The 68,424-nt window shown below is 49.4% G+C and overlaps 3 protein-coding genes across 34 annotated transcripts; all 3 read left to right on the forward strand.

Annotated features, from left to right (window-relative positions):
• The first annotated feature begins 4,199 nt into the window (after positions 1–4,199).
• On the forward strand, positions 4,200–15,654 carry ZNF19 (zinc finger protein 19). 8 transcript variants are annotated; one of them, XM_089320446.1, is made up of 5 exons: positions 4,200–4,330; positions 6,225–6,356; positions 10,873–10,999; positions 11,479–11,592; positions 14,170–15,654. In XM_089320446.1, the coding sequence occupies exons 2-5, from the start codon at positions 6,348–6,350 to the stop codon at positions 15,264–15,266; spliced, it is 1,347 nt and encodes a 448-aa protein (XP_089176572.1). In that variant the 5' UTR covers positions 4,200–4,330; positions 6,225–6,347; the 3' UTR covers positions 15,267–15,654. The 8 variants fall into 8 exon arrangements, with proteins under 8 accessions (XP_089176572.1, XP_089176570.1, XP_069918812.1 ...); XM_089320444.1 differs by having other exon boundaries at positions 6,225–6,289; positions 10,774–10,999; XM_070062711.2 differs by having other exon boundaries at positions 6,225–6,289; positions 10,790–10,999.
• Positions 15,655–23,388: 7,734 nt separating this feature from the next.
• On the forward strand, positions 23,389–45,169 carry ZNF23 (zinc finger protein 23). Of its 20 annotated transcripts, XM_089320442.1 has the most exons (6): positions 23,389–23,779; positions 28,282–28,346; positions 30,816–30,942; positions 31,464–31,577; positions 44,814–44,909; positions 45,022–45,169. In XM_089320442.1, exons 1-5 carry the CDS (start codon positions 23,620–23,622, stop codon positions 44,825–44,827), a joined length of 480 nt encoding a protein of 159 aa, XP_089176568.1. In that variant the 5' UTR covers positions 23,389–23,619; the 3' UTR covers positions 44,828–44,909; positions 45,022–45,169. The 20 variants fall into 20 exon arrangements, with proteins under 20 accessions (XP_089176568.1, XP_069918805.2, XP_089176552.1 ...); XM_070062704.2 differs by lacking the exons at positions 44,814–44,909; positions 45,022–45,169 and adding an exon at positions 37,008–39,286 and having other exon boundaries at positions 23,395–23,779; XM_089320426.1 differs by lacking the exons at positions 44,814–44,909; positions 45,022–45,169 and adding an exon at positions 37,004–39,286 and having other exon boundaries at positions 23,395–23,779; positions 31,464–31,576.
• A 2,783-nt stretch (positions 45,170–47,952) lies between these two features.
• On the forward strand, positions 47,953–58,236 carry TLE7 (TLE family member 7). Of its 6 annotated transcripts, none has more exons than XM_089320450.1 (11): positions 48,019–48,105; positions 51,402–51,568; positions 54,992–55,369; positions 55,494–55,516; positions 55,653–55,708; positions 56,034–56,246; positions 56,346–56,587; positions 56,772–56,913; positions 57,016–57,172; positions 57,534–57,607; positions 57,898–58,236. In XM_089320450.1, the coding sequence occupies exons 2-11, from the start codon at positions 51,516–51,518 to the stop codon at positions 58,000–58,002; spliced, it is 1,443 nt and encodes a 480-aa protein (XP_089176576.1). In that variant the 5' UTR covers positions 48,019–48,105; positions 51,402–51,515; the 3' UTR covers positions 58,003–58,236. The 6 variants fall into 6 exon arrangements, with proteins under 6 accessions (XP_089176578.1, XP_089176580.1, XP_089176576.1 ...); XM_089320451.1 differs by having other exon boundaries at positions 48,022–48,105; positions 57,019–57,172; XM_089320452.1 differs by lacking the exon at positions 51,402–51,568 and having other exon boundaries at positions 47,953–48,105.
• The last annotated feature ends 10,188 nt before the right edge of the window (positions 58,237–68,424 follow it).

A 68,424-nucleotide genomic window follows, 5' to 3' on the forward strand; every position in this document is an offset into this window, starting at 1 on the left:
CAGGGCCTTAACCTGCTGCACCACAGCGCTGGCCCCAGTTTATGTGTGTGTGTGTGTGTGTGTGTGTGTGTGTGTGTATTTCACAGCCAAGGCAAAAATGATTTTTTTTTTCATGAAACTGATGTTTCATGAAACTCATGTTTTCCTCATCAATTTCCTGTCAGTAATAACAGTAAAGACGCTGTGAACATCTGGGTCCGTGACTTTACATTATTCTTTATCTAACTAAAGATAGTGGAGGAGTTAGATGCTACATTTGATCTTGACCAGAAGCTGAGAAGCGATTAGTGGAGGAGTTGGAGGGAGAATTGGGTATTTAGGCCATGAAGTGACCAGAAGGAGAGGTGGTTCCAGAAGGAGTGGCCAAAGCTTTAAAATTACATTTGTGGCAGGTGTTTGGCCTGGTGGTTAGGATGCTGTGTGGGACGCTGGTATCCCATGTCAGAGTGCCTGAGTTTTAGTCCCAACTCTGCTCATGATTCCAGCTTCCTGCTAACATACATGCTGGTGGAGGGACTGCAGATGGTGTCCCAAGTACTTCTGTCCCTGCCCCTCACCTGCGAGGCTGAGTTCCTGGCTCCTGGCTTTGGCATGGGCCAGTCTGGCTGTTGCAGGCATTTGGAGGGGGTAGGGGGTGTTGGTGGACTAATGGGTAGGAGCTCTCTGTCTCAGAATTTGTCTCTGCCTCTCAAATAAAAAACATTTAATAATTATGTTTTTGGTAGAGATTATGACAGACATGAGTGTGAATATAGATTTCTTTATAGCTAAGGAAACAGGTCAACACTAATTAGCTATTAATGCACTTGAAAACTCACTGAAGAAATTTTTGACAACTGGAATGGAAATTATCTCATTGTTTAAGCAAAAGGAAGATTTCAGGATGCCCGTGTTTCTCCACGTTCAGCATTTAATGAGGATAGTGGGTTAGAGTCCAGGGGAAATTAAGATTACAAAATCCTATAAGGAATTTGTTTCTAAATACCAAGCAATCAGAGCAATATGAATTCTGATTCATAAAAATGTAACCATGCAGGGAATAAGTTTGGTTTAACTTCTAATGGTCTCCATGGTACACTTGCCACAATAGCTGTTCGCTTGGCATTCACCTGCTATTTTAATATAGGAATAATTACTAAGTTGTTTGAGGAAGTGGACTTGTATAGCATCAGTAAAATATGGAAGAACAGGGCACCTATGTAGAAGCATTACTGGGAAAAACTAATGCTTGTGATGGCCAGGGTTGAGGGCCAGTGCAGTGTGTAGTGTGTCTGAAGTTCCTAAAAGACTGCTCAAATCATGCTGCTTCTCTGTTAGGAGAGTGCATTCCATAGGAATAATTGCAACATTTCTCTTCATGGAGTGTCTTTTGTTGACTAAAAATACAATATCCTCCTTCCTCTCCATCCCCCTTCCCTCATCAAATCAAGCTATATGCAACTCTTTTTTTTTTTAAGTAAACTGTTTATTTATTTATTTGGAATTCAGAGTTATACAGAGAGAGAAGGAGAGGCAGAGAGAGAGGTTTTCCATCTGCTGGTTCATTCCCCAGATGGCTGCAACGCCCCAGGAGCCAGGAGCTTCCTCTGAGTCTCCCACATGGGTGCAGGAGCAGCTGGGATTTGAACCGGTGCCTATATGGGATGCTAGCACTACAGGCGGCGGCTTTATCCACTATGCCACAGTGCCAGCCCCTATATGCAACTCTTGACACTGAATAAGCACATTAGTACTCATGGATCTAAAGAATGTAATAAAGTTACCAACAATAAAACCTTTTTGTTTTGTACCCAGACTTAAAGAACATTTACATGATGTAAATGTTCAGAATAGTCAAATTTACAAAGTTAGAAATTATATCAGGCTTGTCTGGGATTGGAGGAGGAAGGGTAGTGATTGTGTGTGTGTGTGTGTGTGTGTGTGTTAATGACAAATTTCCATGAGCAGTGGCTTAAAACAGTATAGATTTATTTTATTTATAGTTCTGGAGGCTGGAAGTCCACAACAGGTCTCACTGGGTTGAGTTCAAGGTTTCAGCGAGGGAGAGAATCTGGTTCCTCCCTCTTTCCAGTTTCTGGAGGCCACTCACTTTCTTTGGCTCGTGATCCCTTTCTTCCGGCTTCAAAGCCAGCAGTGTTGGGCCAAGACCTCATGTTTTTTGTGGTTCTTTCTTCCTGTTCCTTCTTTCACTCATGACTATACTGGGCCCACCTGCATAATCCAAGATAATCTTCAAGTAAACTGATAAGCAACCTTGATTCCACCTTCGCTTTTTCTTGGTTGCATAAGCTAACACAGTGACAGGTTCCAGAGATCAGGACACATGTCTTTGAGGGAAACACTGTTCTACCTACTGCAGGCAAAATGGGGCGGTGACTGCTGATTTGTTACGAGATCGCTTTTGGGAATGATGAAAATGTCCTGAAGTTTATTGTGGTGATGCTTTCACAAGTCTGTGATTGAAAAAAACTTGGGAGCTTAAACCCGAGTTGTATGATATGTGAATTAAGTTTTTTAAAAAGATTTATTTGTGTGAAAGTCAGAGTTACAGAGAAGGAAAGGCAGAGAGAAAGAGAGAGGTCTTCCATGCACTGGTTCACTCCCCAATTGGCCGCAACAGCCAGAGCTGTGCCGATCTGAAGCCAGGAGCCAGGAGCTTCTTTGGGTCTCTCACATGGGTGCAGGGGCTCAGGCACTAGAACCATATTCTACTGCTTTCCTAGGCCACAGCAGAGAGCTGGATCAGAAGTGGAGCAGCTAGGACTCGAACCGGTGCCCATATGGGATGCTGGCCCTGCAGGCGGTGGCTTTACCTGCTATGCCACAGTGCCAGCCCCGTTAATTAAGTTATAATGAAGTGGGATATATGTGTACTCAGTATTTGCAAGACTAAATTTTATAACTGTCCTGGCTGAAGCCAACTCCTCTTCTGAATTCCTGGTGTCAGCGAATGGCACTTTCATCTGTCAAGCTATGGAAACTTCATGGCTGTCAAAGATTTCTTGAGCTCCCTCATATTAAGTCATTTCTCTATATCTGTTGTTTTCACTTCCAAATAGTTTCTTTTAATGCCTTTCTTTAGTCCTGCTGTTTCTTAATGTGGTTGGATCTTTATGGAGTGTTTTTTTTTTTTTTTTTTTTAAGATTTGTTTATTTGTTTGAAAGGCAGAGTTACAGAGAGGCGGGCGGGGGGGGGGGGGTCTTTCATCCACTGGTTCACTCCCCAAATGGCTGCAAAGGCCAGAGGTGGACAGATCTGAAGCCGGGAGCTTCATCCGGGTCTCCCACGTGGGTGCAGAGAGCTGGATCCGAAGAGAAGCAGCCGGGTCTCGAACTGGCATCCATATGGGATGCTGGCACTGCAGGCAGCGGCTTTACCCACTCTGCCACAGCCCTCTCCACCCCGCAACGACCTTTTTGGCAGTCTGGTAACACCTGTGAACTTTTCCAATTAACATTGGGTAGAATATTTAAAAAAAAAAAAAAATGTGGGGCTGTTCTCTATGGCATAGTAGGTTAAGCCTCCGCCTGGTAGCTTTGGGACCTGCAAGGAGGGAAGGCCTATACTTCTGGGAATGGAGAGGCCTACTTCCGGGGAAGAAAGTCCTTGTCAAGGTCCCTGCGGGGTGCCTAAAGGTCAACCAATGAGGATCAGACCCGCCTCTACCTTTAACCCCCATGCCCTGAATCTATAAAAGGAGCACTCCCAATCTCTGAAGCACAGCGCCACCGGCCCCTGCACTGTTGCTCTGTTGGGACCAGGGAACCTCGTCCGGGAGTGGAATCCTAATAAAAGCCTGTGAATTAATTGATTCGTCTGCCTGGGAAGATCTGTTACATGCTGGACACCTTACACGGCCTACTGTGCCGGAATTCCATAGGGGAACCAGTTCGAGTCCAGGCTCCTCCACTTACAGTCTAGCATATTAAAAAAAAAAAAAAACTCAACATTGAGTTCAAATAATTTCATAATATAAAAAGTGTGACACAAATATAAGTGCATCCTCACTAATGTATGAAACAAAATGTATGAAACGAAAGCTGTACAGATAAGGCCAACAACGGTGATAATTTCAAATTAGTGATGGGAATAACCCATAAAATATCTCGCTTTCACAGCTGATACTACCATGGCCTGTGGTCAACACACAGTCAAAGGAAATGATAAGTCTAACAGCGATACACTTCCCTTCTCCCAGGTTAACCCGCAGCTCCGCGAGCAGAGCCGCACAACCTCCGAGGGGCGCGAGGCGGCGGCCTCCAGAAATGACGCAGTCGCTGCCGCGCAGTGACGCACTTCCGGTCGCGCCTCGCTTCCCGCGCTGCTGAGGTAAGTGCCGGGCTTTCCCCGCTCGGAAGCAGTTGCAGTTCTTGCTCCTTTCATCCCTGAGAAGGCTGTGGCCTTCGGGCCTCACGCCGCGGTGGAAGGGGTCGGCTCGCGCTCCCTCGGTGCCTACGCGCGCGTCCCCGGCCGCCTTGGGAAATGGAGGCGGTGGACGTGGTCCGCCGACGGAGAGGAGACGCCCCGCGGCCCCCACGCGGCCGCCAAGCCCCTCGCTGCCCCATTGAGCCGGCGATTCGTTCCGGAACCGCCAAATGCCGGTCGCTCTTGCAGGCTCCCGGGCTGCAGCTGAGTGAGAGGGAGCTGGGCGCCGCCCCCGGGGAGCTGCCCGAGGAATGGGAAAGTCACTTATTAGATCTGATCATTTCACTCCACCTGCTCGCAGCCCTGTCTCCGCCACCTGGTGCTGGCAGGCTGAAGACCGAATTCTTGACGTGCGCAAGACCCTGCGTGGCTTGGCCTTGGCTTGTAGCGCGTGGCTGTGCTGCTGCAGCGTCGGTGACCCTCCGCTTCCGGAACGTGCTTTCGCGCGTGATACTCCCTTTGCAAAGATCTTCCCTTAAGCAGCCTTCCTGTCTCGGATAGTGTCCGCCTGGCACCGATGACACTGGTCATCTTAGCCTGAGCTCCGTGCGGGAAGGCAGCGCGTCCTTCCCCTCCCCCCACCCCACCCCCACGAAGTCTCCTGTGGCTCACACTTACCCCGGCATGAAATACGTATGCGATTAATGTTGAATGAGGAAAGTACAAGTCACTATGTGATCTCAGACTGGGAGACGCCGTGTGCGGGGTGTGTAACGGGGCCCGGACGCGGTCCGCAGAGACAGGGCGTGATGGGCTGACAGCAGGCTGCCATCACCTAGCCGAAGAGCGGTCCGTGACGGAAGATACCGGGCAGAGGGTGCCAGTTCCAAGGTTCTGAGGCTGGGGGCGACTGGCTCCTTCGGAGGAGGCAGCAGGTCTGAAGGTCCTGAGTGAGCTCAGAGGAGGAAGCTGAGGACTGGGGTGGCCAAACCAAGAAAGGAGGTGGGTGGCGCGGGTGCGCAGGGGGGTTGGCAGGGGACTGCCGCCTGCGCTGTCTCTCCAGGGAGGACGCGGCCTTCGGGTAGAACATGAGTATGGACTGGTCTAATCCAGACACGCTGACATGTTGAGGCAGCCTTTCAGCACCCTGTGCTAAGTCAGTTTCTGGTTATCGCTGGACCCTGGAATGGAGTGATGAAAAACGCATCTGCCCAAGGAAAGGCAGGCTTTCTGAGATGTTTTTCTGAAATTCCTTAGATAATTTGTCGTTCTGCTTTAACTTTGGAATCACTTGGTCATGTTCTAAAAGAAGTCTGTTGGGATTATGCGAGAAGCAATTTAATGCAGTTACTAAAGGTGTAGCCTTTGGCGAATCTGTGATCCAAGTTTACCTCCACCTGCCGAGTGATCCTGCTGGAGAACTTGTTGCTGAGTTTTGTCCTTACATACGGAAACAAGAAAAGGGTCAGGTGATTATTGTTAGTATTGAATGGAGATACATAATTTTTATCCAAAAACCGGTACTACTTTTTTTTTTTAAAGTCTTAGGTTTGTCAGAAAATTGTGTTGTTAAACTAAGGCCTGGGATTGCTTTTGTTAGGATTTTCTTTGGTTTTTCTCTGGTGTTGCTTGATATTGGTGAACATAGGTGCTAGTGACCTGGAGGAAGTTACTTTTTTCATTTCAGAATTACAAGGCTCATGGTATATTGTGGATTAAAGATGAAATATTTAGACGACACTTAACCTGTGGGCACATGGCAAATGATTACTGCTACTGTTATTGGCAGGTTTGTTGGTTCATGGGAGCACCTTTTACTGTGGGGCTCACTCTTGGTTCTCTTCATTTGTTCCCTCAGCCCCTGCCCTTCCCTGAGAGGGAGCCCAGGTGATGGCAACCATGTCCTTGAAAGTCCCATACCAGGTGAGCTGTGGATCCCTCAGGTCAGCCTTAGAAGGATCTGATTTAAAGAAAATGGTGGATGACAGAGGTAATTCTGGCAAGTCTGAGAACCAGAGGAGGGAAAAAAAAGACTTTGTTGGTTACCTCCATTAGGACTGGGTACTTGGAAAGAGCTGATGGTGAGGGGCTGGCCAGTCTGGCTGCAGGGCCAGTGAAGATGGAGACGGGAGGGGCCAGTGTTGTGGTACAGTAGGTTAAGTCGCTAATTGCAGTGCCGGCTGGCATCCTATATCAGTGTGCCAGTTGGGGTTCCAACTTCTCTGCTTTTGATCCTACCGCCTGCTAATGTGCCTGGGAAAGCAGCAGAAGATGGCCCAGGTGCTTGGGTCTCTGCAACCATGTGGGAAACCAGGATGGGGTCACTGACTCCTGGCTTCAGCCTGGCCCAGCTGTGGCTGTTGCAGTTGCTTGGGAGTGAACCAGTGGATGGAAGATCTGTCTCTCCCTGTCTCTGTCACTCTGCCTTTCTAATAAACTTATTTGTTTATTTAGTTATTTTTAAAAGATGCAGACAGGGGGCCCGGCGCCATGGCTCACTTGGCTAATCCTCTGCCTGTGGCGCCAGCATCCCATATGGGCACCGGGTTCTAGTCCTAGTTGCTCCTCTTCCAGTCCAGCTCTCTGCTGTGGCCCAGGAAGGCAGTGGAGGATGGCCCAAGTGCTTGGGCCCTGCACCCGCATGGGAGACCAGGAGGAAGCACCTGGCTCCTGGCTTCGGATCGGCGCAGCACGCCAGCTGTAGCGGCCATTTGGGGGGTGAACCAACGGAAAAGGAAGACCCTTCTCTCTGTCTAACTCTGCCTGTCAAAAAAAAAAAAAAAAAAAAAAAAAAAGATGCAGACAGGAGAAGGTGTCCTGGGAATCAGAAGTACAGTCTCCTATGTGCTGAATATCTTGGCTGGGCTCGAGGGTTCCCAGGTTCAGTTCCCTCCAGCCCTGCCAGGAGTCTGTGAGAATAAAGGACCCAGGCTCATGATATGGGGATCTGGTATAGGGTGGGAATGACTCAACTAACAAGGTTCTCGGAGGTGGCTGCAGAGGGATGGCAGGAAGAAGACAAGGTAAAGAGGGCCAGTAAGTTGGGCTTAGAATCAGGGAGATACATCCTAGAGGCACTGCTGCATAAGTGAGGTAGCGGGCCGTGCCAGGAAAATCCACACGTGGACACGACACCTGAAGTTAGGGATTCCCATCAAGCCTCAGTGCATAGTTACCTTGAGCCAGACATATAACCTCTTTCTATCTCCACTAGCTTTGTTATTTATTTGTTTACTTTAAGATTTATTTATGGGGCCGGCGTTGTGGCGCAGCAGGTTAACACTCTGGCCTGAAATGCCGGCATCCCATATGGGCGCCAGTTCTAGTCCCGGCTGCTCCTCTTCTGATCCAGCTCTCTGCTATGGCCTGGGAAAGCAGTAGAAGATGGCCCAAGTCCTTGGGCCCCTGCACCCACGTGGGAGACCCAGAAGAAGCTCCTGGCTCCTGGCTTCGGATTGGCACAGCTCCAGCCATTGCAGCCACCTGGGGAGTGAACCATCGGATGGAACATTTCTCTCTCTCTGCCTCTCCTTTCTCTGTATAACTCTGACTTTCAAATAAATAAAAATAAATCTTAAAAAAATTAATTTATTTGTTTTGAAAGTGAGAGAGAAAGAGAGAGAGAGAAAGAAACAGAGAGAGGGAAATCTTCCATCTGCTGGTTCACTCCCCAGATGGCTGCAGCAGCCAGCACTGGGCCAGGCTAAAGTCAGGAACTTCATCTAGGTCTCCCATGTGTGTGGCAGAGGCTCAAACACTTGGGCTATTGTCTGCTACTTTTCTGAGGCCATTAGCTGGATTGGAAATGGAACAGCTGGGACTTGAACCTATGCCCATATGGGATACTGGCATTGCAAATGGCAGCTTTACCTGCTACACCACAATGCCAGCCCTGTTTATTATTAAAGGTTTATTTGTTTATTTGAAAGGCACAGTTACAAAGATAAAGGGAGAGACAGAGACATTCTCCAGTTCACTCCCCAGCGCTGGGCCAGGCCAAAGCCAGGAGCCTGAAACTCCATGTGGGTCTCTCATGTGTATGACAGGGACCAAGTACATGGGTCATCCTCCACTGCTTTCCTAGTTGCATTAGCAGAGAGCTGGATCAGAAATGGAGCAGCCAGAACTTGAACCTGTGCTCATATGAGATGCTGGAGTTGTGGTGGTGACTTAACCCTGCTGTACCACAATGCCTGCCCTGGCTTTACTTGTAATAATGATTTTAAAATTTATTTTCATTTTATTTGAAAGGCAGAGAGACAGATCTTCTGTCCTCTGGTTCACTCCCTTATTACCTGCAACACCCAGGGCTGGGCTAGACCAATCTAGGTCTCCTATATGCGTGGCAGGGATGCAAGTACTTGGGCTGTCACCAGCTGCCTTCCAGAGTATACATTAGCAGGAAGTAGGATTGGAAGCAGAGGAACTGGGACTCTAACCAGGCAGTCTGATACAGAACATAGGCATCCCAGGTGGTGACTTAAACACTGTACCAAGGGCCTGCCCTAGGGGGCTTCATTTTTAGAGTGATTAAATACCTTATATGTGGGGACAGGAAGTTGATTTCTTGAATTATATATCACTTTTTGAGACTAATTGTTGGCTGTTGCTTTATCATTTCTTTGAGACTTGTTTAATCTTGAAACTTAGTATCCATTGAAGCATATCTCAAGTCCAAATCCAGATTTCTCATTTCTGTTGGGTCCCTGTACCTGACTGTCTCACTGATGTATTTGTCTTTGTAGCTCCTACCTTTTTATTTTCTAAAAAATCACTGATATCACAATGCAGTCCTGATCACCCAGTCTCTAGATTACCTGATTGTTGACTCTGTTCTCCCCAGTACCATTCCTGAGAGCTGCGAGTTCTGTTGTTTCTGCCTAGTATCTCATCTACTTGTCACATCTTGTATATCACCCACATGTAGGGTTTGTCATCCCTTCCCTGAGATTTTATATGCACAGCTTCCCAGATAGTTTCTCTGCTTATAGTCTTGTGCCTTCTCTTCCCTTTTCCTAGTCTCCTAATACATCCCAGCCTGAGCTTTGGCTTGTATCTTCTAATCCAGGGTTCTCAAACTTCAGCGGGCTCTTCAAGGCACAGATTGGCCTCAGAATGGAGCCCGAGAATTTGGCATAAAGCAGCTTTTCTGGGTGATGCCACTGTTTCTGGTGGTTACCTCGAACCGCACTTTGAGAGCCACAGCTCTGGTTAGTGGAGATTCATTCAGGAGATGACGGGTTCAGATGTTCAGCCAGACAGTGGGTGGATTCAGCGCAGGGTAGGCCTGGAGTGTGGAGCTGTGGAGTAGAATACCAGGGGAGTCACAGTTGCCCTGACTAGCCTGTCTCATGTAACACCCCCACCCTGCCATCTGATACTTGAGTGAGAAGAGGCTGTGGTGCTCAACGATGTCCAGCAGAGGGCGAATACCCTTCACTCCATTGTGAAGAGGAGTCAGGTTCCAGGAATATTTAGGCATTAACTGATAGGATTTGATTACTGATGGTTTGTCAGGAAAGAGCAGTGATTGAGGTGAAATTGGTGCCATCAACTGAGAGCAAAACATATCACTGTGTCAGCTGATTTTTATGAGTTATAAAGGGAGCCAGTTGAGAGGCAAGATGAGTTTGGTGTAGGTTGGTGGGTCCCATGTGCTGGGTCATCCAGAGTCTGAGGCAGAGTGGGATGACAGGCAAGTGAGGATGTGCAGTTATTTGAGGTGCTGGAGGGTGGGAGGATGTTAACTGCGCGTTTAGGTAGTTAAGGTTGATGCCAGAGTCTGAACATTAACTAAAGACTTTAAGCCAGATGCTGGAATTCTCTGGGAATGTAGAGTTGGGCTGTCAAGGAGGGGAAAAGGATGACTATTGAAAAAGCATGAGGCTTGATTGGCAGAAGCTATTCTATATGATCTTGAAGGTATAAAGTCAAGTAGCTGAAAGAGCTACCAGTTCTATTGCAGAAACTTCTCCCAGGAAGATCCGAAGAATGCACTGCCCCAGGCAACTCTGAGCGCCCTCTGCTGGGCACTCTTCGGCAGCACAGCCTCTTACTCAAGTCTCAGAGGTGAGGATGGGGAGTCATGCGGGAAGGCTTGTCAAGGCAAACTGACTCCCCTGGTCCACGTTCTATGGGAGTGAGCACTTGTAGGGAACACTTGGCTGGGCCCTTGGAGCAGAAAAGTGGGAACAGTTGAGTTCTGAGATGCCACATGTGAGTGAACATCTGGGCAGATTGAGACTAATTGTCCACTTTTAGGTGCAACAAACAAAAAAAGAGATTTTGCTCTAAGAAAGTTCCCACAGAACTTTTGAAACGTAAAATTATACTTTATGACTAAGTTGTACCCTAATGGACATTTCCAGTTTTTGGTTGCATTATTTATTTAGTGGTCTGGTATCCAGTTCTTTTCTCTTATAGAGCCCTTCTTCAGACCCTCATTACCATCCCACCTGCCCTGAGCCAGAGGAATGGCTCTGGGGCAGCAGAGTCTGTTGTTTCAGGAGCTGGTGACTTTTAAGGATGTGGCTGTGTGCTTCACCCAGGCGGAATGGGCTGAGCTTTCTCCTGCACAGAGGGCCCTGTACAGAAGTGTGATGCTGGAGAATTATGGGACCTTAACTATGCTGGGTAAGACTCTTTTCCTCTTGGGACTCAGGTCTACTTTTCTGTTCCCTTTTTTTCTTCTTACAGACTAGGGGTAGAGTGTGGGGAATAGGGATTGTCCCTGGTATCTTCCATTACGTGCCTCTAGAGCTGACGCTAATTGACCAAGTTCAGAGATTGCTGGGTCTTGGGTCTTGAGTTTGCTGTCCACTGGGGAGAGAGTGCCCCATTCTCCAAAAGGCTGTGCACAGGAAGGAGTACGCCTTTCTGGTGTCTTTGTCTGCACGGGCCTTCAGGGTCTCACTAACTCACCTGCCCTGAAGTTTTTTTTTTTAGGAAGAGGTCAGAGATGCTCCGTTTCCTCTTGATCAGAATCTCTGTCCTGATCTGTCCTTGCTCAGTCCTGAACCCTCTTCTATAGTCGACTCTGACTCCTGGGATTCTCTTTCTTTTTACACCACAGATGTAGGACTGAAAGGTGCCATTATATTCCCCTTTTTCAGGATACCCAGTTCCCAAACCTGCCCTGATCTCACTTCTGGAGAGAGGGGATTTACCTTGGAACCTCGAGGTACAGGAGGAGCCCCCTGCAGAGAGGACTAGAGAGCTCTGTGAAGGTAAGTGAGGCAGGTTTAGAACAGTAGTTATAGGGTTTCATGGAGCTGTGCATTTTAAAGTGAGCTATGGTGGCCAGAATTGAAATAAAATGATTGATTTTCCCTAAATATGAAAACTTTCCCGCCAGTCTTAACTCACATTCAGATGTTAGCATTCAACACATCTGATTACAGTTCTTGAATCCATTGCTCCTTTCTGAGTTTCAACATTGTCTACCTCAGTGGTTCTCCTTTGCATGGGGTAGATTTATTTAAGTGTACTTGTTGAGCACTTGCTGTGTGCCAAGCTTTGTTTAAGAAGCTTGGGAGGATACAAGATGGGAAGCAGATGCAGACGGTGCGGTTGTGGGTGTATCAGCAGTGGGCTGTGAGAGTATGGCAGGAGGAGGAGTTGGAATCATTCCACTTTAGAAGATCAGTGCCAGGGCCATGAGTTGAAACTCAGCAAATTACAGTGGAAACACTGGCTTGAGGAAGGGAGTAGAGCATTAATCACTGTAAAGAGCTCTGCAGTTTAGCGTGCAGGATACTCACCTGTGAGGCTGTTTAGACGTGGAGCCCGCCCGCAAGCACTGCTTGGTCTTTTCTAGTAAGCAGTGCAAGAGCATGAAGCGTGCGACTAAACACGCAGTGAGCGTTTGTTCTCTTGACTTTGTAGAAGAGGGCTGACAGAGTCTGCATCATACCCTGAGCCGCCTCAGTTACCAACGGTGTTGGTGAATTTGGTTGCTGCCTAATACTTAGGCTTGTATGGGAAGTCCAGATGCAGCGTTTGTAGTGGACTTGTGTAGGGAAGGTTGCTTGGAAGAACAGCTGTTGGAGTCCTCACAAGTATGAATGGCAGGGTACGGGGCAGCAGGGAAATAGATTTTTGATTGCTCACTCCTGATTTTGTGACATTGAACACCCTTAGTAGGCAAGACAGAGGAGGGATGTGAGAACAGACTTCCAGGTTGTCTTGATCACTCTCACTTGGACTGTTGGTTACCACGTCTACTTCAGTCACAGATCTCACCTCCCAACACTCTCAAGGTTTCTTATTTGTTTAATTCACATTCACAGGAAGAACTTGATTAATCAGCAGACAAATCCCAGATGATGTTAAAGTTCGATTGACTTTTAGTTAAAACATCATCCCATCTTTAAGAGCACAAAAGCCATGTTATGGGCTGTTATTTGTCTCCTTTTTGATAATATGAGAAAGAATATTTGGTTGTCTTCATGTATCTAAGTAAACTGTGTTCTCCCCTTTGCACATAGGCATAGAATCTAGAACAGTAGTTTCTCTGCATGTTTGAGTTTCAAATTTTGAGAGTTTTAGGACAGGTCATAGCAGTTGCCAACAGTTTTAAGGTGCTCACTTGTTCCCTCCCCATCTGCAGACCTGTGGTTGTGAACCTGTGGACTAGGTGACCAGGTAGCTTACTGAGGGCAAGGTCTTCAAAGCAGTTGTGTGGTTTTCTCTCTGTCTTTTCACATTCTGTGATTGGGAATAGATTGTAGGATAGGAATTTTTTAATTTTTTATTTGACAGATTGAGTTAGACAGTGAGAGAGAGAGAGAAAGGTCTTCCTTCTGTCGGTTCACCCCTCAAATGGCTGCTATGGCTGCAGCTACACCCATCAGAAGCTAGGAGCCAGGTGCTTCTTCCTGGTCTCCTACGCGGGTGCAGGCGCCCAAGCACCTGGGCCATTCTCCACTGCCCTCCTGGGCCACAGCAGAGAGCTGGACCAGAAAAGGAGCCACCAGGACTAGAACCCCAGGCTCACATGGGATGCCGGTGTTGCAGGCGGAGGATTAACCAAGTGAGCCACAGCGCCAGCCCGTGGGATAGGAATTTTTAAAAAGAACAGTCCATCCATTGCTTTTGTTTTCTGACTCTGAGTCTTGCCAGCCCCAGCATCACTTCTTGCTCTTAGAGCTTGTGCTTTCTTTGGCATTTTTTATATATGCATACATATATATATATACACATATATATTTAAGATTTATGTATTTATTTGAAAGTCAGAGTTACACACAGAGAGAAGGAGAGGCAGAGAGAGAGAGGTCTTCCATCCGCTGGTTCACTCCCCAGTTAGCTGCAACTGCTGGAGCTGCACTGATCCGAAGCCAGGAGCCAGGAGCTTCTTCCATGTATCCCACGCTGGTGCAGGGGCCCAAGGACCTAGGCCATCTTCTATTGCTTTCCCAGGCCACAGCAGAGAGCTGGATCGGAAGTGGAGCAGCCAGGACTTGAACCAGTGCCCATATGGGATGCCGGCACTACAGTCAGTGGCTTTACCTGCTATGTCACAGCGCCAGTCCCTCTTTGGCATTCTGTCAGTCTATAAATAGCAGAAATCCAAAAGATACTAGAATGCACCAGGAGGCGTCATTCAACTGTGGAGCTGGAGAAGCGTGGGAAGCAGCCCAGCGTGGGCACCAGCACTGTCTGTACCCTGACTGTTTTCTGCCTGTGAGATATTTGGCACTTTGATTTTGGCAGCTGTGTCCTAGCAGGCTGACGAGGAGGTTGAAATGCTATCTTTCAAAGCCCTGTAAGTTTTAATTTTAATTTCCATGTCTTAATGTCAGATGCTGAGACCTACATTGACGGCATGTCCACAGCAACACAGGGAATGTCTGAAGAAAGAGGCATGGTGTCCTGTGAGCTGATGAAGAGTGTCCCTCAGAGAACTGACTTCCCAGATACTTGTCTGGAGAAGCACCAAGAAATCCCTAGAGTGAGAAGTATTCAAGGAAAGGTTCCAAGAATCCACTCTGTGAGGAAACCCTTCAGATGTGAAGAGTGTGGGAAATCCTTCAGCTATTTTTCTTACTATGTTAGACACCAGAGAATTCACACTGGAGAGAAACCGTTTGAGTGTAAAGAGTGTGGAAAAGCCTTCACTGGTAATTCCTCACTGATTCGGCACCAGAGGACCCACACTGGAGAGAAACCGTACCAGTGTGCAGCCTGTGGGAGAGCCTTTAATGATAACGCAAATCTGATCAGGCATCAGAGGATCCACAGTGGGGACAGGCCCTATCACTGTACAGAGTGTGGACATAACTTTACTAGCAGTTCTGAGTTTGTTATACATCAGAGAATCCACACTGGGGAGAAACCCTATGAGTGTACTGAATGTGGAAAAGCTTTTGTTGGTAATTCACCACTAATGCGGCATCAAAAAATCCATACTGGAGAGAAACCCTATGAGTGTAACAAGTGTGGCAAAAGCTTTGGAAGGACTTCCCATCTTAGTCAACATCAGCGTATTCACACAGGGGAAAAGCCCTATTCTTGTAAAGTGTGTGGACAAGCCTTCAATTTTCCTACAAAACTCACTCGGCACCAGCAGATCCACAGTGAGGAGAAGCCCTTTGGCTGTGTGGATTGTGGGAAGGCGTTCAGTGCTCAGGAACAGTTAAAAAGGCATCTAAGGATTCATATTCGAGAGACGTCCTACATATGTGACAAGTGTGGGAAAGTCTTCACTATCAAAAGCAATCTTGTTCAGCATCAAAAAGTTCACTCTGGGAAGAAACACTATGGCTGTAGCAAGTATGAGAAAACCTTTAGAAATTCTTCCCAGCTAGGTCACCTTGAGCATGTGCACCCTGGAGAAAAGCCTGTGCTGGACATTGGTCGTTTTGGCCTTCCAGCATTTTTTACACCCTTTTACTGGTAACACTACCTCACTTTCCTTTTGGATTCCATCTTCTGCTTGGGAATGAAATGTGTGACACAGGCTTGGCTGCAAATTCCTTCCCATAGGACACAGTCCTTGGTTTGGATATCAAAAGGTGATCTAATAGGGCTCATTTAGCGTCTCAGGGCTTGGGCAGACTTAATAGGAAGAAATACTGTTTATTTTCTCATTGATTTTAAAGCTGAGCAGAACTGGATTCTTGTGGAAGATGAGAATAAAGTCAACACAGCAAAAATGACAACTGAGATTTGGAAGGTGATCAAACTTGAAGATACTATTGGAACAACTTCTTTAAGCCATATCTGAAACTTGAAGTATGTGTGGGTTTTTATATCCCAGTAATCAATAAATTCCTTTTTTATCATTAGCTTTAGTAAGTTTGAGTTGAGTTTTCTTTCCTTGGAATAGAATTTTGACTATACTGAGGCTTGTCAGTGGGTGTTAGTCTTTTCCACTGCTGTAACAAAATACCCAAGGCTGGCTAATGTATAAAGAAAAGAGTTTATTTAACTCACAGTTTAAGAGGTTGAAAGTCCAAATGGCATGATGCTGGCTTTAGGGAGGGCACCCTTGTGGATGTGTCATCTCATGGCAGGAGTGCGTGTGAGAGGGAGATCACATGGCAAGACAGGAACCAGAGAGACTAGAAGGGATCACCCTTGCTCTTTTGTAGCAGCCCTTTCTCAAGAACTAACCAGTGTCCCATAAGAAATAAATTGCTTCTGACACATCCCAACATCACCATAGCAGGGATCAGTTTTCAACGCATGAGTCCTTGAGGGATGCACTCAAACCATATCTAAACCATAGCACAGCATAACAATTATTTGAGAAGTTTTTTTTTTTTTTGCTTTTTTTTTTTTTTAAATATGTATTTATTTGAAAGTCAGAAAGGGAGAGACAGATCTTCCATCCTACGAAGTCTGAAGTATGACTTGCCTGATGATTTAGAATTGTTTTGCGTCTGTGATACCTGGGAGTCTGTAGTCATAGTCCTGGAAGTCCTCCAAGCCCTGTGATTATAAAATGTGATTGGAAAACCTGCTGTAGCACTGCAGAGCTCAGTCTACATTAGGACATCACCAGTGGATAGATGTTGCAACCTAAGGTCTGTAACAGAAAATTCAGGGTTGCTACAAAACTATGCATCAATGAATCCATCCATTCTCAAGAGTAACTCTTAAGTCTGAAACTGAAAGTTTTCACTCTTAAAGCTTTCATTGTCCAGTTTTTATTAGGGATGGGTACTGTTCTAGACATTAAACTGGTAAGTGTCTGGATTTTTTTTTTTTTATTTTTTTTATTTTTTGACAGGCAGAGTGGACAGTGAGAGAGAGAGAGACAGAGAGAAAGGTCTTCCTTTGTCGTTGGTTCACCCTCCAATGGCCACCGCGGCCGGCGCACCGCGCTGATCCGATGGCAGGAGCCAGGAGCCAGGTGCTTTTCCTGGTCTCCCATGGGGTGCAGGGCCCAAGCACCTGGGCCATCCTCCACTGCACTCCCTGGCCACAGCAGAGAGCTGGCCTGGAAGAGGGGCAACCGGGACAGAATCCGGCGCCCTGACCGGGACTAGAACCCGGTGTGCCAGTGCCACTAGGCGGAGGATTAGCCTATTGAGCCGCGGCGCCGGCCAGTGTCTGGATTTTGTATCTTTCATGGTGTGGCATTTACCAGATTAACGTTCAGGATAGCTTGTCCATTTTGCCCCTTGATCTGGTTAGTGGACCGAGGAAATGATCTGGTTGTCAGTTTTGTTGTTTTAAGATTTAACTGAGGCCGGCGCCGCGGCTCACTAGGCTAATCCTCCGCCTAGCGGCGCCGGCACACCGGGTTCTAGTCCCGGTCGGGGCGCCGGATTCTGTCCCGGTTGTCCCTCTTCCAAGCCAGCCCTCTGCTGTGGCCAGGGAGTGCAGTGGAGGATGGCCCAGGTGCTTGGGCCCTGCACCCCATGGGAGACCAGGAAAAGCACCTGGCTCCTGGCTCCTGCCATCGGATCAGCGCGGTGCGCCGGCCGCAGCGTGCCGGCCTCGGCGGCCATTGGAGGGTGAACCAACGGCAAAGGAAGACCTTTCTCTCTGTCTCTCTCTCTCACTGTCCACTCTGCCTGTCAAAAAAAAAAAAAAAAAAAAGATTTAATTGAAAGTTACAGTAGAGAGACATCAATCTGCTGGTTCACTTCCCAAGTGGCTGCAACAGCTAGGGCTGAACGAGGACAAAGCCAGGAGCTTCATCTGGGTCTCCCATGTGGGTGTTAAGGGACCCAAATGCTTGGGCCATCTGTTGCTTTTCCCAGGCCATATGCAGGGAGCTGGATCAGAAGTGGAGCAGCTGGGACACAAACCAGTTCCTATATGGGATGCTGGTGTTGCAGGTGGCGGTTTTCCCCGCTGTGCCACGATTCCAGCCCCTGGTTTAGTTCTAAGACACGATGCAGAGATGACACTTTGGAAAACAAAAAGCGGCCCTTTGGATGCTGAATTTAACTTGCATCCTCTTCTCTCACATACCTTTCTGCTGCCATCTGTTGTTGGAGTCACCTGTTCAATTCCAGAGTCTCCCTGCTCTCACCTGGATTAGAGCAGTTGTATTGTGTACTTGGGCTGTCCAATGAATAAAGAGATTGGGGGTGTCACGTTTTAAGCAGATGTTTTTAAAAAGTGAAGTGCAGCATACATAAGTGCACGAGGTACAGTTGTACAACTTGAATTTTTGTAAAGGATGTGGTCATAATCACCAATGTCAAGAAATGGAATCACTGGCACCTTATGAGTTGTTCTATAATTCATTTCAGTCATTACATCTCTGTCGTCATAACTTGTATTGACTTCTATCACTACGGGTTATTTTGCCTGTTTTTGTAGTTTTCCATAAATTTATTTATTTGAAAGGCAAAGTTACAGAGACAGAGCAAGAGAGAGAGAGAGAGAGAGGTCTTCCATTCCACTGGTTCACTCCCCAGATGACTGCAATGGCCAGAGCTGAGCCAATCCAAAGCCAGGAGCCAGGAGCTTCTGGGTCTCCCATGCTTCTGCAGAGACCCAAAGACTTGGGCCATCTTCTACTGCTTTGCACAGCATAGCAGAGAGCTGGATTGGAAGAGGAGCAGCTGGGATTCGAACTGGCACCTTTACGGGATGCCAGTGCTGCAGGCTGAGGCTTTAACTCACTGCCCCACAGCACCGGCCCCTAGTTGGAAAATTTCATAGCAGTTCTGAGATACACACAATGTTTATCCACACGTTACATCTTAGGAACACTGAAACCTAGCAGATTGATGGGTGAAGGTTCAGGTGATTGGGGTATTCTGTCCTGTGACTTTGGTGCATCTCCGATTTAGCTGCAGCCACGGTGGACAGTTCTGTGCAAGCGAGAACTGCCCTTGCACTGCTGAGATCCTTCCATGCCTTCAACATTCTGCCTCAGCCACATTTTTAGAGCTCACTTGGTGAAGGAGCATAACCTACGCATGCATGGGACACGTTAATCTCAGGAAAACCCTTAATGAGAAGAGCCTAAGGATAGAGCTTCCAGCTTCCTACCTTTCAAGGGGATAATTGTAGGAGTTGATCCTTTATCTGGAGGGCTCCAGTGCTCATAGCATCGACGTTAACACCTTATATTGACTTTTCCTCCTTTCCTGCCTCACTCCAGCTTTAGTTGTGTCTTCTGAAATCATCTCCTATATATCCAAGTCCCTTGTCTCCAGTTCTGCTTTCATGGGAACCCAAACTAGAGAGCAGAAGACAACTCCTGAGTGGTGATAAAATTTCTAATATTCCAGTCATGGATATTAGCAGTTTACATGAATGGAATCTTAGATGTTAGCTGATGGTCCACACGGGCACTTTCATGATGAAATTCCATTCTGTTTTCAGTGGGGACTGTACTTTTCTAATTTCTGCTTCAAAGAAGCTTTCTTTGACAGTGCTATGTTTTTCTTTGAAATGCTTAATTTTAAACAGGCTAAGTGGTTTACCTAACTATAGCTGTGTACCCAGGAGCTACAATAGGGTGCATATAACAGTAACCAGCCTGTCAAGAGGACCTGATGATGCCTGCCACTCTGAGATTATCAATCAATGTAAGGATTTGAATTCCTAAAGTAAAAGAATCCTTTGAAGGATTACCAGAACATGAGGTGACACGTTAGGTTCTAGTTAACTGAGTTCAAAGAAACATAGGATCAGTATCTGGATCAGATTTAAAGTACAGTTGGAATGGCAGGGGAGGAGGCATTTAGCCTAGTGGTTAAAACACCCTGCATCCCATATTGAAGTACCTCGGTTTGACTCCTGTCTCTGGATTTTGACTGCAAGTTCTTGCTAATGTAGCCCCCAGGAAGGCAGCCCCAGGGAGGCAGTAGTGCTCGCTCAAGTAATCAGATTCCTTTTACCCACATGGGAGATCTGGATAGCGTTCCCAGCTTCAGACTGGCTGTTGTGAATCAGCAAATAGAAAACTCTCTTTCCCTGTCTCTGTATCTCTCTCTGCCTCTCAGATAAATTTTTAGAAATACACAGAGTAGGCCGGCGCCGCGGCTCACTAGGCTAATCCTCCGCCTTGCGGCGCCGGCACACCGGGTTCTAGTCCCGGTTGGTCGGGGCGCTGGATTCTGTCCCGGTTGCCCCTCTTCCAGGCCAGCTCTCTGCTGTGGCCAGGGAGTGCAGTGGAGGATGGCCCAAGTCCTTGGGCCCTGCACCCCATGGGAGATGGGGGAGACCAGGATAAGTACCTGGCTCCTGCCATCGGATCAGCGCAGCGCACCGGCCGCAGCGCTCCGGCCACGGCGGCCATTGGAGGGTGAACCAACGACAAAGGAAGACCTTTCTCTCTGTCTCTCTCTCTCACTGTCCACTCTGCCTGTCAAAAAAAAAAAAAAAAATTAAAAAAAAAAAAAAAAAAAGGAAATACACAGAGTACAGTTAGAGCACCAGTTTGGAAATCAGTGGTTCTGAGGTCAATCCAGCACCTTGGAGAGCTCCCTTAACACCCAGATGGGGCAGAGTAGCACCCTGGACAGAACCACAGTCTTCCCGTTTCCTGCTTTAGACCTCTGTATTTGGATGGCAGTATAAAAAGGCCTTTCAGCCCTGGGTGCCTGGAGATGGCAGTCCCCTCAGTTCCATCAGTCTTACAGAAGGCTCTCTATGCTGAGAGGGACTGGGATTCTTTTTCTTCCTTCCAGGGGACTTCAGCATCAGAGCTGATAATTGGACTCTCTCGGGTACTCTGTGGGATTGGGTCCTAGGATCACAGGATTATTCTTGAGGTCAGACTCCTTTAAGTTGGGAAGAAATATGGTTTGCTATGTAAAGAAAGACATTCCGAGTTCTTTGTGTATGAAGAACTTTCTGTGTAAGAAGCAAGCTGTTGGCCAGCGCCGCGGCTCACTAGGCTAATCCTCCGCCTTGCGGCCCCGGCACACCGGGTTCTAGTCCCGGTCAGGGCGCCGGATTCTGTCCTGGTTGCCCCTCTTCCAGGCCAGCTCTCTGCTGTGGCCAGGGAGTGCAGTGGAGGATGGCCCAAGTGCTTGGGCCCTGCACCCACATGGGCGACCAGGAGGAAGCACCTGGCTCCTGGCTTCGGATGCGCCAGCCGTGGCAGCCATTTTGGGGGTGAACCAATGGAAGGAAAATCTGTCTCTCTGTCTAACTCTGTTGAAAAAAAAAAAAAAAGCAGCAGCAGCAAGCTATTGTGCATGTGAGAAGGCATGCTGTGATCACTGGGAAGACAGGAGGAGAAAGGTCTTCTATCCAGTAGTTCACTCCCCAAATGGCCACAACAGCTGGAGCTGAGCCGATCTGAAGCCAGGAGCCAGGATCCATTTTTAGGTCTCCCATGTGGGTGCAGGGTCCCAAGCACTGAGCCATCTTCTACTACTTTCTCAGGCCAAACAGAGAGCTGGATCAGAAGTGGAGCAGCCAGGACTCGAACCAACGCCCATATGGGGTGCCGGTGCTACAGGCGGAAGCTTAGCCTACTATGCCATGGTGCCAGCCCCAATGCAATTTATTTCTCCACACAGTAGATTGAGTGATCTGTTCATGTAACTCAAAATATCAACGAGTAAAAGAAAAGATTGTTATATTGAAACATCCTTGAGCTCCTGGAATTATCTCCAACCAGACTTTTATTGCTTCACCGCAATTTTGAAGAAGAAGCAGAAGTACCATCCTTAATCTGTCTTCTTAAAATTGGAAACATCGAGGCCAGTGCTGTGGCACAGCGGGTTAACACCCTGGCTTGAAGCACCGACATCCCATATGGGCACCGGTTCGAGACCCAGCCGTTCTACTTCCCATCCAGCTCTCTGCTATGGCCTGGGAAAGCAGTGGAAGATGGCCCAAGTCCTTGGGCCCCTGCACCCACATGGGAGACCCGGAGGAAGCTCCTGGCTCCTGGCTTCAGATCGGCACGGCTCTGGCCATTGCAGCCAATTGGGGAGTGAACCAGTGGATGGAAGACCTCTCTCTCTCTCTCTGCCTCTCCTCTCTGACTCCTACGAGATGATCTGCTTTCTGAGCCTAAAAGTGACATCCATCAAGTACTGCAATGTAATCTCCAAGTGTAACTGCCAAATCGTGGGGACCATTTTCCTATCTAAGAAAGAGAAGCCTATGTAAGGTGCTCATTTTGGAAAACAGTGGAGATCAGAATCAGGGCAATGCAGAGAAGGGCCCATGGCAACATTTGGTGTCATGATCCCAGGCAAAACACACATCCTACTCCCAGTGGCAGACACAGAAGAAGGTTCTACCCAGAAGTTGGGGCTGAAGCCGCTGGAGCATGTCAGCAGCAACTGCTTTTCGCTCCCCTCCTTTGTGCTGAGTTTTGTGCTCCAGCTGAGAATAATGAACAAGACAGACACAGTCCTTGTACCCTGAAGCTACCAGAGAGGACAGATACAAACCACTGCCATTAAAATATACAAATATGTGAGTACTGACGAATATGAGGTGCTGTGCTGGCACGTTACTGCAGAGGGGACCCACCTTATTCTGGTGGTTAGGGCAGTTTTGCTTGCTAGGGGATATGGAATTTGAACGGACACTTCTGGTGATTGTAAAGATGGAAGGTAGGAATAGGAAGGGGCAGGCATTCTGGGTTTAGAGAACAACACGCTTAGCAAGTGGGACTGAAGAGAGAGGGAGATGTGAGGGGGCCTGCCACCACCATTCAGTGCAGTAGCACTGGGGGGATCAGAGGTGTAAAGAAGAAAGGGTTGGGGGGGTTAAGAGTGGTCCAATCCAGTGGCCTTTAAAGCTGTCTCCCCCCTCCTCCAGAGCTCATTCTGGAATTTTATGGGAGGTATTTGTTATGCTCGGCACAGCTGATGAGGTTGATGGCAGCACTGTGGGTGAGACCAGGCGTGCCACAAATCCCACAATGCACAAGATGGTCTGGCCTTATTGAAAAAAAAAAAAAAATCCAGACTTCCAAATGTCTTGTTGGTCTTTCATGTAGGTGAAAATCCCATTTATAAATCTAGGACTTAACACAGTTCATTTTTGCACAGTTCTAACACATGTTGATGTTCCAGAATATAAGTAATACATAATCAAGAGATCACACTGTTTAACTCAGATCTTTACTGAAAACTGCTCACCATTTTGGATCACACTTTTGTGGTTTCTGAAACACCAACGTAAGACATGGTTTTGCAGCTGTGGCATTCAGTCAAATTCTCTATGTAAGGGCAAATATCTGGGCACTTCACTAGCTCTCCTATAGCAGTCACCATTCAGCACTTACATATCTTAGTGGTATGTGTTTTTTAAAATTACAAATTATGGGGTCTGGCGTTGCAACATATTGGGTAAAACTGCCGCCTGCTATGCCAGCATCCCATATAGGTGCCAGTTCCATGTCCCAGCCAGCTCCCTGCTCATGCCTGGGAAAAGCAGCAGAGGATGGCCCAAGTGCTTGGGTCCCTGCCACCCACATGGGAGACCCAGATGAAGCTCCTGGCTCCTGGCTTGGGCCTGGCCCAGCCTCAGCCATTGTGGGAGTGAACCAGTGGATGGAAGATCTCTGTGTCTCTCCCTCTCTCTCCGTAACTCTTTCAAATACATAAATAAGACTTTTAGAAATTACAAGTTATGTTTTATTTCTACGTTACCTTTAAGGTCTAGCAGCATTAGTTTTAACGCCAAGAAGAAAATGCGTATTAAGAGACGCTCATTTCCCAGGGGGCACGGGGTTTGCCAACGGTCCAGTCTACCTGACTGCTCCTGCAGCTTTACCAAGATGCAGGTTCCCGGCGCCTCTGGCTTGGCGCTGATTCTTGCCTTCCCCGTTTCCCTCGAGGAGCAACGGCTCCCGCAGGTCAGACATGAGAGAGGGGCGAGGGGTGCAGGGGTCAGTAGGCTGGACGCGGCCGCAGGGGGCGGGGCGAGGATACCAGCGAGAGCCCACGACCACGCTCCCAGCGCGACTCGGGGCGCACCTGCTGACGCACTTCCGGGTGCGCCGCGGGTCCGCCGGGTGCGGAGGTGAGTGTGGGGCTGCAGACGCCATGGGCGGTGCCCTAGTCCCAGGGCGGCAGGTGGGCTTGGGGCGCGCGTCCGCTCTGGGTGGCGCTGGGTGTGCGGTGGCCCGCGCTGGCCGGGAGACCGAGCTTGCCGGAGCGAGTAGAGGGTCGGCCCCGACGCTCCTCGGCTCGCGTTTGGGTTTGGTGGCCGGTTACCTTCCGTCCTGAGGTAGTAGAAGCACCCGACGGCCACGGCCACGAAGCTCCGAGCTTTCAGCTCTGGGTCTGTTCCGGGAAGACGTGGTGGCGCAGCCCGAGGGTGGGCTGTCGGCGGGGTCGGAGCGGCCCGCGGTGACGTCGCACGTCAGTGGCTGGCTGAAGTCGCGCAGGGATCGGCGTCCGTGCCCTCCGCGGTCCTGGCTCAGGGTCACGACGCGGGCGGAGCGGCGCGCGCCCATCCCTGGGCAGAGGCGGCCCTGGCCCTGGAGCCGCGTGGGGCGGGACGAGAGCTCGAACCTACGCGCCGTGGGCTGTGGGTTACCAGTGACGTGAGAGTGGCTTCCCCGGCGTGATTACGGACTTGCGGGCTTCTAGAATACACGGAGATACCAACACAATTTCTAGTCATTCTCCCGTGGAAAACAGGTTTTCTACCGGCAGTGCAGAGTTGGGTTCTGTTCTGATTTTAGCCTTATAGTCTGTGGTCAAAATCTTGTTTTCCAGAGTCCTGTAGCTCTTTTGCTTCACTTAGTGTGGCTCGGCTGATTTGCTGCTGTTTGTGTTTGGTTTGGGGTCCTGTTTGGTGTAAGGATGTGTATCTTCGTAAGATGCGTACTTTCTAACGTATGTGTATGAGCGATGTAAAAGCACCGTGAGTTCACCACCCACTTAGAGAGCATCACCCGTACTGCTGCGTCCGTCAGTGGCCCTCGTTCACCTGGCCCTGCAGGGGACAGCTTACCTAGAAGGAGAGTTAAGCGTAGCCTAAGTGTTTATGAAAAATTATCATGTACGCATAGATCTGTAAACATTGTGTTAATGGCATAATCTCTGGTCTTTTGGGACTTGCTTGATGTTCCATTAGTGAAAAAGATTTGAAAGATTGATACATTATCAGTAGTTTGTTTCCAGTTTTTTGCTATTAAAATAGTGCTGAAAATGAGTATTTTTTGTACGTATGACGTACATGAGTTTTTCTAGAGTATAGTTTTTTTTGTTTGTTTGTTTCCACTTTGGTTTGAAAGGGAGAAAGATCTTCTGTTTGTTGGTTCACTGCCCAGAGGCCCACAGCAACCCGGGTTCAGCTAGACTGAAGCCAAGAGCCAGAACTCAAACCAGGACTCCCACATGGGTGGCAGGGGCTCAAGCCCCTGAGCCGTCAGCTTCTGCCTCCTGGGATGTGGATTAGCGGGAAGCTAGATGGGAGAGGGGCAGCCCGGCACTCCGGTGTGGCATGTGGATGTTGGATGCAGGAGTCTGGAGCGCTGGCCCACGTGGCTCTGCCGCTCTGCCCACCCCGAGGGTGTAGGGTTTAAAGTTAGCCCTGAATGCCAAATTCTTTTCAGATACCTTTGGCTTCTGTTGACAACAGTACTTGTATGTTTATCTTTCTTTTAGTTGTGAATGTAGGGAAAGTACTGGTCTTTATCAATATTGAGCTTTATTTGCATACATATGAAGATCTTAAGATCTTAGTCACTGTGCGTTACAACTGGAATCTATTTCTTACCATTTAGAATGTTTGCATCAGTATTTATAAATGAGATCCTGTCTGTGGTTTTTGTATTAGTGTTTTGCTGCCATAATAAGAATTGAGAACCTTATTTTTGTTGTGTTGTGCTGCAGTTTAAGGTGTTAACATTATTCATTTCTTAAAAATTTGGAAGGGTTTGTTCATGACACATCTAGGCCCAGCGTTTTGTGAGAGTTAGCTCTTTGTTGGCTGCCTTGGTTTCATTAGGTAAAAATAATCAAAAGATTACTTAGAAATCTATATAATGTAATTGGTAGGGTTTATTAGATTCAGCTGGAATTATACATTCTTCCAGCATAGAATAAATTTTCTTTTTAAACACCAGAGAATATTTTAAAAATTTTAATTTACTTTTCTGTGTACTTTTTTTAAATTTTTATTTGAGAAGCAGACAGGAAACAAGAGAGAGAGATACTGGAGATACTGATCCTCTGCTGGTGTACTCTGCAGATGCCCACAATTGCCAGGTCTGGGCTGAAGCTTGGCGCTCAGACCGTCTAGGTGGTGGCAGGAACCAGTTACTGTGGGGCTTCACCACTGCCTGCCAAGGTCTGCTTTAGCAGGAAGCTGGAGTCAGAATGCTGAAGCTCATTTTCAGACCAAGTACTGTGCTCCGGCATGTGAGTGACTTAACCACTGGGTTGAATGCCCGCTCCAGACTATCTTTATAAATTGACACTTTAGCCAAACTCTGAAAAGTCTGTCAAGTAGAAGATAATAGATCAGGTTATTTAAACATCATGCAATAAAATCATAATTTATGGATAGAAATTAAAAACAGGTAACCCTGGGCTGGCGCCATTGCTCACTTGGTTAATCCTCCGCCTGTGGCGCCAGCATCCTATATTGGGGCCGGGTTCTAGTTCCAGTTGCTCCTCTTCCAGTCTAGCTCTCTGCTGTGGCCCGGAAAGGCAGTGGAGGATGGCCTACGTGCTTGGGCCCTGCACCCGCATGGGAGACCAGGAGGAAGCGCCTGGTTCCTGGCTTCGGATTGGTACAGCGCTGGCCGTAGTGGCCATTTGGGGAGTGAATCAATAGCGGGAAGACCTTTCTCTCTGTCTTTCTCACTGTCTATAACTCTACCTGTCAAATAATAATAATAATAATAATAAAAAGTCCTAAACAGAGATGATTAAAATAGAGTTTCTGACTGGCTGTAAAATTATAAATAAAATATGAACTATAAAAACCTCTGGAGCATGGCTAGTAGTGTATTCAGAGGAAAATTTGTGCCCTTTTGGACTTAAATTGCCAAATTGGAGGAGTGAAAATAAACGAGTAAATCATTCAACCTTAAGAAGATAGAAAAAAAGCCACTTGCAGAAGCAGCATATGGGACAAGGATCTGGTTCTGACAGTCTATTCAGGGACAGAGTGAAGGAGGAGAGTGAGAGAAGGAAGGTGAGTCTGTTAACAGAGAAACCTCAGACAGATAAAATTGAACAAAGTTTAAATCAACAAAGAGTGACCCGGGGAGTAGCACTGTAGGGTAGAGAGTTAAGCTGCTGCTTGTGACACCCACATCCCTTATCAGAGTACCCATGGCAGTGGCAGGGGCCCAAGCACTCAGGCCACCTGCTGCTTTCCCAGGTGCTTTAGCAGGGAGCTGGATTGGAAGTGGAGCAGCTGGGATTCAAACTGGTTCTCTCTCTCTCTCTTTTTAAAAATATATATTTATTTTATTTGAAAGGCAGAGTTATAGAGAGGTGGGGGCAGGGGGTGCCTTCCACCCGCTGGTTCACTACCCAGATGGCCTCAACGGCTGGAGCTATGCTGATCTGAAGCTGGGAGCCAGGAGCTTCTTCCGGGTCTCCCATGTGGGTGCAGGGGTCCAAGGACTTGGGCCATCTTCTACTGCTTTCCCAGGCTATAGCAGAGAGCTGGAGTGAAAGTGGAGCAGCCAGGACTCCAGCTGGCGCCCATATGGAATGCCTGGTGGCTTTTACCCGTTATGCCACAGTGCCAGCCCCAAACTGGTCCTCTTTTGAGATACTTGTTTTCAGGTGGCTGCTTAACCTGCTGTACCAGAGCACCGGCCCTGACAGTGTACAACTTGAAGACTGACTTTAGCAGCAGTAAAACATCAGAAAGCAGCCAGTTCATGTGTCTTTGAACACAATGACCAGGAAGCTCCAGGTGGTGGCACTTGGATGATATAGTGCTGTCTCAGAAGCTGAGTCAGAGTCCAGGCCTTGGCTCATTCACTTTCTGAAGGTTAGTGAAGAGGAGTAGATAGCCTGGTCCCTGGAGAGGCCCACCTCCCAAGATCTCTCTAGAGGCTTTCGGATTCTAGAGGGCACTCAGAACGCTGAGCAAACAGAACAGCTGGTGCCTCTCTGGGGCCTGGCTCCCCAGGGCGTGTGTGTGTGTGTGTGTGTGTGTGTGTATGGTGAGGGGAGTCATCAGCCCAGCCAGCCTGGCTTCTCCTACAGAGTAAATGAGGATGTTGTTTGTTTAGGGAAAGAGAAATGAGTCAGAGGTCTTGGTAGTGTTCTGTCTGGAACAGAATCATTCCTATTTGAGTCTTTATTCTCCTTTAGGATCTGCATATACTTTATAGATATGCTCTTTTGTATGTGTGACTCGTGACTGAATTGTTAATTTGAGATCCCTGGCGGTACCAGCGAGTGCTGAGCTGGTGTGGAGGTCTCTCCCTTCTGTTGGCACTCCCATCGGATGCAGGCTGCCTGTGGCTCGCATCTTCCGTGAGGGGTGTACTGCCCTGGTGGTGGTGGCTTGCCTCATGCTCACCTCTCTCTGTGTCTTCACAGCCCCAGCCCTTCCCTGGAGGGGAGACCAAGTGATGACAGCCATGCTCTTGACTGCCTGGCCCCAGGTGAGCGCTTCCTCAGACTGGGGAGAACTGAGAAGGGGTGCAGGGGAGCCTTGGGATGAAAGCTGGAACTTGTGGGAGACACTGGCATGGTGATGAGGAGGAGGGAGCAGTGAGCAGAGTTGTACAGCGTCTGTTTGTCATACAGACCCTTTGTGCATGGAAGGTCTTTCTCCTTTGTCCAGGAGCACTCCCAACAAAGGGCTGTGGGTGAACGGAGATGTGGACGCTGCTCACGTGGGATACTGTGTGCATGAATGTGGATGGAGAATCACAGAGGACGTGACGCTCAGTGCCAGGGTCGGGGAAGAGGAGTAAGGGACCAGATGGCCGAGAAGCTCGACTGTCCCTCTGATTTGGGCAAAGGAGAAGATGATGGACAGTGAAGTCAGGGGAGAGGAATGATAGGAACTCTTACAGGACGGGATGTCCCCTGGTGTCCTAGTGAGGCGTTCAGTTCAGCTTGAGGTGCAAAGGCTCAGACTGTAGGTTTCGGATAAGAGCTTTTGAGCCTCTCCCCCAGAACACTAAACCCATAAGCCCAATCTTCTTACACGTTCAGGGACTTCATGGACCCCCGAGATGCATCCATGGACTCCAGGTTGGGAATTAGTAATATCGTTTAAGGCTGAGAATGCAGCAGGCCCCAGAAAAGCCCTTTGCATGCATTGCTCAGTCTGGACACGTGTCTCTGTGATTGGTGCTGTGTCCTACTTTATCAACCAGGAAAAAAAATGCAAAAGAATGGGGAGTAAAGTGACATGCCTGGAGTCGTAGCTACTGAGCTGTATGACAGCTCTGGTGACAGTGACAGAATGTGGTCAGATTTGTGACAGCTGGATCTGGTTTTTTTTTTTTTTAAGGATTTATTTATTTATTTGAAAGGCAGAGTTGCAGAGGCAGAGAGAGAGAGAGAGAGAGAGAGGTCTTCGTCTACTGGTTCACTCCCCAAATGATTGCAGTGGCCAGAGCTGGGCTGATCCAAAGCCAGGAGCTTCTTCTGGGTCTCCCATGTGGGTTCAGGGGCCCAAGGACTTGGGCCATCTTTTGCTGCTTTCCCAGGCCACAGCAGAGAGCTGGATCGGAAGTGGAGCAGCCAGGACTTGAACCGGTGTCCATATGGGATGCCGGCACTGCAAGCAGTGGCTCTACCTGCTAAAGCCACAGCGCCGGATCCAACAGCTGGATCTGGAATTGTTTTCAGGAGCCTTCAAAAGCACCATTTCAGAAGGAAGTTCAGGTGATGTGGCCATCATCAAGGAAAGCAGTTGTTAAAGAGAAGGGATCTGATTCAAGCGGTGCTTATGGCATAACAGTCTTTAGTTTGTGTAGTCAAAGCATTAAGAACTGGAGTGGAGGCAAGGGAGAGGGGAGAGTCAGCAGTGGACCCCAGATTTCTAGGTGAGGTTCCCCTGTGAATTTTGCTGACACCAGCTGAAGTGGGAATTCGAGAAGAGGTGCCCACTTCCTAGGGAAAGGGGGTGTGGTAGCACACAGGGAAGCCATTTAGTTTTTTGCAGAGAAATTCCTTGACTTTTCTAAGGTCCCTCAGAAAGAACTCAGAAACACCTAGAAATGGGACAGAATTGTTGATGCGTAGTAGTCAGCAGAATCCAGGAAGACAGACCCTGCCAGGCTGGAGTGGGCAGAGCAAGAGCCAGGCAGGCTGCAGCTACCAGGGTGGTGAGATGGGCTGGGCAGGTGGGCCTGAGGGCCATGCACAGTATACCCCCGAGTGGCAGAGTTTGTGCTGACCATGTAGTTTAGTGATACAAAGAGGAGGAGTCGAAAGGGTGGCAGTGTAGCAGTCAGTGGGGAGGCTGTCTCCCTTCTTTTCTAAACCTTCTTAGAGAAACTGTGAAGGCTGGAGAGGAGTCAGAAAGAGTTTGGGTGGAACGGTGGAGGGCAGCAGTGAACACAGGAGCTTCAGGGAGGTGTCTGGCCAGAGCAGCGCTGAGCTTCCTTGGCTGCAGGTGCCTGAGTGGATGCTGCACCCCCCCTTGCTTGGGGCCAGAGGTGGAAATTGGGTGACAGATGGGGGCTGGATGAGCTGGAATCATGACCGTACTTTGGGGTGGCTTGTGGTGTGAGGGTGAGGACAAGGTATGGAGTAGGAGAGCTGGGACCTCAGAGCATGAAGTGAGAGTACTGATGGGTCCATCTGTGTCAGCAAGGGAAAGGTGTGTATAAAGGAGAACAGTTGCTGTAGGGAAATTTTCTTTTGGGAATTTTTTTTTCTTGCAGCTCAGTTTGTGTTACTTTTAAGTGTGAAAAATGGCCTGAAGTTTCTTTTCTGTGAAAGAAGTCAGATACTCTGTGGTTTACTTTCTGATACTTTTTCTCAAGCCTCTCCTGTTATCAATTTTGTGCTCCTACAAGCTCCCTCCCCAATCCCTTATACTGCCCTCTGCCCCTCACCTAGGGCCTGAGCCATGGAATTGGCCCTAGGGCAGCAGGAACCTGTTGTTTCAGAAGTTGGTGACCTTTGAGGATGTAGCTGTGTACTTCACCCAGACGGAATGGGATGGCCTGTCCCCTGCACAGAGGGCCCTGTACAGGGATGTGATGCTGGAGAATTATGGGAATGTGGCCTCCCTGGGTAAGGCCTCTCTCTTCCTGGGACCTAGACTATGCCATTTGGGTTTTCCTGGTTTACTTTCCCATTAAAGGTGCAGGTGGGGTCTCTAGTAGTCCTTTACTGAGCAGGAACCCCAAGACTGTTCCTAATCCCTTACTCTTAAAACCTGTTTATAAGGGTGAACCTTAAGCCCTTTTGGGACCAGTGTGAGACTCTGGTGGGACTGCTGTGCACTTGTTATCCACCCATGGAAGCGCTGTGATGGATTCTGAATATTGCAGGACAAGAGTAAAAGTGGTATTGGTTGGCAGAATCTATGTGTTCCTGGGCCCAATCTGGGCAAGATCTGCCTCTCCTACCACTTCCAAAGCTCCCTCACCTTTCATATGTACAACCTCCCCCTACCATTTCCCATAGTCCTTAGCCTTGGAACCCCTCGAGCTCTGACCTTCCCTCTCTATTGCTGAGTCAGTCTGAGAAGAGACGTAAAAGTCATCTGTGGGAGACTGTTCATCTGTCTTCTGCTTCCTTCCCCACTCCAGGATTTCCACTTCTCAAACCTGCTGTGATCTCACAGCTGGAGAGAGGAGGTGAGCTGGTGGTCCCATCCCCACTGACCCCTGGAGCAGGAGCAGGCCCCCAGGGCCTCTGGACCGGTAAGAGAGACTCGAACTGCTCATTATTTGGGGATGTTTAACTCTTGAGGAAGAAAGCCAATGTTAGCAACACATAAACCTGTATAGTCAGCCATACATACAAAATTTTCATAAATTTTGGTGATTTGTAAAGTTGGGTAGATGTTGTTTTGTTTTCACAGTTTGCTGTGTCTGGTTTCAAGAGCAGATGTTTTTTCAAATGCCTCATTTTCTTTTCAGTTCAAAACTTGGAGTCCTACTTTTCTCAGACAAAATTAATGGATTTGGTAATTTTTGAGGTCCTTGCCATTTTCTTTCTTTTTTAAAAGATTTATTTATTTGAAAGTCAGAATTAGAGGGAGGGAGAGTCAGAGAGAGATCTTACATCCACTGGTTCACCCCCCAAATGGCTCAATGGCCCCAGGGCTGGGCCAGGCCAAAGCCAGGAGCCAGGAGCTTCAATCAGGTCTCTCATGTGGGTGCACGGACCTAAGCAGTTGAGCCATCTTCCACTGCTTTCCCAGGCACATTAGCAAGGAGCTGGATCAGAAGTGGAGCAGCTGGGACTCCAACTGGCACCCATATTGGATGCTGACACTGCAGACAGCAGCTTTACCCAGCACTCCACAGTGCTGCCCACTCCCACCCCCCATTGGCATTTTCTAAGCCTTGTCCATTTAATATGGAGGTTGCAGAATTAACGGCCTTTTAACACAGGAATATGGAAGTGGCTAAAAGCCTGGTTTTAGGATGGACTTTCCTGAGTTCTCATTTCTAGTTTTGTGACTTGGAGCAGGTCAATTTTGAGTTCAGTCAGATTCAATGTTCTTATCTCTGAAAATGGGATGATAATAATAATAATAAAAGGAGGCAATAGTTCTAGTCTTGGGGATAACAATACAAGTCTTTGAGGTTCCTGCAGTGCATCCTGATCTTAACTGGTGATAGAAATACTGATCTAGTCCTGTGTGTAGACTAATGAGGGTAAGAAATGAAAGAGACCCTAAGCAGACAGGGGGCGTGGCGGGAGGAAGGGACGGCGCGAGGCCTGTGTCAGCAGTGTTGACAGCTTTCTCAGAAATCTCACCCAGTGGCTTCTGTGTAGATCTCATTTGTTGTAATTGTGTCAAGTGGCTGCCGGCACTGTAAGAGGAGATGGGAAATGCAGTTTTTTTGCTGGGCATATTGCTACTCCAAAAAAATGAACATTGTGCTGGTAAAGAGAAAAAGGAGAATGGATACTGGCATCTACCACACTGTGGGATTTGGTAAATAGAAGGTCACTGGTGTGCAAAAGCTGGCAAGGAGTCCAAGTGGTTGATTACATCGGAAGTACACAGATTTTGATCAGTGTGGAAGATGTCCACCCTCAGAAAGCCAATGACATATAAATTAAAACAGTGAGAGATTTCACCTAGCATATTGAGAACAATTAAATTGTATTAAATATCGGTTACAGTGCAGCAGAAGAGGAATGGACTTCTGAAGTGAGTGTGAATGGATGGTTTAAGGAAAAATTTATACCTGGTAACCTAGACGTTCCCTGCTAGGGCTGTAGCCTTCTAAAGCCATCGAAGCTCTAGACAGAAGTGCATTTCACAGAAGCTTATTTATCATTATAGGATTATATATATAAGTTCTGTATACATTATATAATACATGCTTCCATATATGTAATAAAATACTGGAAACAATCAGTTTTCAGTGTACAAGGAATGATCAAATTGAAGTGCCTCTGCAGAATGGAATGCTGTCTGACAACTAAGAAGTTTATTTTTATGGTATATCCAAAGATACTCCAAAATGATCATCATGACTATTAAGGAAGAAAAACATTTTCAATTTTGAAAAAAATACGTAGTTGTTTTTAGAAAAATGATTGAAGAGAAAATGATTGGTGAAGGAAATACATCAGAAGATTGGCAGTTATTTTCAAGTGGTTGTAATTTGGACAACTTTAATTTTCTTTCTTTTTTATTTTTCTTTTTGAAAAAATTTTAAGAGAGACAGACAGATCTACCATCTGCTGGTTCTCTCCTCAAAGGCTGGACTAAAACCTGGAGCCAGAAACTTAATCCATGTCTGCCATGTGGATTAACCAATTAAGCTAATTCCACCCTTTGTAAATTTCTGATACTACAGCTCTCTTTGTCAGTTTGAGCCATGATAGCAGCATACCCTAGACTGGATAGGTTGTAAACAACAGAAATTTAAATATTATAGTTCTAGAGGCTAGATGGTCCAAGATGAAGGCGCAGGCAAATTCTGTCGGGCAGGGGTTCACTTCCTGGTTAGCAGACAGCTGTCTTCTTGCAGTATCCTCCCGTGGTAGAAGGAAAGGGAGCAGTCTAGGACCTTTTTTATACAGGGTACTAATCCCGTTCCTGAAGACTCTGCCTCGGCCCTGCCTCCTAGAGTGATTGTTTGGGGGGTTAGTGCTTTAACATAAGAATTTGAGAGAATAGAGAAACTTTCAGTTTATAGCAACAGACAATATTATTATTATTATTATTATTATTATTAAGATGTATTAATTTATTTGAAAGGCAAAGTTACAGAGAGAATGAGACAGAGAGAGGGCGAGATCTTCCATCTGCTGGTTCACTCACCAAATGGCTACAATGGCCAGGGCTGGGCCGATCTGAAGCCAGGAGCTTCATCCAGGTCTCCCATGTGGGTGCAGGCCCAAGGACTTGGGCCATTTTCCCCTGCTTTCCCAGGCACGTTAGCAGGGAGTGGGATTGGAAGTGGAGCAGCGGGGACATGAACTGGCACCCATATGGGATTCTGGCACCCCAGATACTCGCTGTGCCACAGTGCTGGCCTCCAGTATTATTTTTTTAATTGGGAAAAGACCGGTATTACTTTGAAAAAGCTTCCTAGGAAAATACAGATAATTTGCATTTACAGAAGGCAGTTAAAATGAAATATTGAGGCAGAGGATGTATTAAATGTGGTTGAGGAGAAATGAGAGATGAAAAAAATACAGGCAGCATTTTTGGGCCAAGCTTTTGAGAAATTTAAGAATAGATGTGGCCGGCGCCGCGGCTCAATAGGCTAATCCTCTGCCTGCGGCACCAGCACACTGGGTTCTAGTCCAGGTCGGGGCGCCGGATTCTGTCCAGGTTGCCCCTCTTCCAGGCCAGCTCTCTGCTGTGGCCCGGGAGTGCAGCGGAGGATGGCCCACGTGCTCGGGCCCTGCACCCCATGGGAGACCAGGAGAAGCACCTGGCTCCTGCCATCAGATCAGCACGATGCGCTGGCCGCAGCGCACCGGCTGTGGCCATTGGAGGGTGAACCAACGGCAAAAGGAAGACCTTTCTCTCTGTCTCTCTCTCTCTCACTGTCCACTCTGCCTGTAAAAAAAACAAACAAACAAACAAACAAACAAAAAAACAGATACAGAAATCAGTAGCCCTAAAGATTATTGGGGGGGGGGGAGCTGGTGCTGTGGCATAGTGGGTAAAACTGCCACCTGCAGTGCTGTCATCCCATATGGGTGCCAGTTCATGTCCTGGCTGCTCCACTTCCAATCTAGCTCTCTGCTGTGGCCTGGGAAAGCAGTGGAAGATGGCCGAAGTCCTTGGGCCCCTGCACCTGTATGGGAGACCTGGAAGAAACTCCTCCTAGCTCTTGGCTTCAGACCAGCCTGGCTCCAGCTGTTGTGACCATTTGGGAAATGGACCAGGGGTTGGAAGACCTACCTACCTACCTACCTACCCCTCCCTCTCCCTCTCCCTCTCCCTCTCCCTCTCCCTCTCCCTCTCCCTCTCCCTCTCCCTCTCCCTCTCCCTCTCCCTCTCCCTCTCCCTCTCCCTCTCCCTCTCCCTCTCCCTCTCCCTCTCCCTCTCCCTCTCCCTCTCCCTCTCCCTCTCCCTCTCCCTCTCCCTCTCCCTCTCCCTCTCCCTCTCCCTCTGCCTCTCCCTCTGCCTCTGCCTCTGCCTCTGCCTCTGCCTCTGCCTCTGCCTCTCCCCCCTCCTTGTCTTTTCTCTCTGCCTCTGCCTCTCTATAACTGCCTTTCAAATAAATACATTTTAAAAAATTATTGGGATTATATCAAGGATGTTAGCAAATGATGAATTTTATGATTTGGGGAAACAGGCAGAAGAGAATGGCAATGTTAATGCAGCTGTGTTCTGGAAGGGGTGGGAAGAGATAGGGTCAAATGGGCCTTACACAGCCTTTCTGAAGTAGAGAAAAAAGAAGTTTAAGGAGAAATGTTGCCAAGCCTAGAGTTTAAATCAGAGTACAGAAACAAAATTCTTTTTTGCTTCTTGGTGCTGCTAAGTGGTTCCCATTGTTGCCACATGATTTTGGAACCTGGCCTTTCCCTTCTTAAGCATTTTCCATACCTTAGAGATAACTAAGAACAAACTACAGAATGTTAAAAAGTATGGAATGGGCCGGCACCGCAGCTCACTTGGCTAATCCTCCGCCTGCGGCGCCAGCACCCTGGGTTCTAGTCCCAGTTGGGGCACCGGATTCTGTCCCGGTTGCTCCTCTTCCAGTCCAGCTCTCTGCTGTGGCCTGGGAGTGTAGTGAGTGGTTGGGACCTGCACCCGCGTGGGAGACCAGGAAGAAGCGCCTGGCTCCTGGCTTCGGATTGGCGCAGTGCTGGCCGTAGCGCCCATTAGGGGAGTGAACCAATGGAAGGAAGCCCTTTCTCTCTGTCTCTCTCACTGTCTGTGCCTGTTAAAAAGAAAAAAAAAAGTATGGAATGATGGAAAGAATGCTGATGTAATGGACAAAAATCTAGATTTTGATTCCTCTACTGTTGCTTTTAATCTTTATGTTATTGGTTATGTTTTTTACAGTAGGCTTGCCTTAGGCAGAGTGAGACAGGGGATCTTTTTAATTCAGTTCTTTAAAATTTATAATATTGGCAATGCTCAAAACAGTAAAGAGAAATGTATAAAATCTATCAAAAATGTAAGAAAAAGAGTCTTCCAGACTTACTGTGCCAATTTGCTCCATTTCTTATGTATTCTTCACAGAAGTTTTCTAGGCATAACATTTTGGTAAACAGTGGACTGTATTTATGGTAATGGTCTCATATGATTACACTGGATCTGTAAAGTTCCTGTCATCTAGTATTTTCCTATGTTTAAATATGTTTAATTACCCAAATACTTACCATTGTGTTGTAGTTGCATAAAGTATTCACTACAGTAAGATACTGTACAGGAGCAATGGGCTACGCCATATAGCAGATATAGTAGGGAACACCATCTAGGTTTGTATGCGTACCCTCTGTGATGTTTTCACCATGACAGAGTTACCCAGCACGTTTTTTGGGACATAGCCATGTCAGAAGTTTTACCTGTCTGTACAGACACCTATATATATGTCTGTCCTGTAAAAAGTCCTCTGATTATTAAGATCCTTTATACAGCACACTTCTTTCTAACATGGCTCTGACACAACATTTATGTTTTGTGTTTTTAACGGTAGATATTGGTATCCAGACTGGCAATAATTTGGCAAAGGCAACATGTGACAAGAAGGCTAGTACATCATTTGAGCTTCAGGATTTCTCCCAGGAAACAGACTTTTCAGAGGGGCATTTTCCAGAGAAACAACAGGAAGTCCACTCAGCAGGAAATATGAAGAAGGAAAACAGCAGTGTGATTGATGCAGCAGTGAAAGATGAGACAAACCCTGTGGCTGAATGTGTCTCTAATCAAAGCCCAAACTTGTATCTGTGTCATAACCTCACCACTGAAGAGCAGCCCCCTGAGCGTCCAGGATTGAAGAAAGCCTTCAGCTTTGACATACAGCTCATTAAACGTGAAACGATTAATATTGTGGAAAGACCTTTAAAATGTGAAAAATTAGTAGAAACTTTTAGGTGTGACTCTCAACTTAATCAGCATCAAGAGGACTACAGTGGGGAGAAAGCATTTCAGTGTACAGAGTGTGGCAAAGGCTTCAGTGTTAACGCAAAATTAATTTGGCATCAAAGACTTCATGGTGGGGAGAAACCCTTCAAATGTGTGGAGTGTGGGAAAAGTTTCAGCTACAGTTCCCATTATATAACACATCAGACTATCCACAGTGGGGAGAAGCCCTATCAGTGTAAGGTATGTGGAAAGGCCTTTAGCGTTAATGGGAGCCTGAGTAGGCACCAGAGGATCCATACAGGAGAGAAGCCCTATCAGTGCAAAGAGTGCGGAAATGGCTTTAGCTGTAGTTCTGCATATATTACACACCAGAGAGTCCACACTGGGGAGAAACCTTACGAGTGTAATGATTGTGGGAAAGCTTTCAATGTTAACGCAAAACTGACTCAGCATCAGAGAATCCACACTGGAGAGAAACCTCATGAATGCAGTGAGTGTGGAAAGGGCTTCAGGTGCAGCTCCCAGCTCAGGCAACATCAGAGCACCCACACCGGAGAGAAGCCGTATCCATGTAAAGAGTGTGGAAAAGCCTTCAGTAACAATGCCAAACTGATGCAGCATCAGAGAGTCCACACGGGGGAGAAGCCCTATGGGTGTACCGAATGTGGAAAAGCCTTCAATGTCAAAGGGAAGTTAGTCCAGCATCAGAGGATCCACACAGGAGAGAAGCCCTATGAGTGCCGTGAATGTGGGAAAGCCTTCAGGTGTAACTCCCAGCTTCGGCAGCATCAGAGAATCCACACTGGGGAGAAGCCCTATGAATGTAATGAGTGTGGAAAGGCCTTCAACGTTAATGCAAAACTAACCCAACATCAGAGGATTCACACTGGAGAGAAACCCTTTGGATGTAGTGAGTGTGGGAAGTGTTTTACTTCTAAAAGAAACTTACTTGATCACCACCGAATACACACTGGGGAGAAGCCTTACCAGTGTAAAGAGTGTGGGAAAGCCTTCAGTATCAATGCCAAATTAACCAGGCATCAGAGAATCCATACCGGTGAGAAGCCTTTCAAATGTGTGGAATGTGAGAAAGCATTCAGCTGTAGTTCTGACTATATTGTGCACCAGAGAATCCATACTGGGGAGAAGCCTTTCCAGTGTAAGGAGTGTGGGAAAGCCTTTCACGTCAATGCCCATTTAATCCGGCATCAGAGAAGCCACACCGGGGAGAAACCCTACAGATGTGTGGAATGTGGCAAAGGCTTCAGCTTCAGTTCTGACTGTCTTATACACCAGACTGTGCACACTTGGAAGAAGCCCTATTTATGTAATGTGTGTGGGAAAGCCTTCAGGTTTGGCTTCCAACTTAGTCAGCATCAGAGTGTACACAGTGAAGGAAAAGCCTAGCAGTGAGAAAGTTGCAGAAAGCTCCCAAGGTTAGTGCTGAAATGGATCAAGTACCATCAGATTCACTCTGGTGGGAAGCCCTGAGAGAAGTGAATGTGCTAGTCTTCCATGGGAACATTTTTGTTCTGTTTTATTAAATTTTTAATCAGAAATAGATCAGTTGTTACTTGTTTTATACCAACAACGAGTTAAAAATATAATGAAAGAAAATAGCCTATTCCCAGCAGCATCATGAGAAGTTGATTTTCTAGGAATGTGATGACATACAAGAATTATATGGAGAAAATTAGGAATCTTTACTGAAGGCCACCAAAGGAATCTTGAATAAATGGAGAGAGAAAGAGAGACACCTTACTCTAGGATCAGGAAATACATTTCAGAAAGATGTTCACTTTACATAAATTTATTTGTTTAATTTTTGATACCAAGCATGCATTACTTTTGTAAAGGGGAAAATAATAAAGATTTCCTTTAAAATAGAAACATGAGTAAATATTTTTATTTTCATGGAGTGGAGAAAACCTTCTAAGCATCAGATGAAGGCTAGAAACCAACCATAAGGAAAATACTGGTAAGTTACTGTTAAATAAATAAGTTACTGGTAAGTTACAGTTAAATAAATCTGGGCCGGTGCTGTGGCTCACTAGGCTAATCCTCCACCTGCAGTGCCAGCACCCCGGTTCTAGTCCCGGTTGGGGCGCCGGATTCTGTCCCGGCTGCTCGTCTTCCAGTCCTGCTCTCTGCTGTGGCCCGGGAGGGCAGTGGAGGATGGCCCAAATGCTTGGGCCCTGCACCCGCATGGGAGACCAGGAGAAGCACCTGGCTCCTGGCTTCGGATCGGCGGTTGCAGCCATTTGGGGGGTGAACCAATGGAAAAGGAAGACCTTTCTCTCTGTCTCTCTCTCACTGTCTAAATCTACCTGTCAAAAAAGGTTAAATAATTCTATTTTTGTTTTAAATAATCCTAAATAAGGTTAAAAAGTAAGGCACTAATAGTGTAAATGCCTTTGTGGTATATAAGTGTAATATCTCCTGTATAAAGAAGTTTTACCATTAAGAGGAAGATAAATAACCTGTTAATGACAAGGTTGCTTTGTAGAAGATCCAAAAATGACTGTTAAAGTTGGAAAAGTTCAGTCTGTATTACTATAAGAGAAAATTAGAATTTTTTACTCTAAGTATTACTCTAAAAGAAAATTAGTTGTTTTTTTTTTTGTTTGTTTGTTTGTTTGTTTTTTTGCATGTCACATCAGTGTATATTCATACATGGAGTGCTATGCAGTCCTGAAGAGTGACATTTACGGGGCCAGCACTGAGGTGCAGGATGTTAATCCTCCACCTGCAATGCTGGCATCCTGTATGGGTGATGGTTCTAGTCTGCTGTGGCCTGGGAAAGTAGTGAAAGATGTCCCAAGTCCTTGGGCCCCTGCACCCACGTGGGAGACCCAGAGGAAGTTCCTGGCTCCTGTCTTTGGATTGGCTCAGCTCCAGCCATGCAGCCATTTGGAAAGCGAACAAATGGATGGAAGACCTTTCTCTGTCCCTCTCACTGTGACTCGACTTCTCAAGTAAATAAATGAAAAAAAAATTTTTTTAAAGTGATGTTTGCTATAGATGCTCTTAAAGTATGAAGTGCAGTCAGGATAGCATGTGAGGGTTTTGTAGGACTTAGAAATGTGTCTCTTGAGGTCTCAGGAAGATCTGCCTTGAATTCTGAGTCTGTGCTTTTCAATGATTCCATAAAAATCTTAGAGGTCTCAAGATACTCTTTAGAAGAAAATCTCTCGCCTACTTGAAAAATGATAAGCAATAAAAAGACCAGTCAGAATTCAAATTCAGGAAACTGAAGAATAGCAGGCATGAAAAAACGGAAAGGAAGCCAAGAAACACAGGGAGGCAAGAGAAGGCAAGAGGACTTCCCCATCCCACAGTGTGACAGGCCATCCCTGCCTGTGAGTTCTTGCAAGCTTCATGGGTCTGCTGCCCTCAGTACTCCTTGGCACTAAAAGCTTATCTGTTCTGAACAGTGCCCCAAAACTAGGAGTTTTCTGCATGTGGGAGAATTCAAATACCTGGACTAGGAGCATCTCTTCCTTTATTCTCACATTCCAGGTGTCTCTCTCTCTCTCTCTCTCTCTCTCTCTCTCTCTCTTTTAAGATTTATTTATTTGAAAGAGTTACAGAGAGAAGGACAGGCAGAGAGAGAGGGGTCTTCCATCCTTTGGTTCACTCCCCAATTTGGCTGCAACAGCTGGTGCTGTGCTAATGCAGAGCCAGGAGCTTCCTCCGGGTCTCCCACGTGGGTGCCGAGGCCCAAGGACTTGGGCCATCTACTGCTTTTGCAGGCCACAGCAGACAGCTGAATCGTAAGTGGAGCAGCTGGGACTCGAACCGGTGCCCACATAGGATGCTAGCACTGCAGGTGGCAGCTTTACCCCTACGCTACAGTGTGCTGGCCCCAAGTTGCTGCTTTTTGTAACAAATCATACAGCAAATATCTATCTTTGGACACTTGGTAGAGATGAATGTGTGTAGAAGTGTGCCATCACATTTTATGGGCATTAAAGGAAAACACTATACTAACCTCCCCAAATCAGTGTGTGGGTTTTTGCACAGATAATTTTCCAATTTTTTCTGGATACCAATTGGGTCTCCTACAATTCAGTTCTGAAACTACTGGGAAACAATGGTAGACCCCACAGGTGAAGGGCTCCATCTTGTAAGACTTCTGCCCCCCAACTTCAGATACTAGTCACAGAGGCTGGGGTCCACTTTCTGTCCTGTGGCCCCCTCCTCATCTTTGAGCGTTTTCTGTAACAGCTCATGGACCTCAGGGAAGCAGTTTACTAATACGGATTATTATAAAGGATACAAATGAGCAGCCAGATGAAGAGGTCCTTAGGAGTAGGTTCAGAAGGGTCTTAAGTGCAGGAGCTTTTGCTCTGTGAACTTGGGTGCCCCACCTTTCCAACCACCCCAGTGTTCTCATGGAAGCTCCATTACATAACCATGATGTAAGTCCCAAGCAGCTCAGTGCAGAGTTGGTTTTCTGGCAATCAGTCCCAATCTTGGACTTCTAGAGACTCCGTGTTAGCATAGACTCCTTGTTGAAAAGGGGTTTTTAGAAATAGAAGAAGCTCCTTCTATACCTCTTAGTGGGGAAGATTCCAAGGATTTCAGAAGTTTTGATGCCAGAAACAGGACAAAAGCCAAATTATTCCTTCTACAACAGGCTGAGATCTACTTATTTGGTTCACATACGATTTTTTTTTTCTTTTTTTGACAGGCAGAGTGGACAGTGAGAGAGAGAGAGAAAGATCTTCCTTTGCCGTTGGTTCACCCTCCAATGGCCGCTGCGGCCAGCGCACTATGGCCGGCGCACCACGCTGATCTGAAGCTAGGAGCCAGGTGCTTTACTGGTCTCCCATGGGGTGCAGGACCCAAGCACTTGGGCCATCCTCCACTGCAGTCCCGGGCCACAGCAAAGGGCTGGCCTGGAAGAGGGGCAACTGGGACAGAATCCGGCGCCCTGACAGGGACTAGAACCCGGTGTGCCGGTACCACTAGGTGGAGGATTAGCCTATTGAGCCATGGTTTTTTTTTTTTTTTTTTTTTTTTTTTTTTGACAGGCAGAGTGGACAGTGAGAGAGAGAGAGACAGAGAGAAAGGTCTTCCTTTGTCGTTGGTTCACCCTCCAATGGCCGCTGTGGCCAGCGCGCTATGGCCGGCGCACCACGCTGATCTGAAGCCAGGAGCCAGGTGCTTTACTGGTCTCCCATGGGGTGCAGGACCCAAGCACTTGGGCCATCCTCCACTGCAGTCCCGGGCCACAGCAGAGAGCTGGCCTGGAAGAGGGGCAACTGGGACAGAATCCGGCGCCCTGACAGGGACTAGAACCTGGTGTGCCGGTACCACTAGGCGGAGGATTAGCCTATTGAGCCATGGTTGTTTTTTTTTTTTTTTTTTTTTTTTTTTTTTTTGGACAGGCAGAGTGGACAGAGAGAGAGAGAGAGACAGAGAGAAACGTCTTCCTTTACCGTTGGTTCACCCTCCAATGGTCGCTGCGGCCGGCACACCGCGCTGATCCAATGGCAGGAGCCAGGTGCTTCTCCTGGTCTCCCATGGGGTGCAGGGCCCAAGCACTTGGGCCATCCTCCACTGCACTCCCTGGCCACAGCAGAGAGCTGGCCTGGAAGAGGGGCAACCGGGACAGAATCCGGCGCCCCGACCAGGACTAGAACCCGGTGTGCTGGAGCCGCAAGGCGGAGGATTAGCCTAGTGAGCTGCAGCGCCGGCCGCCACATACGATTTTTAAAACCTACTTGCCTTGTTATTCAAAATGGTAGCTAAGATAAAATAATGATCCAGTAAAATATAAAAATCCAGGAACACAGACTTTAAAAGTTTGAGATTGAAAAGTACTGGTGTTTTTCTCCACTATAGCTGCATTTTTTTCTGAAATGCATTCATTTAAATATGTGTTGCACAATTAGCCTTTTAACATGTACAACTCACTGACAGTACATTTGTGGTATGCAACTGAGATGGGGAGGCGGGGAGAGCAACTGAGCCACCTGGGGGTAGTTCCTGTTACCTCAGGAACTGCAGGGTACTGTGGGGAGCAACTGGGAGCAACTTGGATTATACTGTTACTGGAATTAAGACTTATTCTATACATCTGCTCTCCCACAATATGGCGCTGGGAGAGGAGCAAACAGCTTCTACCCAGCTGCCTCTCACCAACTTGACAAGCTGCAGGAGCTGCTCCTGATTGGAGGAGAGCAGCGTACTCGGTGTGTGGGTAGCAGAGTTGGGATTGGTGGAGAGGACTATAAAGGAGGAGAGAGACAACATGCACCAGGAACATCTAAGGGGAACATCTATCTGAAGGAACACCTGTGCAGCCCCTGAGAGAGCCGGCCGGCGGTGTGCCGCTCCCCCGCGGAAGTGGGGAAAGTGGCAGGGGGAACCGCCCTTCCACGGAGGTGGAAGGGTCGGTAGCCAACCCAGGAAGAACCAGCAGCAAACCCGGGGAGGGCCGAGCAGACAAAAGAACAGTGCAGGGTCCTGTGTCGTTCCTCCACGAAGACGGGGAGCGACAGGGTACAGTTTTGGTTCCTCTTGCTTTAGGGATAAACAGACTATCGTCGTCCCCCCCACCCAGGTTCATACCAAGTTGACACACTTCCCACGACACACCTACCAGCCACCATGATGTGTAACTGTTGGACCATTTAAGGATCAAAAAAGAGTGAGAGCCAGAGCCTGGGTACCACCTGGTGCATGCTCACTGTTTGGCACCACAACTGTTACCAGGATCTGGTTTCTGGAGCTTTTTAATCATCCCCAAAGGAAATCCCATACTCGCTATGCAGTCTTTCTCAATCCCCCCCCCCCCACACACACACACTTCCCAGCCACTGGCAGCCACTGAAATGCTTTTTGTCTGTATTGGTTTTCCCACTTGGAATATTTTATATTAATGGAAATATAGAATTTGTGAATTTTTATGATTGATTTCTTTCACCTAGTGTCATGATTTCGAGGAGTGTGCAGGTGGTAGCATGTGTCAGTGCCTCATTCCTGTTCATGACTGAGTAATAGTCTGTTTATGGAGAAGTCACATGCTGTGTATCCTTGCATCAGCAGATGGGCATTTGGGTTCTTTCCATTCTTTTTCCCAAAGAAACCTTTTATTTAATGAGTACAAATTTCGTAAGTACAACTTTAGGAATATAGCGATTCTTCCCACCGTACCCACCCTCCCACCCCCACTCCCACCTCACCTCCTCCTCCCTCTCCTATTCCCAGTCCCATTCTCCATTAAGATTCATTATCAATCAACTTTAAATACAGAAGACCAATTACATTTTGTCATTGCACTGCCTTCTGGCTTCCACAATTTCTCATAAGAAACTGGCTGTTAATTTTAGTGACAGTCACTTGTATGTAATGAGTCATTTCTCTATTGCTGTTTTCAAGATTCTCTTTTTGTCTTTTATCTCAACAGAGGGCCTCTCCTAGCCTCCTGGCCCCATGACTGGCCCAGAGATCCTGCTCCTGGCTGCCTGCCTAATGGGGCCTTCCCTGTGGCTTGCCCATGCAGGTGTGTGCAGGGAGGGGTGGTCTGCAGGGGCTCATTGGGCACTTGTGGGTATGGGTGGGGCACAAAGCCCCATACTGGTCTATTAATGTTCTCCTGTTCTCAATACCAAAAGGGTTTTTGAGGGAAGCAATCCAAAGAAAAATGATGATGTTGCCCCCACCCCCCAGCATTTGGCTTGGCTTGGTGAGTTACAACAATTTTGCATATCTCACACTGTGATTGGGAAAATTCCTGACAGGGCAAAGACAGCAACGATGACTGGTTTCACAGTTGTAAGAGAACAATCCTTAAAACCATTTGTTAGCATCTGTTTGGCTCATGACATCAGCAGAAAGACAAGAGAACTGGTTCCAACAGCATTAAAGATGAGAGAGATTTACGTAGCTAGAAAAAGTCAAAGGCAGGTTGCTGCTGTAGAAGCAAGATCAGCTGGTCTTGCATGGTCATGAAACTAATTATTTAAGGCAGGGAAGTGGAATATCCGGCCCTTGGGCCGTATGAGGCCCACAAAATCACCTGGTCTGGCTTTACCAAGTCAATGCAGGCAGGACTCCAAATTCAGTCAAATCCATAGCAGGCTAATTTTTAAGCTGAGAATTCTGCATGGCTAAGTGATTTTTTTTTCTTTGACAGGCAGAGTTAGAGAGAGAGAGACAGAGAGAAAGGTCTTCCTTCCGTTGGTTCACCCCCCAAATGGCTGCTATGGCCGGCGCACTGCACCGATCTGAAGCCAGGATCCAGGTGCTTCTTCCTGGTCTCCCATGTTGGTGCAGGGCCTTAGCACTTGGGCCATCCTCCACTGCCTTCCAGGGCCACTGCAGAGAGCTGGACTGGAAGAGGAACAGCCAGGACAGAATCCGGCGCCCCAACCGGGACTAGAACACGGCGTGCTGGCACTGCAGGTGGAGGATTAGCCAAGTGAGCCACGGTGCTGGCCCCTGCAAGTGATGTTTTAAACATTCAAATGGCCCTTAGCAGAAGAAGGTTCCCCATCCCCAATTTAGGGTTATCTTCTGGCAGGCACATTCCATGGTCGCACTCTACAATTTGCTGGGTGTTTGCTCTAAGTTCACAGGGCTGTGAAAGGGCCCCCAGTTAGGTCTCAGATGAGGAAGGGGCATGGGGTGGGAACAGAGTTAGTCACACCCAGTCTCATCCCCTGGGAGAGTGAAGGATAGTTGGGGGAAATGCTTAGGAAATTTGTATGATACTGGGGAAAAAAACTACACATTCATCATCTGGCTACTTCTGAGTGAAACTGAGGGTGAGAGAAATACCTTCATGGCTCTGTGTCTCTGTTTTATCATCTGGAATGTGGAATGATGGAAGCTGCCCCCAGCTGGGATTATATGGATAGAATGACTTGTTGGACCACAGGTAGTGAGGGGGGTGTCGTTTGAGCAAAGTGCGCATCAGACTCACAGGAACCCCCAAGTCTCTCCCTCAAAGGCACAAGCAAGATGCACATGGACCCAGGCACACACAGCATGCCTCTGAGTCCCCACATAGGCCCCCACAATGACAGACACATGGAGGCACACGGCATGCACCCCACAGCCACCTGTCTCACACAGCCACGCCGTCTGGCTCTCTCTAGTGCGGTGACCAGGATCGGCCAGGACAGTTGCCTTGAATGTTCCCAAGGACCCCAGAGGAGGTGTGCTAGACATGCCATCATGTCTGCTCTGCCCTGGGGCCCCCAGGGGTGGGCACAGGCGGAGGCAGACCCCAGAGCCCCCAGAACACACCCTGGGGAGGGGCACCCTTTTCTCCCTGCTTTCCTGGGCAATTCCAGATCATGCACTGAGATCCGGAAGAGCTCCAGCCCAGGGGGTCCATGTCCTTTGTTTACATATGGAGAAACCAAGGCCCAGGGAGGGATGGGACACCCCTGGATCACACAGAAAGTCGGCGACCAATGTGTTACCTTAGCTGTGTCAGAGGAGAGGCCGCAGGCCAGGCCTCGCCCGACTCCCAGTTCATTAATAGACCGCAGGTGTCTGGCATGTGGCCGTCAGGGAACACAAAGCCCCACAGCCCTGGCTTCCTGCGAGGTCCACAGTTGCTCTGCTGTGGTAGGATTGAGGCAGAGACTCCAGGAGGGTTGAAGATCGCTGAGCATGCAACCTGCTGTCAGCTCTGCCAATCCTGTCCTGTGTGACCCTGGGCCTCGGCCTCCAGCGTTGGGACTGGCTCCAGAACCCACATGGTCTGAGATGGTTTTCTGCCTCCCTTGGGCTTGTTACTACCCAGGGCAGGTCCCTCTGTTCAGGTCCCTGCACAACCCTGTGAAGTCACATGCCCCATCACCTTTGCTGGCCCAGCCCCGAGCCTTACCAGTGAGGAGCCTCAGCATCGTGACCCCATCCCCTCCCAAACGCAGATCTGTTATGAATTGGAGCCTTGAGCCTAGAAGGGTGGCAATTAAAGTCTTTGTCCCCCAGTTTGGATGGATGTGTCTGCTTCTGTAGAGTAGGGCCCTCCCATCTGGGCCTGTCACAGGGCAGGACCCTCAGGAACCTCTGGGCCTACCCTGTCCAGAGCATAACAACCACTACCGCAGCTGCAGTGGGTTGGGGGCCTTGGGAGGCCCAGGCAGGTGGGGCTGGGAGAGCCAGGCTGCTGCAGTGTCTTGGGCCCAGCTCTCTGAGGGCCTGGTGTCCCCTCCCTGCAGTGAGGCTGGGGGTTGTGAAAAGAGGTTTCTGGTTTCTTTGCCTCTGAAGTCTCTGCTATACCCTAGGCAGCTTCCCATGCCCACCCTTTGTTGTCCTGTGGCCTGGCCAGGAACTGAGGACATCCTTTCCTTTCCACATCCTCTTCTGCTCCCTCTGGGAGGCCCTTCTATCTGCCAGAGTTCGGCCAGGCAGTGCAGAGCCAGCTGCAGAACTCGTGATGAGCCCCCAGCCTAGGGGAGGAGGAGGGTCCCGGGAGCCCCTTCCTCTAGCTCCGGGGCCCTGTATCTCCGAAGACCAGGCACTCCTCAGCACACCCAGCCCCCTCCAGGATTCGTCTTCGCCCCAAGTCCTCTGCCTCCCCACTGCGTGGGCGGGAACCCAAGTGCTTTCCTGAACCGTGGCCCCCACCCCCTACTGGCTCCTTAAATCCCACCTACCCTCAGCCCACGCCCAGCCTCCAGGCAGCCTTTGCCCGCGGCACTGCGCACTGAGTCCGGCTCCTCTGGCTGCATCCACTCACGGTAAGGGCTGTCTGTGGGTCCCGGTATCCCGGTATGCGTGTGCCGGTGCTGAGCCCCGAGCCCCTGGCCCCGCCACCCACGTACTGCTGGTGTGGGCTGCCGACGCACCAGGTCCCAGACTAGAGCTGCTGGCCACAGGAGGCACAGCCTGAGCACTAGGTGGGTGTGGGTCCGGCTCCCGGCTCTGGGCCTCTGAGCTGGCCTTAGCATGGAGGGGGACAGGGGCGAGGGGTTGGACTTAATATCCAGTGGTTCACTCCCCAAATGCTCACCATAGCCGGGGCTGGGCCAGGCCAAAACCAAGAGCTGGGAACTCAATCCAAATCTCTCTTGTGGGTGACAGGGTCCCAAGTTCTTGGGCCAGCATGTGTGACCTGCGAGGAAGTGCCTCTGCAGAAACAAGAACTGGAGTGGGGCTGGGCCTCACACCTAGGCACTCTGGTATGGGATGTGGGCATCAAAAGGCAGGGTAACTGCAATGCTAAACACCTGCCCCTCCTTTTTGAAAGTTAAATCTTATTTATTTGAAAGAGCGAGAAGAGGGAGACCAAGTTCAGCTTTCGGAGGTGCTGCTGAGTAGACTGGCAGGGGCGGCCCCATCTTGTGTCCCTGCCAGCAGCGTGTGAGGGGTCCAGTTTCTCCACGTTCCCAGCGCCGGGCCTTTTCTGTGCTCCGGTCATCGCTGTGGTCGCCATCCTGGGCGTGTTATGGGATAGCTCATCCTGCTTCTGATGGACATTTCTTTCACAACCAGTGATGTTCGGCATCTTTTCTTCTAACTGGTCTCCCGGCCTCTAAGCTCGCCCCTTCCTTTAGTCCATCTGCTGAAGAGCAGGCAGAGTCACTGTGACACACAAGTCTGATCGTGTCCCCCTGGCCAGCACAGACCCCTCCGCACCTCCCCGCTCTCCTCCACCTTCCTGCCCTCCCCTCCCCCGCAACATACACGCTCTGTGCCCCAGTTCCTAGAAAGTCTCTCAGTGGCTCAAATACTCTTCTCCCCCAAACCTCTGCACCTGCCGTCCTCACTGCCTGGGACATCACCCCATGCTCTCCTCCCACCCTCCTGCCTCAGATCCCTCCAGGCACCCTGCCACCTCCCACTCCTGGGCTGTGTGCCTTTTTCTGTGCTCCCCCAGCCCCACCATGTCACGTTCTACTGTCTGCTTTCCCCCCAAACACTGAGACCCACAGGGTCAGGGCCAGGTGTGCAGGCTCAGCCTTGCGTCCTCCGAAGTGCAGTGGGGCTCAGGAGCACGGTGCTAATCGAGCACCTGCGTGGACAGGCGGCAGGGAAGCAGGAAGAGGCCATCTGTGCCTACTGACTGTCATGGGCCTCATTTCTTCTCTGCCTGGGAGCAGCTCCACCCTGCTTCAAATGGCTGTGGTCCAGGGGGTCCCGCCAGTTGCCTACCTGCACCCAAATTTCAGCCATGCCACAGCCTGGGCTCAGGCTGGGTCCCACCACCCGGGGACGCAGCACTTCCCCATCTCTCCATCAGGTTCTTCTCAGAGCAGCTGAGTGACTTTCACTTGCCTCTGGAGTTTGACAACCACCACCTGCCCTGACTCTTGCACTCCTTAGGCTTCCCCCTTTTTTCTTTTGTGCAAATGTCTCCCGCTTCCATGTCTTCTCAGCATTTAACAGCTTAATTCTTCATAAAGGAGCGTCTGGCCTGAGAGTGTGCCGAAGCCAGTGGCCCCTGCTTCTGGCCGTGCTCCCCCATCTCCTTGCAGCCTGGTAGAGGCCAGGTGGGCCTGTTTGTGCCAACCTGGGCCTGTGCCTTAGCTCTAGCCTGTCCTTGCTCTGTGACCTGCAGGAAATGACCTAAACTCTCTGCTCCTCTGTTTATTCAAATTTCCAGCCCTGGGCAACTGTGAGCATGGACTGGGATAATGCACACAGTGTGTGCCCAGTGCTCAACAGTGATCCAGCCCCTGTGCCCCTTCCAGAATCCTCTCCCCCAGCGTCTTCATCACTCACCCAGCAGTCCTCTCATTTCCCCTTTTCTCTCCTGAGGCCCCTTAGAACTGCCTCAGTGCTGGGTCTGGCCGCAGGGTATAATCTCGTCAACACAATACTTAATTAGCTAGTATTTATTTAATTTGAAAGGCAGAGACAGAGCCGCAGAGAGATCTTTCACCCACTGATTCATTCCTCAAATGCCCACAACAACCAAGGCTGGGCCAGGCCAAAGTCAGGAGCCTGGAACTCCAACCAGATCTACATGGGCAACAAGGACCTAAGTACTTGAGCCCTCACCTCTTTCCAGGAAGTTGGAATCAGAAATGGAGCCAGACTCAAACCCAGGCACACCAGTGTAGGAGGCAGGCATCCCAAGCAGCATCTTAATCACTGTGCCTAGTGCCAGCCCCTCAGCTGTGTTTTAGAAAGGAGGTAACAGAGGCATAAGGGGGGACCTGTCAGAGCTCATGCAGCCTGGACGAGGCAGGCTCCAGCTCCTCTCCACCATGCACTGCCTCTGCTGAGAGACCCAGGCTTCCCTCCAAGGCCCTTTCCAGACCCTGCCAAGTCCTAACTTGCACACTGAATGTGTTCATAATGAACACACTGAAACTCCTAGGAGAAAACTAGGGCGTATATATGTTCATGCTATTGGGGTCAGCAAACACTGCTTTAAGACAGAGAATTTAAGGAAAAGAACTTCTGTTCATCTAAGGACACCATGAAGACAGGGAGAAGGGCAGAACAGATTGGTGGAAGACATTTGTTACACCTGTGTCTGACAAAGTCTGTCAAGGATGCCTGTGATTCAGTCAGGGCCTCTCCCAGACACGTTCTAAGATGGCACTTGAGCTTAGATTTGCATTTTAGGTCTTCTGCCCATTTTATGGGACCTAAAACAAGTATCTGCAAGGCCCTAAACCCTGAGTTAATTCTCATTTCTCCAAATTGGGCATAAAATTTATGCCCTAAGTGCTTCATTATGGTGTTCCCTGTGAGAATCAAAGACAGACATAATTCACCAAAAATGGATCAGGTGTCAGGATAGGGACTGATGTGTATATTAAGACCCCTTCTGCCCCCTTTTCAAATAAGAGCTCCTTAAGGACTCAGGCCTGGCCTTATCTCTAGTCCTTGGTGTAGGCCCAGCACAGAGTGCCCAGGAGTGGGCAGGGAAAAATATTTCCTGGATGAGGTAAGAGCATGAACAAAACTTGAGGGTGGCCGGCGCTGTGGCTCACTAGGCTAATCCTCCGCCTAGCGGCGCCGGCACACCGGGTTCTAGTTCCGGTTGGGGCGCCGGATTCTGTCCCGGTTGCCCCTCTTCCAGTCCAGCTCTCTGCTGTGGCCCGGGAGTGCAGTGGAGGATGGCCCAAGTCCTTGGGCCCTGCATCCACATGGGAGACGAGGAAAAGCACCTGGCTCCTGGCTTCGGATCAGCGTGATGCACCGGCCGCAGCGCGCCAGCCGCGGCAGCCATTGGAGGGTGAACCAACGGCAAAAGGAAGACCTTTCTCTCTCTCTCACTGTCCACTCTGCCTGTAAAAAAAAAAAACAAACAAACAAAAAAAAACACCAAAACAAAACAAACCAAACAAACCTGAGGGTAGAAATGTGCTGCTAAGTATATGGAGATCAGGTTTGGCAGAAGTACAATCAGGGGGATCTTAAATGCCAGGCTAAACTGTCTGGGGATTACCTTGAATGAAAAGGCAGCCCCAGGAGTTTTGGGGGCATGCATTGTGCCAGTGAAGGGGGAGAGCGAGTGAGCTTTGTGGTTGAAGGTCAAGGGTGGTAAAAGATCTTTCTCTAAGCAGCAGCATTTTAGGATGTCTACTCAATGAATGAGAAAGAGACTTGAGTAGAGGAAAGAGTTCCAGTGGGAGGAAGGCATGGCCATGGCCGAGGGCAAGTTGAACTTGCCTCAGTACCCCTTCCCCTCCTGCCAGAAAGGGTCACCAGAGCAAGGGTTACATGTTATACCCCTCACATTGGTCCCCAGACCAGTGGCGTCCTTGACATCACCAGAGAACTTGCTAGAAATACAAAGTCTTGGGCCCCACTGCAGACTTCCCAGATAAGAATTTCTGGGGGATGGGCCCAGAAATCTGTCTATGCAACCCCTTCACAGGGGCAGTGATGTGTGATCAGACATACAAAGCCCTGGACAAAGTGGCCATAGGGATGCAAGACTTCCCTGGCCCTTGCTCTCAGAGGCACAGAGCCAGGCAGGTTCAAGCAAAGCCAGGTGGCCCCACCTCCTGCCCATCATTCCTCATTATTGGTTTCAGCCCAGACCGGCCTTCATGAGCAGAGGGGATCCACCTGCAGAGAGGAATTTGGCTCCTGGCTCTGCAGAGCAGCTCGACCTAACTCCCTGTCTGCCCATCTGGCTCTTGTAGTGGGCTGGACCCCAATCCAAAGACCACTGTGCCTCCAAGTTTCTGACTCTTGCTTCTTGCCACAGACTTGCCTGGTGGGTCCCCACCTTTTTTCCCACTCAAAGACTCAAGTGATAGTGGAAGTGGGGCCCTAAAGGCTTAGCAGTTGCTTGTGGCCTATGCCAGGTGATTGACAGGCCTTTCGGGCCCAGGACACCTGGCTGTGGATCAGGCTCAGGGCTTGATTACCCACCCTGTATGTTAGGGCAGTGGTCGGGAGTGGAAAGGGAGGGTCCCTGGCTGGGAGAGGGAGTCCTGGCCTGGCTGGGCCTTTGCTCTGCCGACCTCTCATCCCTGGGCTTTGGCCTTCTGCCCTCAGAGGTGAGTTTCCTGTGGGGGAGGTGCTCTCATACTTGTGCTGGCCCAGGAGTCCCTGGCACCCGCATTTTGTGCGGAGGCTTTTGAGGGGGATTTGTTCGGGAGGTGGAGGGGCCCTTGCATTCCCAGCTCTGGGAGGGAGAGGGGAAGCGGTGATACTGACTTTTCCTTCTGCTCCTCCCGGAAAGCCCTGTCTTACTCTTCGGATGAAATTCCAGCTACTGTGAGGTCTGAGTTCCTGGTCAGACAGCTTCACTGGCTTTAAGCTTTACCCAGCCCCAGAGTGGCCCAGGCTGGAGGCCGCCCTGCAGGCATTCACCTCACCGCGCTGCAGCTCTGGGGGCCCCAGGTAAACGAGGCCTCTGTGTATCAGGGAGAATGCGTGGAAATGTATGCAACCAACCAAGACTCATGGGAAGATGAGAAGGAAACGGTTTGGCTCTGAAAGAGGCTGCAGCTCCAACAATTTTTACTTTAGATGCAAATATCCACAGCATGCCAAAACTAGCAGTACCAAGTTTTTGCAGTGGCAAATCTCTCTCCCGCTCTTTGTTATTTGCCAGTTCCCATGCTCCTCAGAAGATGCGTGTTTTCCACATGGTTTTGAGCCTTATTAACACACCTTGTAGTTTTCCATGCCCATTCCAGAATCCTTGCTCTTTTTACAGCTGTATACTATTCCTCTGTGGGTATAGACACTCTTACTTCCCTCCTGTCTGAATGGCTTTTTGGGTTTTGGCCTGCACTGTGATGTTTCAGCTTGTATGTTAAGAGGGTTCTTTAAAAAATTCATGGAAAAGTGGAATTAAACATTGAAGGGTTTTGCACCAAAATAACCTTTTCTTTTAATTCAATTTCCCATGAATTTTTTGCAGTTCCCTCAAATTGCTTGGCATATGTCCAGTTGCACCCTGGCATAAATCCTGCAAGTGGAAATACTAGGCCAGAGTGTGCTGCCCTGGTCCTGGTGGTGGGGACTGCCTACCTTCTCCTGTGGGGAAGAGGGGAAGGAGCCCACTGGGGCTCGTGCCTCTAGCTGCTCTGTGCTTCCAGCTGTTTGATCATCGACCTGTGCTCACCCACTCTGAGCTCTGGTTTTTAAAATCAGTAGAATGTGGCCCACTCACTTGTGGGGTAAAATGAGAATCTGCTGCCTACATCATTTAGTTCAGGGCCAGCCGCAGGGTGAAAGTGATCAAGATGTCCTCTGCGTCTTCCACAGGGCGGGCAGCCCGGGCTCTCCCTGGTGCCTGCTGGAGCCTGTGTTTAGAGCCAAGGACTGAGCCCGGCTGCTGAGCCATCGGCCTGCACTGGGATGGCCACTGGCCACGCCACCAGCTGTGGTGTCTCTGAGACTCCTGCTGTGCTCCGGTCTCCACTGGGCCTTCCTAGGGTAGACTGTGAGGGAACCTCCCTGAAGGAAGCTGCCCACAACTAGCCACACTGTTTTCTATCTGCAGCAGTGGGAGCGTACTCTTTCATGACAAAGGGAATTAAAGTAATCTCACTTTGGTGCACAGATGTTTGAAATCCATGCATATGAGGAACGTTCGAAAAGTTCAGGAAAAGTACAGAATGTAAAAAGCTGACGTGTGGATTTCAGTTTTTGCACCTATCTTGATGTTCTTGCACAGACTATGGGAAGTGCCCTTGCCCTAGCCTTACACAGTTCTGAGTATCATACTTGTGTGATCCCACTGCGTTCTCAGCATTGTCCCAGAGGGTTCGAGGTACTAGTCTCCACCAAGCCAGCCTCCTCCCTGCCATACACCCTGGCCCCACCCACCCCCTGCGAAGAATGTGTGTCTGCAGGAACTTGAGTCGCCCTGTGAGCGCTCCTCTGGGTGCCAGGGCCCCTGTGTGCCTGCGGTGTTTCCCGTTGCCCTGCTTTACACTGGGGATGAGCCCTACTCTGAAACATGTGTGGCCAGAGTAGAAGGTGAGTTACATTTTTCTGTGGCCAGGAATGGAGTCCATCTGTGAAAGGAAACCCTTAAACCTGCTACCCCCATCTCCAAACGCTCGCGTGAGGCTTTGCCCCAACGCCGTGGCTGCCAGCACTGGGTATAAAATGTGAGCTGGCAGCCAACCTTCTGCCTTCTCTCGTCCTCATGCACAGCCCCCCGTGGTGCCTGTGTGCCTCTTCTCTTTGCTGCTACAGGGCGTTGGGATGGACTGGGGACCCAGGATCTGCAGGGTGGATTTCTTTGTGGAGTCCTGAAGCAGTGGCCCAGGTGCTTCCTTGCCCTGAAAACATGAGCGGAGAGAAGGAAGAAGCCTCCTTCAGTGTACTCAGGGTTTATGATGAACCAGAAGAGATGAGGACTATGCCAGAAAGCTCTGGGATTTCCTCTTGGCACCAGCTGGACTGTCTGCCTGGAGCCCCGCAGCTGCCCCCAGACCCCCAGAGGCAGCATGGCCCAGCTTCTCAAGACGGAAATGAAATGTCCCAGATGCAGTGGTGCCTCCACGCCCCAGACCCATCTTGGCCCAAGACCACACAGCTGGAACCAGGAGAGGCAGCAGGGTCCAGTCCAGGGTAGGTGTCTCGCTGGACTAAGATCAAGTGGGGCGCAGTGCACTGTCGGGGGAGAGGGAATCTCAGCACGGAGCTCTGAGTTTCATGTTCTGTCTGCTCTCTCTTTCCTCCCCATCCGTCGTAGCTCTCTGCCAGGATCTGCGTTTGGTAAGTAGCAGCTGTGACAATGCCAGTGGGGTGGGGTGGTGGACCAAGCCAGCCGGGACAGGGGTCAGGAGAGCAGCCTTCTCTCTGGAGCGAGGGACTCCTGACACTCTCTCTGGGCATTGCTGTTTCCTTGCAGGCCAGCCCTGTTCTTCATCCCCTCCTAGCGAAGTCCAGGCGCTCCTCAGAGCCATTGTGAGTGTCGTCATCTTGTCCTTAACACTCAGGATCCTCCCTTTCCCAAGTCAGGGTGTGTTCACGCTCTCCTCCCCATCGGTGGTGGTGTCCTGGGCCACCTGCTCTTCCCACCATCTTGATCTGTGGGGCCTTCAGCTGACATGAGGCGTGGGCACCAGGTCCTCTTCAAGCGTTAAGCTCTAGGGGACCAGGAGCCAGGCCCTGCCATAGGACAGATGGATGCTTGGGAATTCAGTTAGAGACCAGAGGCAGGCTTTCCCTTGGATCATGGTAGGCTGTGGCCATGGCAGTTTCATGGCTGCTCACTGGCTCCTCTCCCCAGCCTCCTGTTCCGGATGAACTGGTGGTCAAGAAGCAGACCCCAAGTGGCTTGTGGAAGGTTGGCACACTCCGCCATAGAAAGCGAGTCCATGCCATGGCCATCAGTGGCTCGACCCACCATGTATACACGTGTGGCTCTGGCTACATCAGGGTGTGGGATGAGAGCGCTCTGCATGCCTGGGACAAGCCTCCCCAGGCCCAGCTGGACTTTGAGGTGAGCGGCATCCAGGTAGGGCTGGGGGGTGCAGACAGGGCCTCTGTCACGAGACCCTGTGTCAGTGGTACGAGATCTGCGTGTGCGCTGTTCCTGCAGGATCCTCACAACTGCGTCCTCACCTGCAAGCTGTCCCCCGACGAGCGGAGCCTGATCACGGGGGGCATGTCTCAGACCCTGACCCTCTGGGACCTGGTGCCCACGCCTCGTGTCAGAGCACAGCTGGCTTCCACGGGTCCCGTGTGCTGCTCCCTGGCGGTCTCCTCTGACGCCCATATCTGCTTGGCTTGTTTCAGAGGACTTGTTGAGATCTGGGATTTGCAGAACCAGATCCTGATCAGGTATGACCTCTCTCCAGAGCCCCTCAGCTGCACCCCTGGGGGGCCTTGACGGTGAGATCCTGTGCCCCCTCTGGGCAGCAGGCTGGGCCAAGTGTGGGGAATCTGGCTGGGGCTTCCTGGCCCTGAAAATTCCAGGAGAACCAAACCTGTGAAAGCCTGTGAACCTCCGAGCTGTTTTTCCCAGGAAGCTTGAAGTCCCCAAATACGGGTCCCGATGCATTGACGTCGCAGGCAATAAGTTCTGGACGGGAGGTGAAGACACCACTTTGTACTCCTGGGACCTGAGGAGCTCCGAGAGGCTGCAGCGGCACGATTTACAGCACGAGGTGGGCTCTGGGTGCATGTAGGGGCGGGGTTCAAGTTCAAAGAGGTGGGCATGAGTGGCAGCCTAGGCAACTTTGAGTGCTGACCCCAAACCTGGTCCCCAGCAGATCCTTACCATTACTCATGACCCCAGTGAGGAGTGGGTGTTAGTGGGCTTGAGAACAAGCAACATTGTCATCCTGCACACTCAGCGGACAGAGAAGTTCAAGATTATCAGACAAAAATATGTCCACCACCACAACCTCAAGTTTGCCTCCTGTGGTGAGTGAGCAGCCGGGGGACTCCTGCAGGTGCTGTTTTGAATTTGCTTTCTGATCTGTCTTTGCTTTTCTGGCTCCTTCTGTAGCCATAGCTTCCTACACAGACTGGCAGCCTGAAGACAGGTAGACAGAAGAGACGCCAAGCCCCCTTTGATTGTCCTGTTGTTCAGCATGGTCCTGCTTGGGGTAGGAGGGTGGGGACAGATGAGGGAAGGGTTTGGGTCATGACTGATCTTCACGGGTAGGAAAATGCAAGCAGAGAAAAGAGTGGCCCTTCCCATGGTCGAGCTGAGAACGGGCACTGGTTGGAACTGGAAGCAGACTTGGTCTCTGGCTTCTTCACCTGGTCTTTCCTTCGCCAGGGAGCTACTTTGTGACCACGCAGGACGAGAGCATCCACGGCATCGCAGCACCCTCTCTGCAAAGGTTGTTTCAGGTACCAGAAGGGGGCTGTGCAAGGCCAGGCACTCAGAATTTGTAGTCAGTTGATGGGTCCCAGAGAGTGCAGGGAAGTAGCTGTGAGGCGGCATCCTGGGCCAGCTGTTATTGGTGGGCCTGAGGACTTAGAGTCCTGTGAGCTCTCGGGCTCCATGTTAGCCCTGACACCTGGCCCTGACTGGACAGTGATCGGGTCTCCACCGAGCCTTGTACTAGCCTTAAATGAAGCTTCCTGCCGGCCCAGCCCCACCCCTCCAGGTGATCCCTCTGTCGGCCCCTCCCCTCTAGGTGGAGGAACCTTCAGAAATCCTGTGTTGCGATGTGTCCTCTGACAACCGGTATCTGGTGACGGGCAGCAGGAACAGTGCCACGGTGTACCAGCTCTTGTACTGATGGCCATGTGCCTTACACCTGCCCGAGGAGACCCACCACGTCCATCATAGCTGGGGCGGGGCGGGTGTGTGACCTCACTTTGCTGGACAGCTTCAATACCTGCCACCCCTCCACCTTGGCCTTGCACTTCCAGGTTTTTAATAGATGGCTTGGGCTTTTTTTCTACCAGTGATACATGGGTTTTGGTGGGAACTGGCCTCTGTAGTTAATAAAATAGCAAAGAAAAAAAACCAATATGGCTTGGGCATGTGTCCATTTCTTGCAAATAAGTCATTGTGCTGGGTAGCTGAGGCCTGTGGTCAGCACGTGGAGGCACAGTTTCCCTCTGTTCTTGTCAGTGTAGGGAAAAAATTTTAGACCAGACTTAGTTTTGTTTGTGACCTCTCTTGGGCAGCAAGGAATTTTTTGGATTCTTAAGAATGTGCAAAAAAAAAAAAAATATATATATATATATGGACTATCAGGCCTGTATATCTGCTGATTCAACCAAATGTGGGTGGAAAATATTCAGAAAGAAATAGTACCTACCCTGAACCTGTGCGATGCAGTGTGGCAACTCTGTAGATAGCACTGACACTTGGTGCCAGGCAAGCTGCCTACTTCCATGTCGCAGGATCGTTTCCTTCGTGTCTGAGGCTATGACAGTGCAGTCTTTTATCTGGCTGATAAAACCCAACTCCTGAAAAAATACTACCTAAGAGGGTACTTTGAAAAGTTCTTGGGAAGTATTGAACAAAAAAATGAAATGCATAGTCTGTTCATAAGGTGCATTTTCATGGACTTTTTTTGAAGGGCTCTCATTCTTGTGGACTTCAAAAATCCCATTTCCCGTGAACTCTGGAAATAGCCTCACCAGCTTGCTTTCCAGTTCTCTGCCTCCTCCTCTTGGCTCAATGTTGGCGTGGCTGAGACATCCTGGAAAAAAAAAAAAAAGCCATGGGAGTTACCAAGATCAAGTTCAGAATCATGGTAATCTGGAGAGATACCAGCTCACAGCAAGATAGAGGAGGGCTTCAGCTCCACCTGCAATATTTACTTCTTCAGAAATAAATCATGGCTCATCAAAATTAAAAAAAGTGAGCAGATAACTCACAGAATGGTGGAAAATATTTGCAAGTCACGTTTTTGGCAAGGAGCTTGTATCTGCAAAAAGGGACTCATAACTCAACAGTAAGACAAGCGATCTGATTTTTGAAAGGGCAAAGGATTTGAGTAGATGTTTCTCAGAGATGCTCTGCATTATTAGTCCTTCGAGAAAGGCAAGTCAAGCCACCGGGAGGTCTCACTTCCCGCCCTGTAGGAAAAAAGACGGTAAGTGTCGGTGAGGACACGCAGAACCTGGAATCCTCTTGCACTGCTGCTGGGCTTGTAAACTGGTGCAGCCACCTGGACAGCTGGACAGCTTCAGAATGCTAAACAGAGGTACCACATCACCCAGAAACTCCACTCCTACATACGCTTGTCCACCCAAGATAATCAAAAACTAAGGCACAGCAATTGGGAGCGACAGATTGAGAGAACTCTAAAACCCTTGGGAAAGAAGGTGAGAGTCCCAGTTACCGGTAGTTTTAGAGAAGCATCTGGATTAACTACTGCAAGGATATTAATCAGGTATACAATTTACAGGCAGATTAAGCATGTGTTGGTCAGCTCTTCACTACCATGATCAAATAGTTTTGTGAAAAGAGGTTTATTTTGGCTTAAAGTTCTGGAGGTTTGTGGTGCAGGATTGGGCAGGCCCCACTGGTGCAACCTCAGGGGACGGTGTTCTTGCTGGCAGTGTCCTGGGGTGGCACAGAGTATGACATGGTGAGAGACAGGGAGAGTGCACATCTGTCTGTACTTCTCCTTGTCAAGCCAGCAGGATTCAATCTGATCACCCCAGCCATCATAATTGGATTAAGTTTCCACCCTCTTGGGAGCCAAGCAGTGTAAGTTTGGAAAAATCATATTCAAGAACTAACAGGAAAAATAATACATGTACAGGATAATAAAATAAAAAGAATAAAAGAAAATCAACAAAGAAAAGGTAAAACAGAAAAGCTTATTGAAATGGTAGATTAAAATCCAAATATATCAGTAATTATATTAAATGTAAAAGGATTAAGTAGTCCTATTAATCTGTGTAGATTATATGACCAATTACAAAATCTGTTATATATATTTTAAAAATTTATTTTTTATTTGAAAGGCAAAGCTATGGAGAGAGGAGGAAAGATAGATCTTTCATTTGCTGGTTTACTCCCTAAATGGACACAACAGCCAGGACTGGGCCTCTCGGGTGTGAAGCCAGGAGCCAGGAGCTTCTTCCAAATTGCCCACGTGAGTGCAGGGGCCCAAGCACTTGGGCCATCTTCCGCTGCTTTCATAGGCACGTTAGCGGGGGAGCTGGATTGGAAGTAGAGCAGCCAGGACTTGAACCAGCATTCATATGGGATGCCAGTGTTGCAGGGGAGGCTTAATCTGCTATGCCACCATGCTGGCCCCCATATGTATCCTTTAAACATCTATTGAAAAGGCAGAGTAATAGAGATCCTCTATTACTCTATTGTTGGTTCACTCTTTGAATGCCCTTACCAGCTGAGACAGGACCAGGCCGAAGCCAGAAGCCAGGAAACTCCATTTGAATCTCCTACATGGATGATAGGGACCAAAATATTTGAGCCACCACCCAGGGTACACACCAGCAGGAAGCTGGATTGAAATCAGAGATAGACCCCCATTCCGGCACTTTCGTTTAGGATGTGAATGTCCCAAATGGCTTAACTCACTGTACCATGATGCCCACCTTCCTGTATGTTTAAAAGAGACATTGTGGCTGCTAGCTTTGGCCAGGGCATTGCAGCCTTAGGAGTGAACCAGCAGATGGAGAATTTATTTCTCTCTCTCCCTCACCCACCACTCCCTGGCCACTGCCTTTCAAACAAATAAATAAACCAATCTTTTTTGTTTGCTTTAAAGATTTATTTATTTATTTGAAAGAATTACAAACAGAGAGGAGAGGCAGAGAGAGAGTGAACCATCCACTGGTTCACTCGCCAATTGGCTGCAACAGCCAGAGCTGTGCCAATCCAAAGCCAGGACCCAGGAGCTTCATCCGGGTCTCCCACATGGGTGCAGAGGCCCAAGAATTTGGGCCATCTTCTACTGCTTTCTCAGGCCACAGCAGAGAGCTGGATCGGAAGTGGAACAGCCAGGACTCGAACTGGTGCCCATATGGGATGCAGGCACTGCAGGCAGCAGCTTTACCTGCTATGCCATAACACCAGCCAAAATAAGCCAATCTTTTAAAAGCAAGTTAAAGCATTAGGATACAGAAAATGTGGCAATAAAGAATACAAAAAGTTGGCCGGTGCCACAGCTCACTAGGCTAATCCTCTGCCTGCTGCGCCAGCACCCCAGGTTCTAGTCCCGGCTGCTCCTCTTCCAGTCCGGCTCTCTGCTGTGGCCTGGGAAGGCAGTGGAGGATGGCCCAAGTGCTTGGGCCCTGCACCTGCATGGGAGACCAGGAGGAAGCATCTGCCTCCTGGCTTCGGATTGGCGTAGCGTGGCGGCTGTTTGGGGAGTAAACCAAGGGAAGGAAGACTTTTCTATTTCTCTCCCACTGTCCAACTCTGCCTGTCAAAAAATATATATATATAAAAAGTTAATTCATAAATACACTAACTCAAAGCAGTGAGTTTATTAATATTAGACAACATATACTATAAAGCAAAAAAATATTGGACATAAAGAACTCTTCATAAGTGTTTGGATTCAATTCATTGGGAAGATGCAAGCATTCTGTTTATGTATTTGGAGCCTATGTTAATAAATGCATAAAGAGGGGCCGGTGCTGTGGTGCAGCAGGTTAATGGCCAGGCCTGAAGCGCCAGCATCCCATATGGGCGCCGGTTCTGGTCCCGGCTGCTTCACTTTGATCCAGCTCTCTGCTATGGCCTGGGAAAGCAGTAGAAGATGGCCCAAGTCCTAGGGCCTCTGCACCCACATGGGAGACTGGTAAGAATCACCTGGCTCCTGGCTTCAGATCGGCGCAGCTCCGGCCGTTGCGGTCAATTGGAGAGTGAACCAGGGGATTGAAGACCCCTCTCCCTCTCCCTCTCTGCCTCTCCCCTCCCTCCCTCCCTCCCTCTCTCTCTCTCTCTCTCTTTCTCTGCCTCTCCTCTCTCTCTCTCTCTGCCTCTTCTCTCTCTCTCTCTCTCTCTGCCTCTCCTCTCTCTGTGTAAGTCTGACTTTCAAGTAAATAAATACACCTTTAAAAAAAAGTAAGCTCTTTAACCGCCGTGCTAAGCGCTATTCGGTCTCCTGTAGTCTTGTCATATTTCTGGGGATTCCCAACTTTTCCATATCTTCTTTTCTCTGGTTCCAAATTAACAAGCAGACCCTACCCCACCACTAGAATTTTTTAAAAAAGATTTATTTATATGAGAGGTAGAGTTAGAGACAGAGAGAGAGACAGAAAGGTCTTCCGTCCATTGGTCCACTCCCCAAATGGCTGCAAAGGCCGGAGCTGCACTGATCTAAAGCCAGGAGCCAGGTGATTCTTACCAGTCTCCCATGTGGGTGCAGGGGCCCTAGGACTTGGATCATCTTCTGCTTTCCCAGGCCATAGCAGAGAGCTGGATCAAAGTGAAGCAGCCGGGACTAGAACCGGCGCCCATATGGGATGCTGGCGCCACGGCGCCGACCCCTCGCCACTAGAATTTAATTCGATATGTTCAAGCCCAGACTGCTCCTGGGACTGATTCCTCTTCTGCCCCTTGATGGCCTCCAGGAATGTCCCTGAACTTTTGATCTTTTTTCGAGATGTGACAATGTGTTTAGAACATCGCTCATTCCTTTCCATGTGTTTTGAGACATCAGTTTGTTCTGGGGATTGGGGTGAAGGAGAGAAAATTGTTCCCATCCTCCTCCCCATAGACTAATGCTCTGGGACCGGGTGTGCAAGTGGCAGAGGGGCAGTCACTGGGACTGCCTCCTAGATGTCCAGAGGACAGAAGGCCCTCCCTGCCTGGCCTCTGTCCTGGACACATTCCTCCACCAGGGGGCATCTGCCCGGCCCCTGGCACTGGCTCATGAGGACACTGTGCCCCTTGGCTCCTGTACTTCTCCAGGCAGCCAGGCAGCTCCAGGGTGTGCCTACCTCCTCCAGGGTTCCCTGGGCCTCCGTGAGCAGAACCAACCAGCCAGGAGGACTGGGGGCATCCATGGGGCCAGGGGCCATTGGAGCTGGGGCCAATGGGACCAGAGACACATGAGAATTCCGGCAGGAGGGGAGAGTGAAGGGGCAGAGGGTGGCCCCAAGCTGGGTGGGATGGGAGAGTCTGGAGATGGAGCACACAGGTTCCCCCCTGACCTCTGCACAACCTCAGGAGTAGGGGTGGGAATCAGAGCCCCACCCACCAGGCAGCTCTCTGTGCCGAGACCCTCCAGCTGCAGTCCCCACCCTTCTTGGTGCTGCAGCTCTTCTGTGAATCCTTGCTGGAGGACATTAGCCCACCCTGGGGACAGCATGCCGTCCCTTCTCAGCCACCTCTCTTCCCTCACCCCCATCAGCTGCTAGTCCATCCCTGCCTCAGTTTACCTCTAAGAGATCATCTTTATGCCAAAGAGTGGCCTGAAGAATGTGGTTTTGTCTGCAGCTCACAGCATGATTTGTTCCAGTTGCTGCTGCCGGAGCCTCAACAAAGGAGGTCTTGTATTGGCAGAGCCCTGGTCCTGCTGCTCTTATTCTGAGTGACGCAGCTGTGGCTGGGCAAATAGAAGGGCCGGGATGTTTGCTGTTGGTTTTTCCTCCAGGGCCCTGTGGTCGCTATCAGGGTGGAGTCTGAGTCCCTGAGGCTCATCTGTCTCGGGGACTCTGCACCTGCTACCTGATGTCTGCCAGTGTCTGTCCTTGCATATTTCTAGGTGTGGAGCCAGGGTGGGTTTTGAAAGCTGGGTTGAAAACCTTCTGCAGCCACCCCTACTACCTGTGTTGGCTTGGGAATTGACATTGTGTGCTTCCATTCCCTTGTGCACAGAACAGGGCAATGCTGGTCCTGACTCTGTAGGGGTCCAGTGGGGTGGTCTAGGCAAAGGGTTCAGAATGAGGCCCAGGACCCAGAAGTGCTCAGTAGCTATGAGTAACTATTGTGGTATCCACCACGAAAGCTGAGCTCACACAAATAATTTATCAGAATGTCAAAAAATATCACACACTGCCGGGTGCCAGGGAGCCAGCTGAGGAGAAAACTGGGATTCTTTCAGCCCTGTGAGGTGTGGCTTTCCATGGGAGGAAGGGGTCTTGGGCACAGTTGTCTTGGCCAAGAGTGGCTGGTTTACAGCACTGCACAGCTGTGGTGTCCTCGTCAGGTACCCGGGGGAGGTGCCTAAATATGCAGTCAAGAAGGTCCACATTTTCTCATTCAATGCATTTTTCTTTCTCACTAGTTTGCATTCCGTGCTCACTACTTGCAGTGTCCCTTACTACTTAAAAAAAAAAAAAATAATTCACACGAGTCACTCATTAACATGCATAATTTGATGGGTTTTTTGTATATTCATCATAATCCGTTTTTAAGCATTTGTGCAGTGTCATGGTACAACCCGTATCGGAATGTTTTAGCATCCCCCAATAGAAGCCCTGTGCCCATTAGCAGCCTTGCACTCTCACCCACCTCCCAACCTTGAGACAACCACATGTCCACTTCATCTCCAGAGATTTGCCTATTCTGCATGTTTCTATTAAGTGGGATCATATGACATCGATGAGCACGATGTACCCCCGATACAAGCACTGAAGATACGACCGCATTTCTGTGCTTACTTGCCCAACATGCACAGTCGGGAGGGACTCGTGAGGAAGTAAGCAGCTCATGCCGAGGGGAGTTCTACAAAGGCAGTGGCCAGCACTCTGGTCATGTGAGAGGCAGACACCATGGACTGTCCGAGACTGGAGCACAAAGGGGCAGCTGGCTAAATGTGAGTAAAGCCAGTAGGCCCCTGCTCGTGGATCCATATGAGTTTTCTGGTTTTGATCACCACTTTACAGTTATGTGGTGTTAACATCTGGGGTGGGTGGGTGAAAGGTATGCAGGTACTTTATTTTCACAACTGTTTCTAAGTCAAAAATTTGCTTTAAAAGCAGAAATTAAAAGTTAACAACAGATGACTATAGAAGCCACCAGCATTACTCCAGAGATTCAGAATGAGTAAGTCTTGGAAATAAATGGGCTTGGGGAGTGAGCTTTCAATAAGCTCTCTGGGTATTTCCAGTGCTTAGGAATATACTCCCCTAGAGCAGGAGACTTAACATCTCTTTCTCTTATTCAGTCAGGAAATATTTGAATAGTCAACACATTTCCGGGCAGTAGGTGCATGGGGAGGGAAGGGGCTGGGTCTAGACAGTTTTCTAAGTTTTTACATCAGGACATTCATGTGCTGACATCCACGCTGTATTTTTAAATGCTCCCTATGAACCAAACACTTTTAAACAGAATCCCCCAGTTCATTGACTCAGAATGTATTTATGGATGAGTTTGTGTGAGAGAGACGTTGAAGGTATGAAAAATAAAACAGTTCCTGCCCCTGAGAGTGTGTGGTCCTTTGGAAGGACCTACACTGACAACTGAGGGACTAGTTAAGCAGAGCATGGTTCAGGTTCAGGGGGAAGGGGCGGGCAGCCCTGGGAACAGCAGGTTGTAGGAAGCAGGGTGGCGTCCCGACACTGAGCGCCAGCCAGAGGCGGTGCATGGCACCTCTCATCCCGGCTTACTGGAGGTGGAGATGAGCCGTTGGGCTGCTGGAATGCAGGTGCACGGGCAATCCAAGAGGCAGTTGGGAGGTGGTTCTGAGCCGAGAGGACCGTTGGGAAGTGAGGATGCGGTTGCAGTCGATGGGTCGGGGGGAACAAGAGTCTCATGAGCAAAACGGGGGAACTGAGGGGATGCTGGTTTGAGAAGCATGGGGGTCCTGTGTCTGCCATGCCTGGTACCCAGGGGAGGTGCCTAAATGTGCAAGAGGCACCAAGGACAGATACCTGCCCCCCAGGATCCCACAGTCCACGGCAGGAGACCAGCAGGTTCACGAGGAAGGAGCCTTCTGGGTAGGATGAACTGAGTGCCCTGCTGGGGATAGCAGGGCGGAGCTGCCCAGGCTCTGGCGAGCGTTCGGGCCTGGGAGGTGGGGCTGGGTGGTTATCGGGGGGAGGACCGATGTTCATGTGGACGCATGCCATGGGCCTTTGGGAATGTGAGTCTGTTGGACAAAGGAGAAAATTAAAGCTTGGGACAGAGAATTGAAACTTTGTCGCACAACAGGCAGAAAATGAATTAGGAAGGGATAAAGTGTGGCCTGCAGGTCCTGGAGTGACCCAGGCAGCGTCCTGGGCAGTCTCACCTTGGAGGTCATGGAGAGAGGCTGGGACAAGGGTGCCTGAGCCAACAACAGCCTGGCCTGAATTCCTGCTGTTGCCCACTTGGTCCTTGAGTTTTTTCATCTTTAAGTCACCAAACAAAACCCATTTCTATGCAGTCTTGTAGAATTAAACTCTCCTGTGTAAAGTATTCTACTAGCTATGAAATGCTCATTGAATGCTGCTGTTAATTAGAGGGCAAGAAAAGACTGAAGGAGCAACTCAAGGGACTACGGAGAACGCCAAGGAGGTGCCCAGGCACTGAAGCCCTGGGGATCAGCGTGGCAGGAGCAGAATGGAGTCAGGACACGGGGTGGCCAGCGGAGGCCGGGTATGTGGTGTGCGCCATCACCGACACTCAGCGTGGCCTGAGCAAGAAGCTTCTGGTAACCGCGCCCACTCCCTTGTAGTCAGCTCCGGCTCACAAGAGTCTGGTTTACATTCCCAGTTGGGATCTGGACCCTGCCGGATGCTGATGACCTTGAGATGAAAGAGCTTCAAGCCTTGTCCCAAGGCCCAGACTCCTCACCTTTCATGAGTCTGTGAGCTCCAGCCCAGGGTCTGCATTAGCTCTGCCTGGCCAGAGTCCTCACCTGAAATCAGCGCCTTTCCACTCCAGCGTCACTCCCCACTGCTGCCCAGCCCCTACTGTGCCCTGGTCACAGGGGATGCCTTCCCTGCCCTACTAGGGCTTTTCACTCTTCTTGGTCATGGGGTCTGAAACACAGTCCCTGCCTCCACCAGCTGTCCTGCTCCTGCGCAAGCCCAGGCTGCAGGAAGGCTTCCAGGGCTGCGTGTCCACTGGGGTCCTTTTCTCCCCTCTCTGCTTTCCTAGGTTCCAATAAGGTTCCACAGCATGGCTCGAGGTGAGACACCGTCCTTGGCTGACACCACAGGTGAATGTCCTTAGTTATATATGAACACAGAAGCTTACCTGGGATCCCCCAAGTCATATGGGAAGCTCCATGGCCCCACCAACCTCCTGCCACTGTTCACTGCCATCTTGTGCCCAGACACAACTCTGGGCTGTAAGAGCAGGTGCAGCAGGAGTCAGGGTCATGAGGTCTGTGCTATCCCGCCCAGTCCATGGCCAATGACCTTGAGTGAACAGATCCCTTCCTGTGGGCTTCAATCGCTGTGACCTATAACCTGTGCAGAACTGGAATCTCCCAAGGCCCTTTCTGGAATCCAAGCCCAGCATTTTTTCAAACTTCAGCGTGCACTTGAAGAATCTGGCAAAATGCAGATTCTGATCCAGTAGGCTTGGGGTGGGTCTGGAGGGTCCGCCACTTTGGCAAGATGCCAGGTGACCTTGACACTGATGGGCAGTGAACTTGCCTTGAGTTGGGGAGGTCTAGCCCTTGCGAAGCTGCTGCAGCTGGCCCTCCACTTCCTCTTTCCTTGTTGAAGTTCCTGGGGCGCTGTAAAGAGCCAGAGGTTAGGGCTGCACCCAGGCCCGCCGACTCACAATTTGTAGGGGTGGGAACCTGGCGCACAAAGCGATGGTGGTCAAACTCCCCAGGTGACTCCAACATGCAGGAAAGGCCAAGAACCGCACTGCTGAGGCCGACGACTGTGCCCAGGTAACGCTGCTGTCTCTGCTGCCCCCTTGTGGCCATTGCATCCCCTTACCGTCAGATTTCGAAAGGGGGTCAAAGGCAGCCTTGACAGGTGCTGACAGGCTTCCCTGTAACGGCGGGAGCTCAGCGTGCAGGGGGTGAGGGAGCCCCCTTGTGAGTGAGAAACCTTTCACACCTGCTGGGCCGGAAGACCTGAGAGAAAGCAGGGTACTGGGGGAGTAGCTAAGACCCCAGGGCCCGACACACCTGCCAGCCAGGAGCCACCAGCTGGAGCCCATAATGTGATCCACAGGAAAGCGATAGGAAGGGCTGTGGCGGCTGATGGAAGGCCTTGGCGATGGCCAGGCAGGGGTTTTTCTCAGGCTCCCTTAGTGGGTGAGTGACCCTCAGAGTGAGGACTGCACACCAGGGACTCACCTCGTGCTGCATCCCAAATGCTCTGGTCTG

Source organism: Oryctolagus cuniculus, chromosome 18, assembly GCF_051225735.1.
Source record: "Oryctolagus cuniculus isolate XC-2025 breed Fujian yellow rabbit chromosome 18, ASM5122573v1, whole genome shotgun sequence".
Lineage (NCBI taxonomy): Eukaryota > Metazoa > Chordata > Mammalia > Lagomorpha > Leporidae > Oryctolagus > Oryctolagus cuniculus.

What these genes read in the sequence shown, in the direction of transcription:
- TLE7 (XM_089320450.1), top strand. Translation starts at nt 51,516, where the DNA reads ATGCACCGGCCGCAGCGCGCCAGCCGCGGCAGCCATTGGAGGGTGAAC. An exon ending in CATTGGAGGGTGAACCAACG is followed by an intron (nt 51,569 to 54,991) that starts GCAAAAGGAAGA and finishes TTGCTGCTACAG; the next exon opens with GGCGTTGGGATGGACTGGGG. An exon ending in GGCACGATTTACAGCACGAG is followed by an intron (nt 56,914 to 57,015) that starts GTGGGCTCTGGG and finishes CCTGGTCCCCAG; the next exon opens with CAGATCCTTACCATTACTCA.
- ZNF23 (XM_089320425.1), top strand. Translation starts at nt 23,448, where the DNA reads ATGCGTATTAAGAGACGCTCATTTCCCAGGGGGCACGGGGTTTGCCAA. An exon ending in TCTTGACTGCCTGGCCCCAG is followed by an intron (nt 28,347 to 31,463) that starts GTGAGCGCTTCC and finishes TCCCCACTCCAG; the next exon opens with GATTTCCACTTCTCAAACCT. An exon ending in GCCCCCAGGGCCTCTGGACC is followed by an intron (nt 31,577 to 37,003) that starts GGTAAGAGAGAC and finishes GTGTTTTTAACG; the next exon opens with GTAGATATTGGTATCCAGAC.
- ZNF19 (XM_089320444.1), top strand. Translation starts at nt 10,840, where the DNA reads ATGGCTCTGGGGCAGCAGAGTCTGTTGTTTCAGGAGCTGGTGACTTTT. An exon ending in TGGGACCTTAACTATGCTGG is followed by an intron (nt 11,000 to 11,478) that starts GTAAGACTCTTT and finishes CCCCTTTTTCAG; the next exon opens with GATACCCAGTTCCCAAACCT. An exon ending in GACTAGAGAGCTCTGTGAAG is followed by an intron (nt 11,593 to 14,169) that starts GTAAGTGAGGCA and finishes TCTTAATGTCAG; the next exon opens with ATGCTGAGACCTACATTGAC.